This window comes from Sturnira hondurensis, unplaced genomic scaffold (assembly GCF_014824575.4).
Source record: "Sturnira hondurensis isolate 20B ecotype Veracruz unplaced genomic scaffold, ASM1482457v3 Scaffold0016663, whole genome shotgun sequence".
NCBI classification, from domain to species: domain Eukaryota; kingdom Metazoa; phylum Chordata; class Mammalia; order Chiroptera; family Phyllostomidae; genus Sturnira; species Sturnira hondurensis.
Genome location: NW_028089294.1, coordinates 7268524 through 7340298, shown reverse-complemented (window position 1 = coordinate 7340298; position 71775 = coordinate 7268524). Strand labels below are relative to the sequence as shown.

General features: G+C 47.4%; 1 pseudogene; it reads right to left on the bottom strand.

The window, feature by feature from the left end:
• Positions 1–43816: 43816 nt before the first annotated feature.
• Positions 43817–55618, bottom strand: LOC119001461 (protein NipSnap homolog 1-like; annotated as a pseudogene).
• Positions 55619–71775: the final 16157 nt, after the last annotated feature.

Sequence of the window (71775 nt, the reverse complement as noted above, 5' to 3'; positions counted from 1 at the left end):
TGAAGTTCAGACCCTGAGGGCTGGCTTGACCTGCCCTCAAGGCACAATTGATGTCAGGTATGCCCTGGCTCTCTACCTCCAGCAGTTTTCCCCATGTGCTCACTGATGCCTGACATTCCTTTTAATGGGGAGCAAAGGAAGCCTTGCATTACAGAGCTAAAGAGCAAGCCTAAAACGACCATGAGAGAAGGAGTGAGTAGGGGAAGGGGGAGAGAGAGAATGAAAATACATACATGACACTGAAGGAGACAAAGAAGGTTCAGCGGCCTGGCCTTGGTGGGGAGGGGGCGTGTTTCCAGGATGGTATTATTTTGTTCAAGACCGTCGTAGTGAGGAAATTTTAACCAACACCCCCTCCTAAATGCAACGTCATTTCAGAATAGCTTTACGGTTTTCCAGAACAAGGAAACAAAAGAAAACAAGGCCTTTCTTCTAGGCAAGTAACTAAGACTATGAAGGGGGCAGGGAGCAATGAGGGGCCTCAAATTCTCTAAGTAAACTCTTTCAAGCTCTCCAAGCCCCTCTGAAACATAGTACTGACCTCTGCTGGTGACAGCATGGTATAGCTCATCAAAGATAAGGATGACTCAGTCCTGTCACATCTGGGAAAGGTGAAGCCATTGACTCTCAGTGGGAGGCAGGAACGGGGTAACAAATCCAATATGGCACGATTGTCTAACTACCTCACCCCCTCAGAAAACACCTTGTAGTGTCTTTGGCTTTGAATTTGAACAGGTGTATCTAGCTTCTCCAGCCTATGATAGCAACTAGGTTGCCTCGGCATGAATGTTCAAAAACAATGGCTCTGAATCCTACCCCACCTGACTTCGGGACCTTGGCCTCCACCCAAAGCCTCCTTCAGAGACTCTGCTGTGTTCTCCAGGTGGAGGCGCCTGGTCTGGGGCCGTGGGCACCAAGTCGAGTCCACCATGCCCTTGCTCCGGGTCCTATAATGTCTCTTGGCCAAAAAGCCCTCTAACAGAACTCGCCACAATGCTGACTGTGGTCCTGGCACTGCTGACCTTGACTCTGCCACAGTTGCCAGTCCTGCTGGTGCCAGTTTTTTGTTTGTTTGTTTTTGCTGGTACCAGTTTTTGTGCAGACATAGGAAAAGGGGCCCAGCAGAGATGTACTATTTATTCGCATACACTCAAGTAACTCAAGTTAAATGCTCTCAGTTGCCTGTGCATGTGGTTATTTTTAAAAAATATTTTATTTATTTATCTTTAGAGGGGAAGGGAAGGAGAGAAGGAGAGAAATATCAATGTATGGTTGCCTTTCGTGAGTCTCCTGCTGGGAACTGGCCTGCAACCCAGGCATGTGCCCTGACTGGGAATCGAACCACGATCGTGTGGTTCACAGGCCCGCGCTCAATCCACTGAGGTACGCCAGCCAGGGCTCAATGTGGTTATTAAAACAAGCTACCATGCTTGGGAGCTGTTTTCCATTTGCGTGAAACTGGATCTCCACAAACTGATTCTGAAATCAAAGTGAACACTTTACCAGCATTTCCTCTCCAGTCCTTTATAATTTTTTAACTCAAAATCGGCTTTCATGTTCTTTGGGGGCCTTTAAAACTTTTCCTAATGAATGGTGGGTACATGTTCACCAAGTCCCTCAGGGTGAGGAATAAAGCCTCACAGAGAAGATGTTCTCAACCTGACTCTCCAGGAATCAGTAGTATTAAATTAAGGAGTTAGGGTTAAACTCCACCTTGGGGAGGAGAAAGAAGTGTTCCCTGGTTTATAAACCTCTCTCACAGCGCACTGGGAAACATGAAACATGGCTCTGACTTCAGAAGTTGGCAAAAGGCGGCATATCCAGTTTTTCAAAGCAAATAAAATGCAAGTTATTCCTTCTGACTCAAACAAACCAGACCCCCAAGACCCTGAGGAGCTTTCCAGCCTCTGGAAGAAGCTGAGGAGGTGGCGGTGACCTGAATCGGAGGATGCTCAACCGGCACTCCTCGACTTGCATCGTGTTTTTATCGTTGCAGTGGGGAGCTTCACTGCAATGATAGGCTGCCTGGGCTCCCATCTCTGCTCTGAGAGGAGCACCTGGGAGCAAGAGACTTTGCTGGGGACTGAAGCTGGACGGTGTGTGCATTGGAAGTTGCAACCCTGGGTGTGCAATAATGTGGTCACATAGCGCCCCACACTCAGAAGGGCTCCACGCTCAAAAGGTCCTGCCCTTTCGGATTAAAACTCTGTGGCTCTGTCTTGATACTTTTACCTTTAGTCAGGTTAAGAATTATTTGTTACTGAAAAAGACAGGTTTAAGAATAATTTGCCCTGGCTTGTGTAGCTCAGTGGACTGAGCACATGTTTGTAAAGCAAAGGGTCACTGGTTCGATTCCCGGTCAGGGCATATGCCTGGGTTGCAGACCAGGACCCCAGTAGGGGACACATGAGAGGCAACCACACATTGATGTTTCTCTCCCACTCTTTCTCCTTCCCTTCCCCTCTCTCTAAAAATAAATAAATAAAATATTAAAAAAAGACTAATTTCACCATTCTTAATAATGTCATCTTTGGAATTAGGTTTCCTAAGTGAGGTTCCATGGGACCGTGAAGCAGGCACTGGGGGCTTGGAGCCTCACTCACACGTGGTCGGCCTCTCACCACCCCCTTTCCTCCCTGGGTTGGGTCCCTGCTCCCTGGTCTCGTGGCCCCGCCTGGCTTTTCCTTCTCTGCCTTTGCCCCACACCGCTGCCACCTTACACCACCATTAGGGGCCTGAGTCTGGACACGGGGAGAATTGTGGTTGAGCACAAGTGCCCGGCAGCACCTCAGGGAGAGGCGTGGGGCAGCGGTCCCTCCACAGTGCCTTTGGCAGGTAGCAGCCGAGAGGAGAGCCTCTCACCTGCCCCTGATCCAGGTACTGAGCATGTCGTGGCAGAAAGCCTTAATTCTTTGGGGCTCCCCTTCCCCCATGGGTTCTGCCTGGCGCATGGCACATCAGTGTGTGCACGTGTGGGCAGTGGTCAGTCCACCCCCACCCTAGTGCCTGTGAGGGTCTGCACTCGCCTCACAAGTATCCTTGGGCCCCAGGAAGCAGAACATTAGGTAGCAGATAAGCACCATGAGAGACCATGAAACAAAGGAAAAAGTTTCATATTTTAGTGCCTTTGATGGCACTTTCCCCCTACTTTTTAAAAAAATTGTACTTTACCAATTATGCTATTATAATTGTCTCAAATTCCCCCCTTTGTGCCCCCCACACCCAGCAACCCCACTCCTTCAGGCAATCTCTACACTTTCATGTCCATAGTCATGGGTATAAGTTCTTTGGCTACTCCATTTCCTATACTGTACTTTACACCCCAATGGCTACTCTGTAACTACCTATTTGTACTTCTTAGTCCCCTCACATCTTCACCCATTTCCCCCTCCCATCTGGCTACCAACAAAACACTCTCTGTATCCATGATTCTGTCTCTGCTCTTCTTATTTGATTAGTTTGCTTTTTAGATTCAATGGTTGATAGATATGTATTTATTGTCATTTTCTTGCTCATAGTTTCGATCTTCTTTTTCTTAAATAAGTCCCTTTAACATTTCATGTAAGAATGGTTTGGTGATGATGAACTTCTTTAGTTTTTTCTTGTTTGGGAAGCTCTTCATCTGCCCTTTCAATTCCAAATGATAGCTTTATTGGGTAAAGCAATCTTGGCTTTAGGTCCCTGCTTTTCATGACTTCAAATATTTCTTGCCAATGCTTTCAGTCCTCAGAGTTTCTTTTGAGGAATCAGCTGACAGTCTTATGGGAACTTCCCTGTAGGTAACTAACTTCTTTTCTCTTGTTGCTTTTAAGATTCTCTCTTTTATCTTCAACCTTTGGCATTCTAATTATGATGTGTCTTGCAATGGGTCTCTTTGCATCCATCTAGTTTGAGAGTCTCTGTGCTTCCTGGACTTGCATGTCCATTTCTTTCACCAAATTAAAGAAGTTTTCTTTCACTATTTTTTCAAATAAATTTCCAATTTCTTGCTCTTTCTCTTCTCCTGGCATCCCTATGATGCAAATGTTGGACCTCTTGAAGTTGTTCCAGAGGCTGCTTATACTACCCTCATTTTTCTTTGGATTTTTTCTTCTTGTTCTAATTGGTTGTTTTTTGCTTCCTTATGTTTCAAATTATTGATTTGATTCTCAGCTTCATCTACTTTACAGTTGTTTCCCTGTCAATTGTCCTTTATTTCCGTTAGTGTATCCTTTATTTATTTATTTTTTTAATATTAAAAAAAATTTATTTATCTTTTTTTTTTTAGATGGGAAGGGAAGGAGAGAAATCTCAATGTATGGTTGCCTCTCGTGGGTCTCTTGCTGGGAACTGGCCTGCAACCCAGGCATGTGCCTCGACTGGGAATCGAACCATGAGCCTTCGGTTCACAGGCCTGTGCTCATTCCACTGAGCTACACTAGCCAGGGCTGTATCCTTTATTTCCGACTGGCTCTTTTTTATGCTGTTGAGGTTCTCACCAAGTTCCTTGAGCATCCTTATAATCACTGTTTTGAACTCTACATGTGACAGATTTCCCATCTCCATTTTGTTTAGTTCTTTTTCTGGAGTTTTGGTCTATTCTTTCATTTGGGTCTTGTGTCTTTGTCTGCTCATTTCGGCAGCCTCCCTGTCTTTGCTTCTATGTATTAGGTAGAGCTGTTATGATTACCTGTCTTGGTAGCATGGCCTAATGTAGTAGGTGTCCTGTAGGGTCCAGTGGTACAGCCTTCCCTATCACCCAAGCTGCATGTGTGAGGTGTGCCCCCTGTGTGGACTGAGTACACTCTTCTCCTGTAGTTGAGCTTTGATTACCCTTCGCAGGTCAATGGGAGGGATTTACCCAGGCCAGTCAGTTGCAAGGACTGACTAACTACTGACCACCCACATCCACCCTTCGTGGAAGATTCTCTGTGCAGGGGTACATTGGTGGTGCTCTGACAGGGTCTATAGCTCTCTACTGGGTGCACAGGCTCGGCTCTGGGGTTTCCTGAGTGGTGCAAGCCAAGGTCAGCCCCCACCTGTGTTCTGTCTGGGGCCACCCTGACTGAGCTACAAACCAATCTGGGAGGGCTGCTACTTGTGCTGGGCTTGGAGGTTCCCGGGCGAAGCCAAGCTATGAACCTAAGTGGGCTACTGCTAGTGCTGGGCCTGGAGCCACTTAGCAAGAGGTACAGGGGCTAGGGGCTTGCTAGGCTGGCTGTTGCTTGTTTGAGAGAGTTTAGGAAGTTGTGGAGCATGAGCCAAGACCAGGCATTCATATGGAAAATCCACTGTTAACAGCTTGGGTGGACCTGTAAATTGGGTGGGGCAGAGCTGCAGGGGATCCCCAGGGTGGGGCAAACAGTATTAGCCAAGTTGGTGGAGTCTCAGATATGGCATACCCCCTCTGGCTCTGTGTCTGTGAAGGGAGAGGTCACAAAATAAGCAGTGGCCTTTAAACACCTTTCTGTCTGGGAGAAAGCTGTCCCCCAGCTCCCACCTCGATGCCAGACACTTCAGTTCCTCCCCATATGCCACTGGTGCCTTTCAAGCTGCTTCCCTGGTGCTGGAGCTCAGAGGGAGTAAGTCTGAGTAAGTCCGTGTGCGGGCTCTTTAAGAGGAACTGCTTGGGACTCTAGAAGCTTCTTTCACCAACTCAATCCTCGCTGGTTTTCGCAGCTAGTAGTTGTGGGGACTTTTCTTCCTGGCGCTGGATCCCTGGGCTGGGGAACGTGGTTGTTGAGGGCAAAGGGGAACTAGCCAGAACATAGCTGTAAGGAAGCAAAAGGTGTTTTACTAACTAACGCAAAGAGGCTCCGGGACACACCTGAAGAGCAGGGTGTGTTCCAGGATGTGGTGTAAGAGCAACAAGGTGAGTCAGGCAGATAGCCATCTGGACAGTCACTAGGGAGGGAAATTTTGCCCCTGTGCACGAGCTCAACTGACCAATCAGGTAAAGGAGCACCAGCCAGTGCACGAGTTAACTCACCAATAATCAGTAACCCTATTGTGCCCCTGAGCCGACCGCTAACCGCCACATCTGCTTCCGTATCCAGCTTGCTTGCGCGCCTCCATAAAACCCTAAGCCTGTAAGCGTTTGGCGCGACTCTCATTTGCAGCCCTTGCGGGCACCGTGTCTCCGGACACTTTGGAGAGTTCGCCCCTGCGCAGGTTAAACTTGGCCAATAAAGTAACATCTTTGGAACCCCGAAAGTCTCGGACATTTGTTCTCTCGGTTGGTGAATGCCACAGTGGTGTGGGGCTGGGACTCCTCGCGGCTGAGATACCCCTCCAGAACGTTTATCGACCACACGTGGGCGTGCACCAGCCCCTTCCACATCTCCTCTGCATCTCTGCCCCTCCTACCAGTCTGGGTGGATGTGGTTTCTTTAATTTGTAATTGTCAGACTTCTATTCAACTCAGTTTCTGCTGGCTCTGAGTGATGGTTGTTCTGAAGTTTGGTTGGAACTTTGACGTGGTTGTGCGAGGAGGCGAGCCGTGTTTTCCTGTGCCTCCATGCGGACTGGAAGTTCCTGACCGTGCATTTTCATTTTGCTCTGGCACTTTACTTATAAATTAGGGCGCTAGCTAGCCCTGGCTGAAGCAGAACCATCTTTCTGTCTATATGGCATCTCAAGCTACCGGCTCTTATTAAAGACGGCTTACCAATTTTCCACAGGTACAGATGAACTTCTGGGCTTGGGGTCACACAGATTGCCACTGACAACCTGAGAATGAGTGAGAATAAATATTTGCTGAATGAACTGATGGATAAATGAATAATGCACACAACAACGAACTCAGGAAAACCACAAGGTGTAACTGTGGGATGGACTTAAAATATGATCCTCCTCGGTTCATTTGCTTTGGGACAGGGGGCAAAGGCTAAGTAAGACAAATGCGTGGCATAGGGAGCCCTTGACGGTAGGGGGAGGGCGGTTTCCTAATCTCCCCGCGGAGGCTTCTCTGGGCAGTCCAGTGTCCTCTGCTGGTCAGTGTTTCCTGCCTACCATACCTCAGCCTCACTGCTTTCATGCTGGTGTCTAGAAGACGTTCACACTGTACAGGATTTCTGTAGTGAGGAAAGACAGAAGCCTCTCGGTAGAGAATTTCTCCTCCTGGTAGGAAATGCCTGCACATATGAACCTCTGTTAGTTTGTCTTCAAAAGCTGCAATGATTTCAGGTTGCTCAGGCCACAGGGAATGTGGCTGATACTTAATCAGAATGCCCCTCTGCTTGCACTGTGTCCACACTCCCTTCCCCTGCCTGTCAGTGCCTCCACCTGGTCTCCACCTTCCGTTCTCTCAAATTTCACTAAAGACCGAGGACAGGCCTGGGCACCGACTACTATGACTCTACTCTAGTTACTTAGGCCTCTCGGCTGTTCCTCCTAGATCTGTCCCCACCCCAGGGCCTTTGCACTTGCTCTCTCCCTACCTAGAAAGCCCTCATCTCAGCTATGTTTGGGGCTCAGTCCCTCCTCTTTTTCAAGCCTTTGCTCAAATGTCACCTCATCAATGAGTCACTTTCTGACCACCCTGTTGAACATTAACCTTCTCCTACTCCCCTCACCCCATCCCATTCTCCAACTTTACTTTTCTCTAAAGCGTTACCACCATCAGGTACCTTGAATAGTGAACTCATTGATTTGCTTGTTGGCTGCCTTTCCCCTCTAGAAAAAAACATGCCGTCAGGATGGTGATTTCATCTGTTTGTTGACTGATGCATCTGGAACATTCCCTGGCACACAGTAGAGGCTCAAACAGTAGGTGTTGAATTCAACGAAGCATACGTTCAACAGGCTCTTATTCAGGTCATTTGAAGTCCCTGGTTTGCAGCTCTTGAAAGCTGCTTCCCAGTCAGGGTCAGAGAGAAGACAGGAGTAACTGGGGGGCGAGGAATTATTTCAATCTAATCATGAATTCAGCTGGCTACTATCTCAAGTCCTGGAGAGTAACAAAGACCTGGAGGCAGCGTGAACACCGCACTTTTGTGCTCTAGGCCCAGTTAGCTCGGCTCTGAAGGCCTGTAACTGGGGAGGCCAGAGTCGCGTGTCCCCTCCCTGTATGGGTCACGGCATCTGGCTCAGTTTTATAGTTCAGCCAGGGTGCCGGCAAAACAGAGTGAGAACATGTGGTCAAACCGAGGGAGGAGGGACTTGTACAAATGCAGACTTCTGCTCATTTGTCCCCTCCTTCAATAATTGCATAACAATTTCCTGTTGGAATTGGAGAGGAACCGGGGACCGAGGAGGCTTGCTCTGTGCCGTGGAATGAACTGGAGAACCATTCTGTTCCACAAGCCGGCTAACTCAAAGCGCATGGCATTCTGGAGGCGCCACGAGGGAGAAAGCTATGTGCTTCAGGGAGGTTGGGGCCCACTCTTTGGGGGGCCTTTCAGGTGGGTTTAACTTTATGGGTAGCATTTGATTATGAGGAGACAGTAGGAAGATTCCAGGTGGAAAGAGCTGTCCAGTCAGGGTTTTTCCTCAAGATTGTTGCTTATAATGTTGAGCTAGACATGTTCCATCTTTTTCTCGGGGACACTGAGGGCCTGACTGAGCCATTAGGCCACCAGGCTAGGGATGCAGCAGCGCAGGGAGAGGTTAGAAGCTGGGAAACCACAGACGAAGGGAGCCAGACAGGGATAGAAGCAACCCTGACTGGCAAACCCCTCTCCATGCTTTGTAGGGCTCTCAGGGACAAAAATGCAGAGTCTATACACAAAACCTAAGATGCTGCCCTGGCTGGTGTAGCTCAGTGGATTGAGCGTGGGCCTGTGAACCAAAGGATCGCGGTTCGATTCCCGGTCAGGACATATGCTTGAGTTGCAGGCCGGTTTCCAGCAGGGGACACACAAGGGGCAACCATACATTGATATTTCTCTCCCTCTCTCCTTCCCTTCCTCTCTAAAGATAAATAAATAAAGTCTTTAACCATCCCCCAAACCTAAGATGCTCATTTTTCTTATCTTCAAAATATAAGAGAAATACGGAAACTCCTCGGCTTACAAACTTGCCGCTTCCAATCACATTAGATACCATAAGCTCAAAGCAAGAACAAAGTGCGTTACCCCTGCCAGCTTTTCTAGGTGGTATCGGCTGCAGACTCCCAGGAGCTTGCAGTGGGGAACTAGCTGGCGTTTTTCAGCTTGTTCCAGAAGTCCAGGGCCAGGCGCCTTGTCCTCTCACCCTGCAGTCTGGATGGGCCGACCCCAACCCAGCAGGCAGCTGTGAGTTCTCTCTCGTGGGAACAGAACCGTCAGGGCGGGGGCACTTCCCAGAGAGACGGATGCCCTCCTGTCATCTTAGCAAAATATCTGCACAAGCAGAAGGGGTGTGAGTCCGTGTCCTGAAAAAGGAACGCTGAACTAGTTTTAAAAAAATAAAAAAACAACCCCAACAACAAAAAGCAGCCCTGGCTGGTGTGGCTCAGTGGATTGATTGTGGGCCTGTGAACCACAGGGTTGCCAGTTTGATTCCCAGTCAGGGCACATGCCTGGGTTGTGGGTCAGGTCCCTAGCTGGGGGCACATGAGAGGCAACCACACATTGATGTTTCTCTCCCTCTCTTTCTCCTTTCCCTTCACTCTATAAATAAGTAAATAAATAAATAAACATTTAAAGCAAGCAAACAAACTAAAACATCTGGCCTCTGTCAAATAGGTCCTTCTTCCAAGTTCACTTCCAGGCTTAGCTTTGGCAAATGATTGCTCAGAACCTGGAAGCAATTCCTCATTTGCAAGTCAGTGGGCAGATTATTATTTTTTGACAAAATAGTATTTTTATATGTTTAATTCATTTTACATCACCAACTCTGATAAACTGTAATAACACATAATAATAAAATTGATAATTTAGGAGGCGGATATTTATTCCTTTAATTATTTTACTATTTACTCAATTCCAGGCTCTATTTGGATTTCACCAGTCTTTCCCACTGATGTCCCTTTTGTGTTCCAGGATCCAATCCAGGGCACCTTGTTACGTTAGGGGACAACGTCTTTCAATGGTGAAAGATTCCTGAACTCGAGGCAAACAGATCTTCATTTTCGAGAGTATCAGACGCACTTGAAGATCCTTCTGAACTCTCTCATTTCATGCCTTTCCCTTTCTCCCTAGTGATGACCACAGTCATAAACTCACTGCCTCTCATCCCAGGCACGTTTGCATGGGTTCAGTAGGCAGATTTTTTGATGAAAAAAGAAAAGCACAGTTAAACCCCTCTCCTTCCTGTTTATTAGGAACAGCCCTATATAGTTTCTGTTCCAAGAACTTCCAGAAAAAACCATTGGCTTCTTGTCCCCTCAAGGCAGCTCTGGAAAAGCCTTGAAGTCTGGAGAAAGAGACGCAGAGGGCATATGGCTTAAGACTTGGCCTGGGCAGCTGTGATCTGCTGAGCTGGGGCTGGGAGGAGAGAGAATGTAACGATCGTGGCTCTCATTCATTGAGTGTCCATATGTGTCACATGCTGCTCTTTGTGTCTTACATTTAATCTTCACTATTAATATTAATACACACATATTATCAACACGGAAACTCAAGCACAAGAGAGCATAAGCTCATATGCAGCTGGAAAGGGGCCCAGCCGGTATTTAAGTCCTACAGTTTGATTCCAGAGTCTGCTTTTAATGCCAGTGAAAAGCCCATCCCCAAAGACACTGGCTCTGGCAGGGCATCCAGCAGGGGGCGCTGTGGAGGAGAACAGTAGGAATTACAGTGGGGATTGGCCGAGGGCCTCCTGGTTCACTTAGTAGGGTCTGGGTTTCCCCAGGCAGTAAGGCTCCCCCAAATCGAGTACTTAGCTTTTCACTCTGTCAAGTAAAAACATTAAAAAAAAACCTTCTGAACATCATTTTATAAAATAAATAGGTAAAAAAGTAAATGTAATTTCAATGCAAAGAAGGACACAATCTCAGAATAAAGGCCAGTCCTTTATGTTGAATAAATCTGCGTTTGTAAAAATCTCCTTTCATTGTTCTTATTTTCCTCATTTCACTGTGGGCTGATGAAATCGTCCTCCCAGGTGTTACCTGTCTCAGGACTCTCATCTGGGACCACTGTAGGGCCTCGGCTGATCCTCATAAACCCTCTGCAAGGTAGGCAGAGAAAATCCTGTGAACCCACAGTTTGTTCATCAAAAAACCAAACCCAGAGACATCATGAAATTTGTTTAAGGACACATAGTTTTAGGCACTGCAGGGCCATGTTACCGACCCAGGATTTCGATCCCTGGCCTAGTGGTCTGACTGGCCATCGGACTAATCCCTGTGTGAGGACCTGAATGTTCAGAAAGAGAGAGATTATTTTTGTGTTTCCACTGATACGGCTCAGAATGGAGTAATTCAACCAGCTGAGAGCCAGTCTCTGGCTTCGGGATGGGGTGAGAAGCCCCTCAGAGGTAAGGAAGGATCACATTTTCTCTTCCATCCTCAGGCCCAGGCTGGCCCAGGGCTGGGCACCTAGGGCTGGCAAGAAATCCTTGCAGCTTGGAAGTGGGAGTAGGGCTTGAATGGCAGATTTTATTGACCAGGATTTTACTGTGGAAAGAGAGAAGGAAGGGGAATAAATCTCAGACAATTTGATAGGATGCTACTGAGAAAAGCCATAAAAGGTCAGTCCAGAAAAGACTTGATGGAGACACCCTGTGCAGGGAGAGGAGGAGGGAAGCAACAAGAGGGGGACTGTGTGTCTGGGGAGGGGTGGGGGTGGGGGTGGCAGGGAGGCAGGAGCACTGAACGGAGCCTCCCACTGTTCTTAGGATCAAGGCCACACTCCTGATTATGGCTCCCAGTACGGCTCTCAGCCTGGCTTCTGTGTACTGCTCTCATTTACCTCCACCGGGTCCAAGTTCTGTGAGCCAAAGATTCCCCGTGGGATCCTACCTCAGGACCTTTGAACATGCTGTTTCTGATCCTGGAAATGCTTTAAAAACAAAACAAAAAAACAGTACTTATTCATGCCTATTCACTCTTTGGTGACTTCCCTGATCCCCATCCTTGGGCGACTTCCCTGACTGCTGTCATCTACCTGCTGGAGAGGAAGACAGCCCAGAGCCGCACCGGCCCACCTCCGAACGCAGTGAGCATTTAAATGGGTGCTATGTGCACAGAGCCCAGGGGCAGCACTTGAACCAGCAAAGTGCTTGTAAGGCTCCCGGGAACACTCGAGCACATGTTATCTTGTTCTGGGTGGCTTCCGTGCCCTCAACCTTTCCTTCATGTCTTTGTCATAGTCTGAAATTGTGTATCCCGTGATCGGTTAATGTCCTTTTCCCACTAAATAGCCAGCTACCTAAGGGCAAGGCTTTGTTTTTGCTGGTCACGGTATCTACCCCTATCCTGGGGCCAGGGACCTGGGTGGTGGCCAGCACGTTTGTTGAATGGCTTCCTTCTTTGCTTTGCTGAGGGCTGCCTGGCTATGCAGCTGGCATTTTCTTTTCAACTCACACTATTCTTGGGGGTGAGGTGAGAGAAGCTGATGGTTATGTCTGTGTCTAGCAAACTGTCCTCAGGTTACTTAAGATTGTGTTTTCTTCTTAGCTGAAGGTTCAGAGCCCACTGAGTTAGGATCTCCAGTGTGGGGGACGATGCAGCCTGTTGCCGACTGACCAGAGTGGAACTCGGGCTCTCCTGAGAGGTGAGTTCCGGGTGGGTCGGGATCATTGTCAGCTCTGATTGTGTAGGAAGGAGGCAGCTTCCACCCTGCAGGGTGTGGGGTGGGGCTGGAGCCTCCCCTGGCAAACTTGTCATTCCCCATTCAACCACTGGAGGACACTGTTGTTCCACCGGGAAGAGCCAAGCGAGAGGCAGCCATCACAGCGAAGCAAGCAGGTGCCAGGGATGACATGAGCAGGCACTTTCTGAGCACTGTGATGTGTTAGGTACTTTGAATACTCTCATTTCATAATCACACAAGAGGGGATGATGAAATCTATTTCACAGACGAGGTAAAGAGGATCAGAGAGAGTGAGTGATGATCTGAAGGTGTCACAGCCGCCTGCCTGGACTGTTGGCCGTGACACAACCTGCTCCCAGCAGACTCATCTTAGCCAGTTTTGGAGATTCCCCACTAATACAGGGTTCACTGCCTTGTGGCTAAAAGTGATTTTAATTTATTTATTAAGATTTTATTTTATTTTTTGTTTTTAGAGAGAGGGGAAGGAAAGAAAGAGGGGGAGAGAAACATCCATGTGAGAGAGAAACATGGATTGGTTGCTTCTCACACGCCCCCAGCTGGGGGCCCAGGCACGTGCTCTGATTGGGAATCTAACCAGTGACCTTTCAGTTCACAGGCTGGTGCTCAATCCACTGAGCCACACCAGCTAGGACATGGCTAAGATTTTAAATTGGGTCATTAAAATAATTTATTTAAACCCAGAGACCATTATTGTGGGGTGGGGTGGGGTGGGCAGGAGAATGACAACAGATTGGCCCTTCCAGAGCCCCCTTTTCAGGGGGAGGCCGATGGTCTCAATCGGCCATTCTCCTCCTCCATCCCCACCAGCCCTGAAACAGCTGCCAGAGAGCTTGCCTGCAGATTTGATCACGTGACTTTCACTGCTGTCTTTCAGTGGCCTGCTGTGGCTGCCAGGAGAAAGTTTGGACCTTAGCCTGCCACTCAAGGTCCTTCAGGAGCTGAACCCTGCCCTGCTGCCTAAGTCACCTGCTCCCATGCTCTCACAAGCCCATGTTGTCAGCTCTAGGCCCCCCAGCCACAGCACTTCAGTGCCCCTCAGAGCTGCAATCTCCCCACTGCAGGGTGGGAATAAGGATACTTCCCACCAGGTGGTTTTGAGGATGAAATTACCCCTGTAAAGCTGCTGGCACAGTGCTCACCCACAGTAGGAACTCATTGATCTTCCTCACTTGCCCTTTCTCAGCCCTTGGAAATGTACAAGGACAATACAGCCTGCAAAGGCAAATTTACGTGGTGCAATGCTCCAAACAGTGCGATTCCTGTGTAAACATTTCCAGACACAGGCAAATGTCATCAGGGCTGATATTTTGTTCAAGCTGACACTGAGGAAGGCATTTCCCATATTGTTTTTCTCCTGTGCCTATGGTGAGCTTCTAGGTTACTCAAATACCACTGGGATGCTAAGCTCCTTGGGGACAGGGAGAGGGTTGTGAACCCCTTGGTATCCTCATTGGCCCAGCACAGCACTGGGTCTTCAGTGGTATCTCCAGGAGGGTTAGTTGGTCAATTAATTATTGACTTGGGTGATGAGAAGCTGCAGGGATAGGCAGGTCATTTCAGGGTATCATCACCTGAAACAGAAACAGCATTATTTCAGGAGCCTGTTGAAACCCAGAAGAAATACAGTACTTTCTTCTTCCTGATGCAGAAGCTGGCAGTTTACCAGCACAGGGCACTAGACCAAGAAAGCCATGAGGCTGACCAGTGAGTGGCTTGATTTGAGCACCCTGGGCTGGTTGGACTGACCAGGTTCAAGTGCAGAAATTGGCAGGACTCACACCTAAGGTTTTGAGCACTTAAGCCTTGGCCTGCTCTTTCCTCCTGTTTCTTAGTTTATCTTTGCTCTGCAGCTGGTCAAGGTCAGGCAGGTTCACACGGGATTTGGGCAGATGGAAGAAGATTTTTGGAGCAATCAGGATGTCTGACACACCTTTATTCCCAAGGTCGGGGGCTATCCAAATGCCCGGCAAGTCTCAAGTTGCTCCGGGGGAAGTCCCAACTCCGTTATACACTAAATGCACCCAAAGCAGTATGCCAAACTATTATATAAGAGAGCTTGACTGTGCACATGTGGGCCCATACCCAAGGTTATTTAAACACTGCTAAGTCATAGTTGCCCGGACATCTGGTGAGGGAGCCTGCCTGCCTTCATTTCCCCTACATTCATTTTATTCTGAAGTTTAAAGGACAAAACCTAAGGTGCATCTCCCAGATTATGGACGGACCAGGATCATGGAACTCAGCCTCTTCTAGGGAGTGTCCCACCATTCAGACGAGAAGTGAGGATTCTGCTCTCAGGCTCCCCTGATTGCAGCCCAATCTCAGTCTCACTCTCAGGGTTCCAGCTACCTACCCCCATCCAATGTCAGGTCTACCTACCTCCTCTGGATTTGCATGCCAGGTAAATTCTCTCATCCATATGCATTTGCCTGTTCCTGTTTCATGACTAAGACACCTTTAGTATTGATTGGTCTGCCTGCATGTGTTCTCATACTCTCAAGTCATCAAATGTCCTTTGAACACTGTAGACCTATTCTACACAAATTATTCTTGCCTTTAGTCATCTCAGTACCTATCTGTCACCTGGCACTTGAACTACCTAGTGGTTTTGTAGACCCCTCCTTTAGAACCACAGGAGAAATTGATTGCTATGGTTCTCACGAGAGATGGGGACTCTAAATGACTTGACCAAGGTCATTTTACAACACAGGGATGGGGTAGGACCTCTGGCTCTTGTGTCAGCAGCCAAGCCAGTGAGAGTTCTGCTCATGCATGCTCTATAGTAGCCCCCATGGAACCACATGCAAATACATTGCTACTGCAGCCGGTGACGATGGAGCAAATGCAGAAGCCCGCACCTGTGGGCAGGTGGGTGTGGCCAGGAATGGCTAGCCAGGCAGGGAGCCCCAGAATGCTAGGCTGCTGAAAGATCGAGCTTTCTGGGCCCTGGAAAGAGCTCTGCAGCCCCCAAATACCCTCTTTCTTGTCTGAAATTCTTAATGAAGGAGTAAAACCCGGCAGTCCAAGTTAAGAGACCTGGGTGCAAATCCCAGCCCTGCCTCTTGTTGGCTTTGTAGACTTGCGCAGTGCACCTAGCCTCTTTGAGACTTTGTTTAAACAACTGTTAGATGCAGAGTTAATTAATTACTAATTTCGGCCCTGGCTGGTGTGGCTCAGTGGACTGGGCATGGCCTGAGAACTGAAAGGTCGTTGGTTCAATTCCCAGTCAAGGCATGTGCCTGGGTTCTGGGCCAGGTTCCCAGCAGGGGGCGTGCAAGAGGCAACCAACTAATGTTTCACTCTCACAATGATGTTTCTTTCCCTCTCTTTCCTTCCCTTCCCCTCTGTCTGAAAAGAAATAAGTAAAATCTTCAAAGTAAATAAATAATTACCTATTTTACAGAATTATGAAGATTAAGTTAGAAATGCACATAGCAGGCTGAGCGCCCTGCCTAACTGATACTGCTCAACAAGTCGTTGTTGCTATGAATGTGCAGATGGTTCGGCTGCGGTGTCTTTTATGGTTTCTTTTTGCTTCTCTAGGTTTTTAGCAAATTAACGCACACTGTTTTGTAGTAAAAAAAGATGATTTTTAATAATAAACAGTGTCAAAACCAGGCACACTGGAAAAGGAGTATAGGGTTCGAGTTTATGCTAGGACTCAAATAAACGCAAAGCCTTTCCAGATAGAAAAATGGTAGAATCTGCACGTATCAAACAAAGGTTAATATCTAGAGCTGCAGTGGTTCTGTCTAGTTCTAATTTTTTATGTATTAGGGCTTCTCTTCGCAAAGCTGTGCCTGTGGGCATGCCTCGTGCATTGCTGGGTGTACAAACCAGCTCTCAGGTCCGGAGGGTCACCGGGAGTGGGCACGCTGGGGGCCTCGCACAGGGGTCCCTGGATGCTGCGGGAGTTTCTGCAGCAGCTTTTGGAGCCTCCTCTCCCTCCTCCGTTGTTTCCCATTTGCAGTCCCTTCATTTCATCTCTGGTGAACAGCCAGGTCCAGTGTTTTCTTTGTTAGTTAAATTACATCTAAGGTGAGTTCCTTTCAGGTCATGTATATTTGTTCATCTTGTTCATTGCATAAGGAAATGAGTGACTGCTGAAATCCAGGATTTGTGCAGGATGTGAAATCCAGGATGGTGGATTTGTGCGAAAGCGTGGTGTAGATGGTGGCATCTGTGGTCGCTTCATACATTTATGAGTTTTCCTGAAACTCAGAACTGACCATCTGATTATAGGTATAGAATGGAGCAAGCCAGTTGTTCATTGTTTTGTCATTTTCTAGAAAAGTCAAGTGATGGGCCAGGGCCATATGGGCTCCAAGGGAGAGCTAGATAGAGCCCAGGCCTTCTGATTCCTAGACCTGTGATATCTCTCCTGGACTATTTACTAATGTCCTTCCCCTTTTCTCTACCTACAGATACAGAAGAGCTGGAAGAACAGGGCCACCACGTGGGCAAGAGGTCACAGTGGGCAAGAGGCTGTGGCCGTTGCTGCTGAAGTCAGTGGGGCATAAGTGCACAACCTAAAGAGTTTGTTCACCATCCTAAGAGTTCTGTGTCGCCAGCCTCTAGGCCCAGGAGGCTGGAGAGGGGCCACTGAGAGAGCTGGTGTTAGGTATCTGGTGGGAGCTTGCGCCCCCAGTCCTGAGGTCTAGACCCTGACTGGACATGGAAATCACCTCACACATACCCTCGTACATCCTCACATGCACCTTCACACACGCCCTCTTCACCTGGGAGCTTTAAAAATACAGCTGCCCAGGCCCTTGCTCCAGAGAACCAGAAACCGTTGGTCTGGGTCGGTGGCTGGTACATTTTATTTTTTTTAATTTATTATTTTTTTAAAATATTTTATTTATTTATCTTTCGAGGGGAAGGGAAGGAGAGAGGGAGAGAAACATCAATGCATGGTTGCCTTTCGTGCGTCCCCTGCTGGGCGTTGGCCTGCAGGGAACTGGACTACAACCCAGGCATGTGCCCTGACTGGGAATCGAACCGCGATTGTCTAGTTCGCAGGCCTGCGCTCAATCCACTGAGCTACACCAGCCAGGGCGGCTGGTACATTTTAAAAGCTCCCAGATGACTTTAGTACACGGCCAGGGTTGAGAAACACGAAGTAGCCAGCGAGTCACTGGAGGAGAGAAACCTGGCCTCTCACTCTCCACGCCGACACAGCAGCACTTTGCACACAGGAAGGCCACATGCTAGCGTGCCGAACTGAAAGGCACGAGATGGACGACACGCACTGATGGGCAGCCACGTGATCGATGATGGCGGCCACTAAGAGCTGGGAAGAAGAATATGTAGTAAAGTGGAAGCAGGTTCATTCTTATCCTGCAAAATTAAAATCAATACATGTGCAAGTTTAAACATCAAAATGGTTCATGTTGGCTATCTCTTGAGTGGCTAAGTCATGGGAGTTAGCTGCCTGTGTGAATCTGTGTCATTCACATGCCATTCAGCCTCTTTGTGCCTCAGTCTCCTCACCTCTAAAACTGGGGTCATAGAGGGGCAAACCCATATCATAGCTTGTGTCAACTCTGAGACAGAAGCTTTAAGAAACAGAAAATTTATCTATGAAGCGTGCAAGTCAGACTTCAGGAACGGCTCTTTAAATAGGAAAACATAACTATAGCGCTTAAGTAGAGAAACAACAAACATGCAAACTCACCAAGGCTGCCTGAATAGGCTGAATGGTGACTCCCCCTCCCTGCAAAGATACAACTGTGTTCTCACTCCTAGACCCTGCGAATGTGACCTTACTGGGAAAAGGGATCTTTGAAGATGCAATTAATTTAAGAATCTTGAGACTACATCATTCTGTGGGGCCCTAAATCCAATGACAAATGTCCTTTAAGAGGCAGAAAAAAAGACAAGGGAGACCGGAGGGGAAGGCCGTGTGAACATAAAGGTGGAGATTGCAGCCACAAGCCAGGAATGCCTGGGCTACCAGAGCTGGGGATTCCTCCTAGAGTCTTGGGATGAGCCATGGCCCGAGGACACCTTGGTTTTGACTTCCGGCCTCCAGAACTGCAGGAGAATAAATTTCTGTTGTTTCAAGCCACCAAGTTTGTGGTACTTTACGATGGCCACTAGGAAAATATTACAGCTACAACGTCGACATTGGTCTGTTCATCATGGAGAAGCAACAGGCTTCTCGCACATCGATCACACTCACAAAGTTCACGCCATCTTGAACACCAGCGCGGCAAAAACCAGGGGTAGAAATGTTTTTGTTGGGAGGCCCAGGTTCAGGGGAAATAACCAGGTTTTATTATTCTGGGTACCACCACCGGACAGAGTGGAGCCTGGTGTATTTCAGGACACAAAATATTTTGTTTTCTGTGGTTGTCTTGTTTTGCCTGCCTGTAGTGGAAGAAATGTTTCCTGGTTTTGGAAACACAGCAAAGTTTTGCTTCTACAGGTTGTTGTGAAACTCAGTACATTGGTAAGCACAAAAGCACTTGGAACAGTACCTGGCAATATTAAACGTTCTACGTGTTTGCCACAGCTGTTTCTTCTTTACCCGTTTATTCTAAACTTTCTGTAGTGAGCACACGTGACTATTTCCCCCTAATCCAAATACTTCTGTCAAACATCACGGCGGCCAGTGATGATAGAATGACCACAAGCACAGGGACCCGTGTCTCGGCCCCCATGCCCCCCCACAAGAGACCCACGCTGCAGGCCCCGCTGAATCTCACCTCTGTGAGGGTCCTGTCACTCCATCTGATCCACCCCTGAGAGATGAATCCCAGCATTTGTTGTTTACCCTCTTTTTGATACCAACATTTTGTTTTTAGGGAAAAGGGTCAGGACTCTGGCTGGGAGTCAGACAACCGCAGACTGGAGCAAAAATGACCAAGGTCTCATTGGGTCTTGGCAGGAAGGGAGGGCAAGGCAGGAAGGAGGAGCAGCTGTGTTAAAGAACAGTGACATGGTCAAGGTCAGGCGCTGACATGTGAGCTATGAGCAGGGTGCACAAGGGCCTGTGCAGCCTGGTGTGCCCAGCATCCAACATGGCAGTAGCAAGGCTGGACTGAGTAATGTTCAGGCGCTGGGGAGGCAGCTCAATCGTGGGGCTCCTATGCAACCAGTGTGTGCGTGGGCCAGTAGCCTAGGACCTGGCACCGGGTTGGAGGGGCTGTTTCTCGATGTCAGACATTGAGACCTTTCCTGGAAGATCACTTATCCATTTATTCATCTAGCAAGCATTCCATTAATTGATTTCAAAAATATTGATTAAGCTCCTACTGTGTGCCAGCTTGGGCACTGAGCTACAGCAGAGAACAAAACAGGCACAAACTGCTTTTCTTAAGGAGCTGTGTTCGAGTGGGGGAGACAGGTGACGAACAAGCAAAACGTGAAGTAGGTGAGATAGAGGTGAGTGTGGAGGAGAAAGAGTGGGCCGAGGGAGACAGAAAATGGAGAGGGAGCTCCAGTACTAGCTCCTTCCTCTCCTGGGGAAGGCCGTACTGGAAGTGACATTGGAGTTAACACCCGAGGAAGGCCCGTGAGGGAGGGAGTCACGCAAGTGTCTGGGGAATCTTTTGTTGAGTTCTGTGTCTGTCAGCGGAAGTGGGGGTGGGGCGGGGAGGCAGCCCCGTAACGATCCAAGGGGAAGCTGCCTGAGGAATGAGCACCTGGGTGGGGCTTTTATTTTTCAAAGGGAAATATTGTACAAAGTGTGCCCGCATGTGCTTATAAATGAAAACCGAGGATCATAATAAACAATATTCAGTAAATACAAGACACATAATTGCAAAATCATTTTCATACTGCATCTTCTTTCTGAAGAATTATTTATATAAATTACAGATTGTAGCATAGAACAAGACCCTAGCAACCATCTGGTGTTAGTCTTTTTCAAATTTGCCAAAAAAATAAGAATCCGCCGGGGTTTAAAGATACAGCTTCCAGACCCCATCCCCATTCCAGGAGGCGCTGCTGGAACAGGCAAGCTTGGGAGCCGGGGACAGGCCCACAGCTCCTGGATCCTTGTGGTTCACAAATGAGGAAGTCGAGGCCCAGAGAGGGCGATGGCTTGCTCAAGGTGGAACTGGTCAGTTAGGTAGAGCCAGAAATAATACTTAGACTTCCCAACTCCTGCAGGTTGATGAAGGATTGATTATGATGTTTCAACTCGGGATCCAACAAGACACAAACTACGAAAATGAACTCCAGGCAGACGCCTGCTCAGAGCAGCAGATGTGCCTGGAACGAGTCAGTTACGCTGCCCAATCTCCAAACGCAGGACTGAGTGTTCCGGCAGCCGGGTCTGCAGGGGACGTGGGTTGGGTTATTCCGTTCACTGGGTGCAGTAAATGATACATAATAATTTCACTCGATAAGAACAGCTTTTACCTTTAACGAATTTTGCAACCCTCTGAAGGTTCAGTATCCTATTAGGACAGTGACAGGAGAAAGGGGACAACAAGGAGGGAGAAAGCGACAAAAGGAGAGATCCTCCCTCCCTTAGTCGGAATGAGCACGTCCCCGCGACTGAGCTTCTGCGGACAGCCTGGAGCTCTCGCCCTCTCACCAGACCACGAGCGACTGCGCATTTGAAGGCAGCCCAGGATCCACTTCCCAAAAACTCATTTTCTGATGCTGCTAATGTTCTCCACTGGGATGGGATGGGAGGCCTGAAAAGAATGGTGTGACTTGTGACAAGTCGTAGGGCCCTCTGGGTTCTACGGCCCCACCTGGACAACAGGAATTCATGATTCCTCTTGGGGCGGGGGCGGCGGCTGGGGCCCCTCCCTGGGCCCCCCGTGCAGTGGCGGCCTCTGTGACTCAGGGCCTACTAGTCTGGGCAGGCGCAGTTTGTTGGGGTTTGTGTGTGGGTATGCGTGAGTGTGTGGACTGTTCCTCTGATGAGCGCCCTGCCACACACATGGGAACCCAGACGCCACACTGCTCCAGAGCCGTGCGGCTGGGTGACCACATCAGTGGCTGCAGCCGCCCAGGGAAGCTGGCCTCTTGGGGAAAGAAGTTTCTCTTTCCAAGCCTGCTGTGGGGCCTGTGAGGAGACACACGATTGCCTTTGTCGTTTGTTCTTCCTGTGTGGGGACAAAAGCCCTTTCAGCTGCTGCGGAATGTACACAGAGTTCTGTGCCCAGGGGCTGTCTGGCCCTGGTCTGGAATCTGCACACAGGGATCCATGAGAGGAGCTGGCCACTTCCACCTGCCCAGCAGTCTGCCACGTGTCTGTATGGACCCCATGGAAGGCAAGCGTGAAGAGGGCCCCCCCCGCCCCCGCCTCCTCCCTGGGCCACTGGGCACACTGGCAATGCCCCACCCTAACTGTGGCCAAGACCCTGTGGACCTCTCGCTGGCGGGCATGGGGCCAGGCAGGACTTTGCTGCCTCGTTCACCCCCACCCCCAGCTCTTGGGGCTGCAGTGGTGTTACCCCGTTTGCAGCTGAGATGACTCATCTTGGAAGGGAGGATGAGTGGGGGGACAGTGCTGAGACAGAGGAACACGGTAGTGAAAGGCAGGGGAGGGAAGAATCTTCCAGTTCCAGAACAGAACAGGGCCTCAGCTGAAGGTGTTTAAGCTTTTATGTCAAGTTTAAACAAAACAAAAAATGACAACCAACACTTTGGTGGGGGATTAAGAAAAACATACCAGCACCCAAACCTAATAGTGGCCCCAGAGGCCTTTTCTCGTTGCGGTTGACGTCCCTGGGTGTGTCCGCTGCTGCAGAGCCAGCGACTCACCACAGAGAAACCTGTCGCCAAAGCGCCGTGGGGCTGTGCTATTTCAGGAGGGCCGTGTGCCCAGGTTGCTATTGTCTGCATTTTTCTGACCAGGATCGGACACTTATAAGGGTGCTGCGGTCAACCAGTGTTGAACTTTGCTCTAGTTTCAAAATGTAAATGAGTGAATGCCAGTGGAAGTGCCCAGGACAGAGTCTGAACAGTGAGCTCCCAGGGCAGCCCCCAGGGTCATGGCCCCAGGAGGGAGGGGTCTCACAAAGAGGGCTGGGAACAGACTTGTGTGCTCCAGAGCAGTAGGCCTGTGGGAGGCTGAGTCCCTGGGGTGGACTGCAGAATCTTACAATCTCCCAAGCAGAGGAAGAAGGGTGTGGGATCACACTAGCTTTTATATGCGATCTTGTTTAAACAAGACTCTTATCAAAGAGTAACCCTAAACTTTGGTTTGTTTTATTACCTCAGCTCCTGAGGGAATGGGTATGTGGGTTCCAGGTGGTGGGATTAAATTGCTTCTTAGCTATAAGAGTCCCAAATAAGCAGCGAAGGTTGATAGTGTTGGGAAGGGGTGAAATTCTTTAGCTGTGTAGCGCTTACGGCTGGATTGATAATAAAATAGATGCAAGACTGGATTAACAGGAGAAAAGCCAAATTAATAACACACACACGGGAGAATCAGACTGTGATGCTCAGTTCAGAAAATCAGGCTCAAAGAAACGATCAGTCCAGGCACCGTTTTATACTTTTCAGACAAAGAAACAATAAAGTCATGAAAAACTGACTGGACAAAGAAAGTGAATGCTCATCAGAAAGGAATTTAAGCAAGACTTGGGTGTTTGTAAGCAATGAATCTAAGGAAAGCCTGGGCCTAAGTAGTAAATTAGTAAAGGCAGTACAAGGCTGTTTACCCAAGTTTCAGCTCTGCATTCTTTCAGCTCTTGTGGTAAGATTGTCTCTCAGGCCTCAAGGTCAGGGAAGGGACCTATTATGTGGGAGATTTATCATCTACTTTCAGGGGGACAGAGAGGTCAGGGTTTCCTTTTTGCACGTGGCCATTGTGGGATATCTTGGGGTGGCCTGACCTGAGCCTTGACTGTAGAAATGGGCCTTGACCTGTGCACCATGGAGATGTTCTTTGCTTCCCACTATCTAGATCCGTGTCTTTTGTTGCATAAGGTGTGGACCAAGACTGAGAGGAACGCTGATGCCTTGTTATGGAGCAGCATTTGATGGCTCAGCCCGGTGCTGTGGGGACAGGGTGGGGCACTGATACGGGCCGTGCTCCAGTGGGCTTTGCAGGGAACCTGTAGTCCTGTGGTGGCTGGGCGGGCACAGGGCATTAATTTTAAAATCTCTATTAAGTTTCTATTGTGTGCCTCATACTCTGTTAGATGCTCTGGAAAAGACCCCAAGTAGTTGACATATAATTAAACGAGTATTTCCTGTCAACTAAGTTCACAGTACCGCATCAGAGAGCAAGCAACCGTAGCAACACTGTAGTGTGTGGGGTAAGAGGACGAGTGGGCAGGCTCTGCATCCAAACTGCCTGGGTTCGAAGCCACGCTTGGGTGTGTGACTTGGAAAATCACCTCTCTTGGCCTCCATTTTCTCACCTATAAAACGAAAAAAATATTTCAGCATTGTTACAAGGATTAAGTGTAAAGCACTTGGCACAGTAAGTGCTGAAGAGACGTTGATCATCATTTATTACTATTATTATCTAAGACTGTGACCCTTGCCCTTCCAGCGTTTATAACCTAAAGCAAAAAAAGTCAATAGACGTGTCTTAAAACATGACACAACTGGACCCGGTTATTGCTGATGAGTGTGCCATCGATGTCAGAGGACGACAATGACACTCCAAGCAGAAGTCATTAAAGAAGGCTTTCTGGGAGAGATGAAGGGCAAGACCTTCAGAATTAGGTCTGAGTTTAGCGAGGGAGGACATTGTAGCCAGGAACAAATGGCACGTATGAGGATACGGAGGCCCAGAAACGCCAGACATGCTTGTGGGGCTTTGGCTTGGCCTTGGCTAGAGTCCAGTAGGGGAGTCATGAGAAATAAAGGTGGAGATTTGGTGAATCAGTGCTGGGGGTAGACTGTGGAGTTTGGACTTTATGGTGTGTGCAACAGAAAGCCAAGGGGAGAAGTGTGAGGAGGAATTGGGATCTGCTTCTGCTGCCTTCCCCCACGGCCATCTGTGTTCAGATATCGCCAGGTCTGCAGAGACTGTCCTCGGCTCCATCTTCTTGCAGACCAGTCTGCTGGGGGCTGGGGAATGCCTGTCCAGCAAGCAAGAGACCCTTTCTCCACTTCTCCTGCCGTGGCCATAAGGAAAATCCACAGCTGTAGAAGATTTTTATGAGTTTCCTTGAGCCATACCGACAACCTTGCCCAGATGCAAGGCCTCAAATGACCCAGAAAGTGACAGTTTTGCAGTTTCTTTCATACATTTGGGATTAAGGTGGGAACATAAGGAAGATTGTGGAAAGGTGGGAGAAAGCAAGGCAGGACTGGGTTGCAGGACAGTTAACACAATTATGTGTTCTCTTGAGAGTCTGAAACAGAGGCATTTCAAAGTGCGTTAACCTAAGTGCACAGAAACAATGGACAAGCCTTGTTTGAGGCAGGGAGAGCTTTTTGTTTTTCAGGGCTTTTCTTTTAACTTCTAGGGAAGGTACTAGTTGACTCCCTGCCGAGACCTGCCCAGTTAGTAATTTATGGTCAGATCACCCTATGAAGTTACTTTGGTCACTATACTTGTCAGGTTTATTTTAGAGCTACTTTCGTGTACATATCACCCTTGGAGCATTCAGGACTAGCTGGCAAATGACTTGGGAAGGGAGATATGGTTGGGGGGCCTGCTGCAGGTCACCGAATAGAGCTAAACTTGGTGTGAACCTATGTTGCTCAGTATGGCTGCCACTGGGCACTTGTGGCCATGGAGCACTCGGACTGTGGCTGCTGGAAACTGAGATGCGCTGTAAGGGGAAAATATATACCAGATATCGAAGACTTAGCCTAGGAAAGACGAATACTGTTTTTAATATCGTTACATGCGGATACAGCAATAATTTGGATATATTGCGTTAAATAAAATATCATTAAAGTTAATTTCACTTGTTCCTTTTTACTTTATGTGGTTACGAGAAAACTTAAAATTTATTGGACATTCTAGAGGAACAGGGGTTGGGTGGTTTACGACCCTGATAATTACTAGGGCTGTAACTCTGTACCCCTTATGAGCCTGGGTGGGGTGCCTGTCTTCTCAAAGAGCCAGGCTCAGGTTTAAACCCAATCAGCATTATGTTCAGGATAAGAAGTTCAGGAAGGAAAGAGTATATCATTTTTTGTGTATCAAGTCTCCAAATTTCTCCAAAAATTGGCTCCGAAATTTCAACTTTGAACTGAGACTGGAAGATGGTAGAACACAAGGCGTGAGTCCACTTTGGGGAAGTCCCTACCTGTGAGACTGAAGGGAGAAACTTCTGGGATGAAGGGGATGCCAGGTCATTGTTCCTTGGGCCTTTTGTCAGTAACCGCCTGGGTGCGCCCACCTGTGAATACTGCCCATCCGTGCTGGTGAGTCAGGAGGCAGTGGACAGGCTGAGACCAACAGGCCTCTGCAAAGCATTCTGTATGTGAAGGAACTAGGTCATGCTGTTCTAAAAGGTTACCTCAGGGTTTTGTACTTATGCACATTTTTTTCTTCCTCCTGTGTTTTTCAGGGCTTTTCTGATTTTCCACAGTGAATAAATAAACAAAAGAACCCTTTTTTTTTTAAGAGCAAGAAGGGCGCAGTGGTAGGTTCTCAGCTGCTACTAGGAGGAAGCAGGTCGAGGATGAGACTCAGACAAGATGCTGCCAATCGCCAGGCTTAATGTAAAGCGAATCTTGGTGGAGAAAGGTTCTTTTTGCGAAGGCTGGAGAGAGTCAAGCAGTAGCCCGCAGAAGCAGGCCCACCTGCTGACTACGGATGTCCTATGAAAGAGAGTCAGGGGATGCACAGAACTGGGTTCAAATGATCAGTGCACAGGTTACCCATTGCGTGTCCTTGGCAGGCCTTCTACATCTCTAAGCCTCAGCTTTTTCCTGCCAGGCTGGCGATGCCTTTAAGGAAAATAAATACTGGGTCAATGTTTGCTATTGTTATAATGGAGATTTAGCTCTTCAAACATGCATTCTTACAGAAATAGAATAAAAAAAATTTTTAATATTTAAAATTTTTTTTATTTATTTACTTTTTTTAGAGAGATGGGAAGAGAGGGAGAAAGAGAGAGAGAGAAACATCCATGTGTGGTTGCATCCTATGTGGCCCCTACTGGGGATCTGGCCTGCAACCCAGGCATGTGCCCTGACCGGGAATTGAACCTGCGACCCTCCAGTTCGCAGGCCGAGCTCAATCCACTGAGCTACACCAGCCAGGGCTAGAATAAAAATTTTTAATATTTCTTAGGCTCCAACAGATCAAACCAGAAGGGAACAGGTTGCAGAGGGCCAGCAAAGAGAGGGAAAGCTCGGCTCCACGAGGTCACTCAGCTGCACACAAACTTTGTTCCAACACTGGCCGTGGCATTCCATTCCCCACATCAGAGTTTCGGAGGAAAGGCTGTGGTTCTAAAAACTCTAATTAGCAAAATCCAGAATAGTGGTAAACATTTTCATAGAGATCTTATATCAACAAACTGCCTGTTACAGAGGGCAAGAAAACAACATATCAGCCTCTAAACATCCCAGCTGGCATTAATCAGGGGATCTGTTTGGCCTGAAGCCAGGTCTCATTGGCCAGTGTTTCACTGCCCACCTCTGGGACAATCGTCACGTGTCATTTTATTGCTAACGGGCTCAAGGTTCAGAGGGAGATAGAACATTTTCCCATCATTCTTTTTTTAAAAAATATTTTTTGTTTATTTATCTTTAGAGGGGAAGGGAAGGAGAGAAGGAGAAAAGTATCAATGTATGGTTGTCTCTTTTGAGTCCCCTGCCGGGAACTGGCCCGCAACCCAGGCATGTGCCCTGACTGGGAATCGAACCGCAATTGTGTAGTTTGCAGGCCCGTGCTCAATCCACTGAGCTACACCAGCCAGGGCCATTTTCCCATCATTCTTGATGTTAATTTTTTCCCTTGGAAAGCCCTGTGGTAAAATATACCGAACATAACACTTACCATTTTGAACCATTTTTAAGTGAACAGTTCGAGTGGCGGTCAGGACATTCGCGTTGTTGTGCAACCAACACCACCATCCACCTCCAGAACTCTTTTCATCTTGTAGACCTGAAGCTTCGTGCCCATTAAAACACCTCCCCATTCTGTCTGCCCCTGAGCCCCTGGCAATCACCATTCTACCGTCTCTACAAGGTTGACTACCCTAAGTATCTCATGTTAGTGGAATCATACAGCATTTGTTTTTGTCCTGGTGATCTGCTTGGTTCACTTGAGATTCATCTGTGTTGTAGCAATATGGCAGAATTTCCTTCCTTTTTGAGGCTGGATAATATTTTATCCTGTACAACATTTTGCTATGCACTCCTTGGTCAATGGACACTTGGGTTCCTTCCATGTTTTAGCTATTGTGAATGATGCTGCTGTAAACATGGTGTACAGATACCCCTTTGAAGCCTTTCTTGCAGCTCTTTTGGGTATCACCCAGATGCAAAATTCCTGGATCATCTGGAGTTATGGTTTTAATTTTAGTGGGCCTCCATACTGTTTTCCACAGCCGCACATGGATTTTAATGTCTATGCATTCTTGCAAACATTTGTTTTCTGTGTTTTTTAAAAGATAATAACCACCCTAATGGGTATGAAGTTTGATGTTAAAATTAAATTGCTTCAGAGCTTCCCATGTGTTTTTTTAAATATCTTTGTTTTAGTTGTTTTGTCTCCACTCAGACGCCAGGTCACCCTTGTTAATTCTTGGCTTGCTGCATTTTACCTGGTCTTCCTTTCTTAGTGGCATTCTCCAGGGATGTTGAAGTAGGGCTGGTGAAGAAGGACACCACCCAAGTTGAATCCTGGAGTCCAGCAGGGTGCTGAACAGGTCCCTAACACAGGGCCATGAGCACAGGAGCCCTGATGGCATGTGGATAACCCGTAGACCCTCAGGAAAATCACACAGAAATAACACAGCCTGTCACAATGCCTTGACCTAGTAGTTCCCAACCCAATGAGCAGTTTTGTCCCCCAGGGGACATTTGGCAATGTGCAAAGACATTTTTTTAGAATATTAATTTTTAGAATTGATTTTGGGGAAGAGAAAGAGATCCATTTGCTATTCCACTTATTGTATTTATGCATTCATTGGTTGATTCTTCTATGTGCCCTGACTGGGATTAAACCCACAACCTTGGTGTATCGGAACAACACTCTAACCAACTGAGCCACCCAGCCATGGTTGAAAGACATATTTTTTTGTGTCAGAACTGAGTGAAGGGGGCAACAGGGGATGAGGGTTCTGCTAGTATCCAGTGGGTAGAAACCACGAATGCTGCCAATCATCCGTTCCCACCCCCCCACCCCCGCTCCACACACAGACAGAACAATCTGGTCCAAAATATCAATAGTATCCAGGCTGAGGACCCTGGGTTAAGTTGAGTCAGCAATCAATGCCCTCAACTATATGCTCTTAACCCACATGTCCAACGATTGCTCCCCAGCATGCACTCCTGCTCCTGCCAGACAAGTCCCGTCCCTACTTCTTTTTTTTTAAATTTTATTTACTTATCTTTAGAGGGGAAGGGAAGGAGAGAGGGAGAGATATATCAATGTATGGTTGCCTCTCGTGCGTTCCCTGCGGGGAACTGGCCTGCAACCCAGGCATGCACCTGACTGGGAATCAAACTGTGGTTGTTTGGTTCACAGGCCCATGCTCAATCCACTGACCCACACCAGCCAGGGCTAAACCTGCCTTGCTCAGTCCTGACTTCTGTGCCTTGTTCACGTGGTTTCCTCTGCTTGGAATATTCTCCTATGCACCCATCAGAACTCTGCCTTTTTAAAAAAAACTCAAGCACCTCCTCTCCTATAAGTCTGTCTTCAACTACCCTAGTCACAGTAGCCTCTTTGACCTTCCTCTGAAGCAAGGGAAGCTATTTCTTCCTTGCAATGCCTGGTAGAATGACTATTACTTGGTGTCTGGCGTGTAAGCTCATCAAGGGCAGAAACTGGAGCTTACTCTACATACCCCTATATCCTCCATAGTGTTTGGGGCTGTACATAGTTGAGTAACCACTCACTACAGGGTCTGGTCTGTCCTTGCTGTTCCATCGAGGGTTGTCCCTATACTAAACGAAAACTTGTTAAAAGGTGGAAAATTTGGTTGGCCGAGGCCTGCAAAAACTTTGATGTAATAGGATTTGACGTTCCTGGCCTATGATGGGAATTTTGTAAATTTCCAGCTCATTCAATTAGATAAACAGCTACCGATTCTTCATGCTAAAGCCCTGTGATGACATGTATGAGTAAATAGTGTAACACTGTTTGCCAGCCTGTGTGCATGCCTAGCAGCAAAGCAGCAGGGACCCAGGCTGACATTCTTCTTCATTTGCCTGGTGCCGGAGTGACAGCGTTGTCTGCCTGGGGGAGTGGCCCAGGCGCACCTTCACAACCCCATGATATTCCATGTTCCCTCCGAGGGTATTGCACTGTTTGTGCTGAAAAGGCTCTGTGTGTGTGTGTGGGGGGGGGAAATTGGTATCTTGTACCTAACTTGTTACAGTTGTAGTGAGAATTAATAATGCAAATTGGCTGGCACAGTGTGGTATTTTGATGAGCTTACAATAAGTGTTATTTTTCTCTGCTTCACTTTCCTTCTCAACCAACAATGATATGACAACATCAGTAATAATACCAGATAACAGTGTTATAATACTTTGTATTTTTCATGTTCATTTGAGTTCCGTCAGTCCCTGTGAAGTAGCTGAAGAAGTGGTTTTTAATCCCACTTGTCAGACAAAGAGACAACTCCAAGGTCAGAGTTGCACGGAGGCAATAGAAATAACATGGTTACATTTTCACAGAAGTCCCATCTGCAAATCTAAAAATGGGTTGTTTTCCTATAAACCAGCCTTCCTTCCCTATAGTTTTTTTTCTCTTTTTTTAACGCTTTGTTTTCAGAGAGAGGGGAAGAAAAGGAGGAAGAGGGAAAGAAAGATGGATGTGTGAGAGAAACATAGATTGGTTGCCTCTTGTACACCCTCAAGAAACCTGGCCTGCAGGAAACCTGGCCTGCAGCCCACAACCCAGGCCTGTGCCCCAGTTGGGAGTCGAACACATGACCCTTTGGGTCACAGTCGGGCGCTCAATCCACTGAGACACACCAGCCAGGGCTGTTTCTTTCTTTCACTTTCTTTCTTCCTCTTTCTTTCTTCCTAGGTGGGTGGGAAGAAACATTATGTTCCTATACATTCTCTCCTTAGGCAATCTCATCCCCACATTGGTCTATAATTACCACCTATACATAGATGATTCATACAAAGATCTTTAGAGCTCTCCTCTGAGTTCCAAACTGGTACATCCAGCTAGTTGCCTATTCATCATCAACTCTTGAAGTTCTCAAATGCACTGCAAATTGAACAAATGCAAATCCAATCCCATAGTTCTCCTGCTTAAAACCCCACAGTTCTTCCCATTGTTTTGAGACAATGGGCAAAGCTAAAGCCTCCTGGGTCATGTGTCATCCAGCCCCTGCCACCTCTCTCGCATCACCTTGCACCAGCCCCTGTGGGGACCCATTTAAGTCCCCAGAATTGGAATGCAGATTATTTTAAGCTGAAGACATGTGGGATTTAACAGATGCAGCAAAAAAGGCTCTTTGGAGCTTCCCTTATCTGCCTAAAAGAAGAATCCTCTGGGAAATGAGGCTGCTGCAAATGCCCTCTTCAAGGCGGCTGTTACTTGGAGGAAGGAGACCCACATAAACCAACCCAAACCCCTCCCCTGGAGAGTTTCATAACCTTGAAGAAGTCAGGAAGACCACTCGCACCTGCATGAACAAGCATTGTCACGAATTTTCTTATCTCCCACCATTCTTCTAGAAACCTCTTTGCCTTTTCTAAGGAAGCCCACTTGTTCTGCCCATGGTGGCCCTTTCCCCACCCCCAATTCCTGTTTACTGTTAAATTAAGTATATAAGCCTCTAACTTTAACCATTTATTTATTGAGCTACTTCTTTTGTAGCTCAATAGGCATTCATGCGTATGAATATTTTTTTTTCTCCTGTTAGCTTAATTCACAGGCCTCCAGCACTGAACCTGAGAGGGTAAAGGACAAGTTTTTCCTCTCTGACCCCCTCATGATCTTTACACTCCTTTACATCGGCTTCATTTTAGTCTCACAGTGGTGCTTTCCATAGACCTCTGCCCATGTGCTTGTCTTTTCCCAGAGTGCTTTTCCCTTTCCTTGGTACCTGTTAACTGTTACTGATTTTCAGAGCTCAGTTCAAACAGCGCCTCCCATAGGAAACCTTCTTTGATCTCCCAGTTGTAGGCTTTCAGGGCATCCTGCAACTTTCCTTTGCAGCACTTGTTATAGTTGCAATGAAAATTTGTATGATTATTTGATTAACGTCCTCCCCCAGTATAAGCTTCTTGGTGGTGGGGGTTCTGTTTTTGCTCACCATTGTATTCTAAGTTCTTAGCACAAAGTAGGCACCGAAGGAAAATGTCTGAATAACAGGTAGAGGAGAAACTGCACACGTGACAGACTAGAACCACTCCAGGCAGGATGCTCCTTTCAAACCAGGGACGTGTGGAGCCTGTGTCACAAGTCTTTGAAGGGTAGCTGTGTAACTGGGGCAAAGCAATCTCAAAATAACTAATGCTAGTGTAGGCAAAGTGGTTACCCTATCGTGGCAACTGTCCTGATCGTGGATTAAATGACAGTTTATTTGAGAAAGGTTGACCCAGAAAACCATCCTGCAACATGCAACATGCATGAGAGAACCAGATCAAATCTAAAAATAGATCCATCACTGGAATTGGAAGCACTTCAGTGAGAACCCAGTCTCTCTCCTTGCAACCTCTACTTTTATGGGGCCTTTTACCCTCTTTGTTCACCTTCGTAATCCCAGGATGGTAGTGCTGACATGTGATCGGGTTTACTGCTTTCATTTTAAAATGCAAATTAGGCCAGAGAGGCGTAGAGACTTCTTCCATATCACCCAGGTAGTGTCTTGCAGAATCAGGGTTCAGGGGCTTTCTGCTTCCCCTCCACAGTGATGCTGGGGGTCTGATATCTCCTGGGTGTTAGGCATCTTAGAGGCTGAAGACCTGAAAGGTTTATGTTCTTGTGGGCCACCCAAGTGGGAGGCAGGAGAGCTGGGTTTGTTTTCCAATCCTGTGGTTCCCTGCCAAGAGTTTGGGTAGGAGTGTCTGAGTAAAACCTCTCAAGATCCAGGTGAAGGACACCTGGATGAAGAACAGCCTCCTACAGTGTGAGGGACAGGAGTTTGGATTCTGGGAGTGGTCTCAGCTCTGCCACCTGATTGCTGGGGCTGTCACTTGCACAACAAGTATCCAGTTTAGGTAGACCGAGTTAATAATCCCGGCTTCAAGCTATTGTGAGACTCAAATAAAATAATGTGCTCAAGACCTTTAGCACAAGGTCTGACATCAATATTTTTACTGATATGTCCCCTAGAACAAGGGACATAAAGGAAAGAATAAACAAATGGGATCTCATCAAAATTAAAAGCTTCTGCATGGCTAAGGAAAACAGTATCAAGATAAAAAGAGAAGCAACAGCTTGGGAAAACATATTTGCCAATGATACCTCAGACAAAGTTTTAATCTCCAAAATATACAAAGAACTCATTCGACTCCACTCAAAGAAGATGAGCAACCCAATTAAAAAATGGGCAAAGGACTTGAACAGACACTTCTCCAAGGAGGACATACAGAGGATCCAGAGACACATGAAAAGGTGCTCGATATCGCTAGCTATCAGAAAGATGCAAATTAAAACCACAATGAGATACCACTTTATACCAGTCAGAATAGCTATCATAAACAAAGAAACAAACATCAAGTGTTGGAGAGGTTGTGGGGAAAAGGGGACCCTAGTTCACTGTTGGTGGGATTGCAGACTGGTACAACCACTATGGAAAACAGTATGTATTTTTCTAAGAAAACTAAAAATGAACATGCCTTTTGACCCAGTAACTCCACTACTAGGAGTATATCCTAAGAACCCTGAAACACCAATCCAAAAGAACCTATGCACCCCGATGTTCATAGCAGCACAATTTACGATAGCCAAGAGTTGGAAGCAACCTAGATGCCCATCAGTAAATGACTGGATTGAAAAGCTATGGTACATTTACACAATGGAATTCTATGCTGCAGAAAGGAAGAAGGAACTCCTACCCTTTGCCACATTATGGATGGAACTGGAAAGCATTATGCTGAGCGAAATAAGCCAGGTGGTGAAAGATAAATACCATATGATATCACCGTTAACAGGAATCTAAACAAAACAAACAAGCAAGCAAAATATGACCAATGACACTCAAATACGGAACAGGCTGACAGGGTCCAGAGGGGAGAGGGGAGAGAATCATAGGGGGAAAGGGGATGGACTCACATGAATAAGTATGAAGGACACATGGACAATAATTAAGGTGAGGGGGCAGAAATGGGACGGAGGTGGGGAGCACTGGGGGGTGGAGCAGGGCTGGGAATATAAAACAGAAAACTGTACTTGAATAAGAATTAAATTAAAAAAAGTAAATGGAAGTTTTGTTCATTTCTATTCTAATTCAAACTCATCAACATTTGTGGGATGTGCGCTTTAAAGGCAAAGTAATTACTTGGGAGGGGAAAACTCAGCCCTTCTTCCAAGTGTCACATTCCTTCTTTAGATATGTTAATATATTCAATCAGGGTGGAGTCAAGTCCTGTTGGCCAGCTGAGCCTTTTTCAGCGACTTTGCCTATCTGTTCTCAGATCCATTAGTCACTGGGTTTGCAGTTCCCCAGCTGGAGCAGTCTTAGTCTTAGTTCCTTCATTCTCAAATTCTGGAGTAATTTATCTTCACAGCACCCCATCACTGACAGCCCACTCATGATTATAAGAACTTTAGAGGCTCTGACAATGATAAGATTGAAGGGGTCCTCTTTTAAGCCTCTGTGACTACAGTCTAAAAATATTTTGAGTTGCAATAGAAATATTTTGATTTCCTGAAATTCCTTGTCTGCCTTAAAACAGAGCCTCAAAAAAAAAAAACTTTAAAGAACTCAATTGTCATAAATCCCCTTCCCAGGTGCAATCCTCATCTTTGGAGAGAAGTCAATACTACGGCCAGACATTGTCACAAAATTATTGTATCTCATTCACTCCTTACGGGCCCACTTATCTTTCCCATGCACTTCCTTCTTCCTCTGCCCTTCATCTCTTGTGGTGGGATATAAGCCACGAACTCTAATCACCCCTTTGAATCACATTGCTTTGCAAACTTCCATACAGACCTGGTTAAAATTCATCTTTTCTTTTGATAATCTATCTTGTCAGTTTAATTTGCAGGCCCCCAAAACTTTGAACCTAAAGAAGGAGAGGGAAAGTTTTTCTTCCCTGACAAAGGTCATGGTACCGCTGTTACTGTTAGTATTTAATTAATTATTAACTTTTTAAAAAGGGGAGAGCAAAGGGACTTAGACATTGAGCTTAATAAAATGGGGAGCATGAGCCTGCTGGCTTAGCCAGGAAGCTACAGACTCACACCCCAGGAAATCACAGTATTGCTCCACGGGGATTAACACTCCTCCCTTCCCCCTCCCATACCGATTGTTGGGGATGCAGGGGGAGGTGCTGGACCATGGAGGCCTGTCAGTCTAACCAAGGGGTGTACACCCGTGGGAAGCCTGTGACAGCTTGGGAAGTTGGTTGGTCACTTTGAGAAAACTTCTGGTCCTTCTGAAATCCAAGCTAACCTATTCCCAGGGAGACAAAGAAACCCCCTCTCGCTTGTGCCTGCACTCACATCGTGCACTCTGCATCCCCTCTCCATACCCACGTGGCCGTGGCCGTGGCTGCTGAGTGGCCCATGGCTGTTCAGACCCCACACACTGGTTTTTTATTTATTTATTTTTAGAGAGGGGGAAGGGAGGAGAGGGAGAGGAACACTGATGTATGAGATAAACACCAATCAGTTGCCTCTCATGCTCTACAACAAGGGGCCTGGCCTACAACTCCGGCATGTGCCCTCACTGGGAATCGAACCCTCGACCTTTTGCTTTGTGGGATGACACTCAACCCACTGAACCACCAGTCAGGGCTATCAGAGATTTTAAAAATTGTTATACCCAGTTTTGTAAGGTGCAAGGACGAAGGATAGTTTTGTATATGTATGTGATAGAATTATGTACACCTATTAATATTAAAATTGTGAAAGAATATTTAATGTCAAAGGAAAATGCTCATATTATAGTAATAAGTTAAAAAGTAGATTACAAAGTAGTATCTCTAGTGTAATTCAATATTTAAAAAATATATGGGTAGATTATACACATTCATACCACAGTGTGAACATAGGAGATTGCAGGCACTGTTAACATACTATTTGTGGTTTCTGTATTTTTCAAATTTTCTACAATGACTATGGTATAGCTTTTGACCTCAGGTTAAAAGAAATAAGGCAAAACAAAAAGGAAAAGATATTGTCTTGTTACTCGAGTTAGCCCTCTAACCAAGCTCACCTCTCTGAGCCAATTAGGAACAGACCAAGTGTTACTTCAGCGGCTGTTAATCCCTCCGGATGGGCGGAAGCTGTTGTGTCAGGTGAACGTGATGGCCCAGTTACTCTCAACAGATTGATTTTTAAGAGTTTTCCTAAGTTTAAACCACCCTTGCCAACCAGTAGCAACTGTAACACACACTTCACTGGTTGGAATAGAGGAAACTTGAGGTTTGTCCCTACCTTCAAAGTCCACGCTACAATCTTGCTCCGGAATTCTTACGAAATGGTTATATGTCATGCCCAGTAGAGGAGTCCACTCTTCATTCTGGAATGGCTGGTCACTGTAATAAATGAACCAGTCATTCCATTTGTGTCTTCAGCAAGTGGGACAGCGCCGGGGCCACAGAAGGGCTACATACTACGGAATGACTGATGAGTGGGTGAGTAATGTGGTTTCACTCATAAGGGCTCTTTCCTGGCCACCATCTTCGCTCCTCGTCTCACACATCACCCTCCACATGTGGCCAGTCCAGAGGGTCATCTACTTCCTTTTCAGGCTGGGACAGGGTAATCATTTGCTCCAAATGACTGGGTGAAGAAACATCTGCTATCAATAAACGGAAACAGAGCGCTGCCAAGGGCTTTCTCTGCAGGAGCCAGGGCTGGAAGGGACGTAGAGCAGGCTCACTGGGGTAGGCTTGGGACAGTAGCTACATTGCCTGCACACCAAGAAAAATGCCCCGGGGGAGGATTTTGCACTGTGGGACTTCTTGTACTTATTCAGGGCTATGCAGCTGATTTCATGCTTACAGAACACAGGACTCACTACTTGCCTGCGCGGTAACAACAGGGCACACGGCTTCCTGAGGAGTTCCGTGGGAAGGAGAGGGGACAGGAAACATCATTTACAATAACTTTGAAGACACTGTAGATCAGGCTTCCTTAAAACTGGAAACAGCCCAGCTGCCCACCAACTGATGAATGGAGAAACACAATGTAGTCTACCCATATAACGAAGCATTACCCAGCAGTATAAAGGAACGAAGCACTGAGTCTTGCTACAATGTGGATGAGCCTTGAAAACATGATGCTGTATGAGAGAAGCTAGACACAAAAGGCCACATATTGTATAATTCCATTTTATGTGAAATGTCCCAAGTAGGCAAATCTATAAAGACAGAAAATACATTGGTGGCTGCCAGGGGCGGGGGGTGAGGGGAAGGGAGTGATGGGACGTGGCTGCTAACAGGTACAGGGATTCTGTTTGGGGCGAGGAAAAGTTTTGGAATTAGATAGTGGTGATGGTTGCATAGCCTTGTACTAAAAAGCCATTGAATTGTACACTTTAAATGGTGAATTTGATGATACATGAATTTATCTCAGTTTTTAAGAAAGAAAATAACGATACTGTAAAAAAAAAAAGGTAAACCCCAAATCAATACAATTCACTATCACCATGAGTTTCCCATTGTAGTTTTTTCATTTATTTTGTTTCCTTATCTTCACCTGAGGACATGCTTACTGATTTTAGAGAGAGGGGAAGGGTGTGAGAGAAACATTGATGCAAGAAACATCAATATGTTGCCTCCTGTAAGCACCCCAACCGGAAACTGAATTAGCAACCTAGGCATGTACCCTGATGGGGAATTGAACCTGTGACATTTCAGATGCTCCACCCAATTGAGCCACACTGTCATGGCATCCATTGCAGTTTTTTAAATGGCTAAAAACTACCATGACTTTAACATTCAGCATTTCATATAGCATGGCAATGGCAACAGATTTAAGAAGTTGATGGAAAATGTAGGTTTTATAGGGTTTTTTTTCCATTAAAGTTTATAAGGACAGATTAGAGCTCAGATTCAGATTGGATGGTCTAGCCAGATGACTTCAGAAGCTGATAATATGCGCATTGTCCTCTAGCAATCGTGGTATTTCTTCCCAGGAGAGGAGATTGTCTCTTTAGACTTTAAGTTACTGAAAGAGAAGGGCCATGTTTTCACCAGCTCCTGTGTTCTCCACATCTACCTATGTTCCACAGGTAGAACAAGTAGACAAACTTCTTCCCTAATCACAGGAGACAAAAATGCAGCTCCATAAAATCCAATGCTGAGTTTGATCTACTTAATTATTTTTAAATAAAGGGAAGAAAATGGTATTTCTATCTCTCTTCAAAAGGCCAGGGCACAGAAATTAATATTAAATGTAATTAAGGAAGTACACAATTCAGTTACTAGGAATTTTTGCTTTTATATTCTTTGATGGGACTGATATATGCACTTTTTAAAAATTAATTTATTTTATTGTTGTTGAATTACAATTACAATCCTCATTCCCCCCCCCAAACTCTCCCCTGCCTTGCCCAGCCCCCAACCTTCCACATTTAATTCTCCCCCCAGACCCGTTGTCTTTGTCCACGGGTCCTTTAGACATGTTCCTTGACTTGACCTTCTCCTTTCTTTCCCCCATTATCCTCTTCCCCAATCCCTTCCAGTCACTGTCAGTTTGTTCTTTATTTCCAAGTCTCTCGTTCTATTTTGCTCACTTGTTTATTTTGTTGATTAGGTTCCATTTATAGGTGAGATCATATGGTATTTGTCTTTCACTGCCTGGCTTATTTCACTTAGCATAATACTCTCCAGTTCCATCCATGCTGTCCCAAAGGGTAGGAATTCTCTATTTCTGCTGCATAGTGTTCCATTGTGTAAATTATACCACAGTTTTTTGATCCACTCACAGTTTATTGATGGGCACTTAGGCTATTTCCAGCACTTGGTTATTATAAATTGTGCTGCTATGAACATTGGGGTGCACAGGTTTTCCTGAATTGGTGTTTCAGGATTCCCAGGGCATAATCCCAGTAGTAGAATTGCCAGGTCAAAAGGCAATTTCATTTTTAGTTCTTTGAGGAAATTTCATACTGTTTTCCACAGTGGCTGCACCAGTCTGCATTCCCACTAACAGTGTACTAGGGTTCCCTTTTCTCCACGACCTTGCCATCACTTGTTTTTTGATTTGTTTATATGGCCAGTCTGACCAGTGTGAAGTGGTATCTCATGGTGGTTTTAATTTGCATCTCTCTGATAGCTAGTGATGCTGAGCATCCTTTCATATATCTCTGGGCCCTCTGTATGTCTTCCTGGGAGAAGTGTCTGTTCAGGTCCTTTGCCCATTTTTTGATTGGGTTGTTTGTCTTCCTGGTGTAGAGTCATGTGAGTTCTTTATATATTTTGGAGATCAAACCCTTGTCCAAGATATCATTGGCAAATATATTTTCCCATATGGTTGGTTCCCTTTTCATTTTGCTGATGTTTTCTTTAGCTGTGCAGAAGCTTTTTAATTTGATGTAGACCCATTTATGTATTCTTTCCTCTATGCCTCTTGCTGTAGGGGACATATCAGTGAAAATATTGCTGTTTGGAATATCTGAGACTTTCCCTGCCTATGTTCTCCTCTAGGACTTTTAAGGTATCATGACTTATACTTAAGTCTTTTATTAATCTTGAGTTTATTTTTGTGTATGGTATAAGTTGGTGGTTGAGTTTCATTTTTCTGCATGTAGCCGTCCAAATCTCCTGATGTATGCACTGTAACTTTCTCCTTCTCTTTCTACTTTTTGCTACCTTTCTCTGTGTGCGTCTTTGTGTGAGATCTTCTTACCTCAGTACTCTCTAATGGATGGCAAGTTCAAGGTAGTTGTTAGCAAAAAGCCTCAATTCCTCACCACATGGACCTCTCCATAGGTCTGCTTGAGTGCCCTTGCAACACGGCAGCTGTCGTCCACCAGAGCAAGTGAATCAAGGGAGCACAAGGTGGAAGCTGCAATGTTTTCTATGACTCAGCCTTGAAAGTCACATTCCATCACCTCCTCTTATCCTATTGGTCATGCAGATCACCCTGTGGTCTGGGAGGGGACTACAGGAATGAGGTTACTACATAAGCTACAAGATAAAGGGCAGTTTCAATTGAATTAAGTTGGAATTTCTCTCCATATTCCCCAACACAAACCCTAAATCCTTAAAAGAGGCATAATGTACCTGTTTGCAAAAGATCCAGGGAAATGAGCAGGAATTACAATTTTTTAATCGATTAGAGAGAGGAAGGAGGGGAGAGAGAAAGATATCAATTTGTTCTTCTACTTATTTATGCAGTAGTTGGATGTTTTTTGGATGTTTTTTTGTATTGGGGATCAAACCCACAACCTTGGTGTATTGGTACAATGCTTTAACCAACTGAGCCACTTGGCTAAGGCCATAAGTGGGGATTAGATAGAGGGAGGAAAAGCCCTTAATGATAGTTGAAAGACTGGGACTCACCCACCAGGAAAAAAGGAAAGGTTTGATTGGAGTTTATAAATCAGCAAAGGGCTGAAGGAGAGCCTATTTTGCCAAATTACAGGAGAATAAAGTGGGGCTCCCATTTGAAAGCCAGAAAGTTGGAGGACCATACAAAGCCACCCTCCACTGAATCCCAGTCCACTGGGTGGTCCAATCAGAACGTAGACAGCACCTTCTGAGGTGAGGCCAAAACCTTGTGTGCTTCCTCCAAACTGCTCCTTGGCAGTCTCCCCAGGTTTGAAACTCTGCCCTGAAGGTGCCACACACACGGTTTCTCTAGTGCCCAAGAGACCTGGTCCCAGGTGGTCTTGTTAGGATGGAGCAGCAGAAGGGATCCGGGCAGCTCATTCTGCAGCTGTTTTCTTTCTCTGTTGTTTGGTTGGTAGGATTGGTCCTGAGGTGTCCAGGGTGGGGCTGTCTCGCTAGGCCAAACCGAGTCTAAGGATCTGGCTCAGATTTGGGATGGGGCTGAATCTTTTTCTGCCACACAGTTGTGACTTAAGAGAGTGGAGTTGTTACAGGGAGAGATGTGCATGCGTGTGTATGTGTGTGCTTGGCCCCTAAAACTCTAGTTGTTGTTTTAAGTCTGGATATTGTAGAGAAATTATTGCCCACTGAACTATGCCATGGTTGTACATTTGTGTTTATATTTAGTATAAATATAGCTGATCCAAATGACTTGTGAGCAGGAATGAAATGTTCAGGAAGGAAATTAGGGCAAATTAAAAAACGCTTCCCTTCCCAAAATTTGGGCCTTTTCTGGCCCTGTGATTCCAAGTGATGTTCATGTGGGACTTCTGTGTCCCAGAACAAAGACGGAGGTGTCTGTGTCACAGCCAGTGGCTCAGTGCCTCTCCAGGTTGGCAAGGCATGAATCTCCATGTGCTGTGCTTTGCGATGACTGCCTCGTTCTGAATTGGGAGACTGAAGAGCCCTGGGCTGGTCATAAGAGAATCCTGGGTTCGAGTCCTGATTCTGTCTCCAACCAGCCTTGCAAACTTGAGCAGGCCTCTCTGCTTCTCTGAGCCTCAGTTTTGTCATTTAGATCAGAGGCGATACGATCTGTCCTGTCCATCTCACAGGCTGGTGGGGAGAATTGACTAGAAAATGAAGGTAAAAGTGGGATAGGTGTGTATGGTATCATTTTTTAAATCAGATATTAGTGAATAAGTACATATCAAGGCATCACCACCAAGCCGTCAAGGGTGCAGCCGCCTGCTGTCTGTCACTGAGCCTTGCCCATCTGATTAGAATGAGTGCTTGTCACTCTCCTCCACCTGCCATAATAATGGCTCCAAATCACAGGGTGTCTGTCAGGGCTGGGGCTGGGTTTTACATGCTGTTGCAATCTGGGGATACTCTCCTTAGGAAAAGAATGTGAACACATACTTTGGGCCTCTCCAAAGTCTTGGAAGGGGCCCATGCAAGTCGGAGACCCTGAAGCTTCTTTAGCTTCAAGATAATTCTGCCTCTGGCTTCCAGATTTGATGCACATCTGAGGGCTGAGCCTCTTTGGGCTCAGGCCAAGGCTCAAACAACCGTTCTTCTATGTATCTTCTGGACTGAAAAATTTCAGAAGCCCTCCCAGATACTAAAGCTGGATCCCACCATGATATACATTGAGCAGCCTCTGTCGAATGTTTCTTGGCCCACTTAGGGCCGGCTCTTCCTCTGAAGATGATCTGTACCCAACAAATCCTTGCAAGGCCTCAAGCCAAAGCCCTTAGTTCAGGGTCAAAGAAATGTGGCCCAGACATGGGCAGCGACAACCTCAGCTTAAAATGGAGCTCCCTGAGCCCCATGTAGACTCCTTCCCACCACGTGCCCTTGAATACAAGTCTCAAAGATATTCCCAAGGCTCACCTAACTGTCCATCAGGAATCTGCTACTGGTGAACTTCTTTGGAGTCATTTGTGTTTCCAAGTAGGAAGAGGCTCTGTTTGCTCACCAATTGCAGAATGAGTTGGCTTTAGATTTGGCCAGCAGGGACCCTTGGGGCTTCTTCCCAACTCTCCTAAGGGTCTGGCAGCACTGACAAGAGGTCAGGCCTAAACAGCCCCCTCATCACGGACTCGGCTGAAGGTTTTGCACTTCTCGCACATCCACCAAGTCCCTAGACCCTGGCACCTGCCCCACAGTCCCTGTTCATGCTGTTTGCCTTCTCCAAAAAAACTGTCCCTCAGGCTGACCTTGCCTCAGAAGCTTCCCTCCTTTGGTTCCCTCTGGCTCAGGTACCTCCAGTAAGCCTAGCCTCAGGTGCCCCCACACCTACCTCTGTGCCCCAGTTAGAAAGCCTACCCAGCCAAGGCAGAAATCCTGAAGGTCCATTCAAAACCCCTTCGCTGGCGGGATTCAATAAAGTGGGGCAAGGGTGCGCCTGTGTGTGTGTAAAGAGCCCACGGTGCCCTGGACAGACTTTGCTCTGACCCAGTCCACCCAATGGTGCTAGAATGCAAGACAGTCAGAAGCCTCAAGCCACAATGACTGGCCCCCTGGGCCCAGGGCTGCCACTCAGACAAATTAATGGCTTCAGTTTTATTTTATTTTTTTTAGATAGTAAACATTTAACTGGTTCCATTAGCAACTCCAGCACAAGTTTTCCTGAAAGGGAGGCAAAATCAAACTACCCAGAGCTTTAGGAAATGTGTGTGTGTGGGTGCACCAGAGAGGTCCCCAAAGTCACTGACCCCATTCCACAGTGGCCTGGTAGAATGAGGGTTGTGCTGACAGAAGGTGGAGAGGGAGAAAAGGGATGCAGGGTGAGGGAAATGCAGGCCCTGGCACACATCTCTGCCTAAGGAAGGAAAAGGGAGGGCGGGCGCTCCCCTTGTACAGAAGGGCTGGAACCGTGCATTCGAGATCTCAGCCTCATCATGTAGGGGAGACAGAGGAGCCCCTTTCCAGCTGTCTTCAAGCGGGAACCCCTCCCAAGTGGCCTTCTGTCATCTCTGTCCTATTGTTCCCGTTCTGTAATCCAGCTTCTGCAGTTCAAACCCAAGATCTGAATTCTAAGTTCTGCCTTCTGGGTTCTTGCTCACTTCCATTCTGTTTCCTGACCCCCAGACCCTTTCCAGCTCTCCTTTCCCAGCCTTTCTGGGTGGATTAGTTGGACCTCTTGCGGACTTGGCTAACTCTAGGGTTTTCCTTTGCTCCTCATGGCAGTTCCAGGCTTTTCCCCAGCGGGAGGGGCTTGGTTCAGACTGTCTAGTATGTGGGGACCAGGGAATTCCTGAGGGCCTGCCCCGCTTTAACCTGTTCCCTTCCTACCCACCTCTACCCACTAGACACATGGCCTTTTTGCAATTAAAGCTAAACTGAGGACTTCCATATTGATAATTGGGGAATGATGGCCTTGAGATGAGGAATCTTAGGGGGAAATGTGGGAAGACATAAAAGGTTGCTGTTCTTCATTCAGAGAAATTAAAGACTGAGGAGTGCGTGGGGAAGATGGGAAGCACCCGGGCAGAGCTGCAAGTCCTCAGAACCCTGCCATCCTTCAGTTCCTCATGATCTGAGCTGAGCATCAGTCCCCAGAGTCCTTCCAGATCTGAGAGGAAACCAAGGCAACAGGACTGGGAGCTCCATGTTCGTGGTTGCCCTGAGGGAGAAGGGGAGTGAGGGGGAGGCAGCAGCAGCAACTGGAGAGGCAAGGTCTTCAAGGGGATCGTGATCTGAGATTCCACGTGTCACATCACGGGGACTATGCTGTAGACATTTTCATCCCAACCTTTCTTCCTCCAAGTAGCATTTCTAGTCTCCTCCCAAGATGGCGGGTCATTACAGGCCCAGAGAAGGTGTGTAACACAGAGCTCTCCCACCCGTGAGAAGAAGCTGCCCACTGCCTCCTGGCTCTCCTGCTGGTGCTTGATGGCCTCAGCCCAGTTGTTCCTCAACTCAACCGTGGTTCCTGGCTTGAGCTTGTATGTCCTCGATTCATAGGTGTTGGGGCCCGCTCTGGGCTGTGGCTCATTCCAGAAGCTTAATTCGAGAAGCATCTGGTTTCTCCAGGACAGCAACATCTGGCGCTGCTCCTTTCCTTGTTCTTTTTTAGCTTGTTTGGCAGTGCGTGAGGGCTGGGCAGCCTCCTGAGAACCACCAGTGGCGCCCTGCCTGGTCCAGCTCCTCACAGCACCAGTTCCAGGTGCCCATGAACGAGCAAGGGCGGTCCTCATCCAGGTTCAACTCGGACAGCATGGCCTCGCTCAGGCTGCTGTAGGCATCCAGGCAGTTGTTGGGCTTTGCATTGGGAAAATGGATTTTCTAGGGGTTGGTGATCTCCTTGGACAGGAGGGTGGAGTGGGCATCCTTCCGGGGACCCACCTTGTTGTGCACAAAGAATGAGTGGAGCAGGCTGCCTTCATTGTCCTTGGAATAGAAGCTCGCCACAGATGCAGCTGCAGCATCGCATTGTGGGGCCCAGGGGGCCCCCAGCAGCCATTGTGCTGCCCACCACAGAGATGTCGCGCAGATGCAGAGCCATGTTGGAGAGCCGCTTCAGTATTATCAGTGGTAAAAATTCCTAACTGTGTCCCTATTGCTGGGTAAATAACTACAGCCTCACGTCTTCTGGGTGCTCTCTGCCAGCCCAGAGCCCTTGGTCCTCTGTCACACCCCTCAGGACCCTCCTAAGATCGACAAAATAAAGGGTTGGCCCTTGACCAACTAAAAAGGACCCTGCTTCAGTTCTAAGGCTTATGTCTGCCCTGACTGGTGGGGATCTGGCCATACTGGTGATTCAATATTCTGAGTATCACTCTACTTGGGCTGACATTGAGCCCCCTCTTCCATTACTAAATGGGCCCCCACTGTGGCCTGGTTTCTGACATGAGGTCCCAGCTCCACTCCTCTTCCTCTCAGTGTGTGCCTGCTGGCACCTTGCCCCAAGGACAGGGGTCTGAACAGTCTCCCCAGGAAGTAATCTGCAGTCCTGAGGCCCTGCTACCTCTGACAGATCACTCTGGAGCTGACTTCTGAGTGGCCCCAGTTCTCTGGAACCACACTGCAGACCCCTTTCTGGGCTTGGCCACATCTTCTGGCACTTGCCCTAGGTTCTGCAGCATCTCCACACTGACAGGTGGTTCTGGTTCAGATCCCAGGCTTTCCCAGCCTGCCCTGTTTCACTGTAATTAATTGGGCTGTGCCTGACAGTGTGTTCAGGTGAGCAATCGGGAGGGGCAAAGCATACCTCCCACCACCTTTAAATGTCCCATCCCTGCCCATATAAAAGGCAGCCAAACTAGCCCGTCTACACTCAGCTTGTACTCTCTGGGCTGCATATGACCCTCCCCTCCTCCTCAGCCCCATTCCCTGGGAGCTGGGTCTCAGCCAGTAGCTGGGCAAAAATGTTACTCTTGTAGATTCTTCCTAGCTCTCCCAGGGCCCTGGCAGGAAAAACATCAGACGGATTGAGGCGAAGGGTAGCTGAATGTGTTCTTAAATCTACCCATTTCCTCCCTGCCTCATCCCGTTTGGATTGAAAATAAGACCTGAAGAGAGAAACGGAGACTTGGCACACTCGTACTGTATTGGAGGGATTGGCGTGGTAGATGCGTGGGAGAAGGTCTTCACCTCTGAAGTCTGTTAGTCACATCACAAAGAACTGTCTGTTTTGCACAGGTATAGGAAGAAGCTTATCTGAGATCAAAGAGTGCTAAGAAAATAATGATCACTAACATTTTTTCGAGTGCATAACCTCAGCAAGGCATTTAGTTAAGACCTTTGCAACTGTTTTCTCATTTTCTTTTCCAAGACACAGACTGCCACAGAATTGCAGAGGTGTGAGCTGGCTGAGGCAGAGGCTGCAAGTTACAAAGCCAACATTCCTTTCCCCTTTTCTCCTGTGTAAGAGTGCCCTGGTTTTATTTGGGATGGCGATGTACCCATAGGAAAGTCTATACTCCCCAGGCTTCTTTGCAGCTTTGTGACTGTGGAGGATGAAAAAATATTTCTCTGCCCTTCTAGGTTCTTTGAGTAATCTAATAATTGATTTAAGACAGTGTAGGGGCTAAAAAATATTAATACTTTTTTCTCCCACCTTCTAAGGTCTTCTGGCTGGGCTAACTATCAAATGAACAGAGATCAATTAATAGGAGAAATCAAAGTGTAACATGTGCATGGGAAATTCACATAAGCATGAAAATTCCAAAGACAGGCAACATTGGGTATATAAGACATTTTTGGACTGGGGTTGGGGGAGGGGTGGGAACTGGTTATTAGATTTTTAAAAAAATATTTTATTTATTTATTTTTAGAGAGAGGGGAAGGGAGGGAGAAAGAGAGGGAGAGAAACACTGATATGTGAGAAATACATGGATCAGTTGCCTCTTGCAGGTCCCCGACTGGGGACCTGGCCTGTAACCCAAGTATGTGCCCTGACTGGGAATCGAACCGGTGACCCTTTGGTTCATAGGCCAGCACCCTACCCACTGACCCACACCAGCCAGGGCTAGGTTATTAGATTTCAGAAGTGCCAATGGGAGATTTACAGGAAGTCGAAGAAGAGCACACGCATGTGGCAGGAAAGTCCTTGCTGGGCGACTCAGTGGGTATCTAGCTAACAGGCATTGGCCTGAAGCCCTCTTATATTCCATATTTAATTCAAATTAGGGTAAGGCTGCATCCTTAAATCCCCTTCCTGAAGCAGGTTTCTCTGTCTGGATCTCTTGGGCAGGTAAGCCAGGAGGGTCAAAGTTTTTTCTAAGTTTAGTTTTTTAATAAACAGCTTAAAATCAATATCCCAAAATGGCAGCTTCAGGTGGCAAAACGTTGGTCCTTTCAACCGATTAACAGAAGAAAACAAATTTGATTACATACATATAGGGGCCTCACAGACACGAGAGGGCCCAAGACAGGCAATCGGCACTTTGATGTCTGCCTGAGTTAAAGAGAAGAGGGTGGGGTCTGAGGCTACAAACAGAAGGAAGACAATGCCCAGGGAGATGGGGAGAGCCAAGGTTTGGTAAACAAAGGTTTGCCTCGCCACTGGTTGACAATGAGTCACAGAGAGGACTTTGATCGCCAGGCCCTGCCCAGCTCCCCCAGACTACCACAGCTCCCCCACATTCCTTGCAGTTTTTTGGACAATAGCTCTCTTCCTGCTCTAGGTCCTCTGTCTAAATTCTGTTAGGCAGTAAAGGGAGAGATAAAAAGAAAAACTTCTGTTTCTTAAAAATAATCAGCCTAGTCCTGGGAAGTGTGGCGCAGTTGGTTGGAGCGTTGTTCTATAGACTGAAAGGTTGCATATTCAATCCCCAGTCAGGGGACAAGGATGGGTTGTGGGTACAATCCTCAATTGGGGCTCTTGTAGGACGCAACTGGTAGATGTTTCTCTCACATTGATGTTTCTCTCTCCTTCTCTCTCTCTCTAAAAAGCAATAAAAAATGTCCTTCGGTAAGGATAAAAAAATAAAAATAAAAATAAAAATAAAAATAAATTAGCCCTGACTGGTGTGGCTCAGTGGATTGAATGCCAACCTGAGACCTAAAGGTCACCCATTCAGTTCCCAGTCAGGGCACATGGCTGGGTTGCAGGCCAGGTCCCCAGTTGGGGGGCGTGTGAGGGGCAACTAATCTCTTGAGACATCAATGTGTATCTCTCACACACTGATGTTTCTCTCCTTCTCTTTCTCCCTTCCTTTCTCCCTAAAAGCAAATAAAAAAATCTTTTAAAAAATTATAATCACCCCCAAATAATCCTTATGTCAAAGAGACATAGTTTGTGGTGGCAAAATTTGCCCCCTTAGATGACTAAGTTTTGGCCAAAGAGGTTTAAATGGACGTGTTTAAGACATAGGCTTCTTAGAGGGAATGACATTCTTCTACCCCTCCTCCTTCCTCCTCTCTGCTGCCTGGAATTCACATGTTTGGCGTGAGTTCCAGCAGCCACGGTGAACCTAGAATGGAAGCCGTGCATGGTGGGAGAGAAAGACAGAAGGAATCTGGATCCCCATGGAGACCTCATAGCCTCTGAAAACAGCCTGCCTGTTTAAAAACGTGTGTGTTTAAGTTATTGTAATCAGTTTCTATTTTTTGAAGTTGAACAAAATTCCTAACTGATACAGGATCTGAGAAGTCAGTTGAGATAAGATAGTAAGAAGCTAAGAAAATTCCTTGGCAAGTGGAACAAGGAAACTGAGAGAGAAAGTTGAACGAACTGGCCAAGCAATTTACAGCCGAACACAGACAGCCCTGGGTGCCTATCGGTGGAGGAACTGGCAGCGGACCTTGTTCCCTGGGCAGCCTTCCCTCCGCTGGCATGTTGCTGGTCCTGCTGTTTAGACCCCTGACCTTTCCTTCCTGGTGATAATATCTATGCCTCATTTGTATTTTAGATCCAGGCTCAGAAAAGCAGCAAAACCAGGCAGGGGACACCAGAACCAGACATGATGACAAATGACCCCTGCCCTGGTGCTGACCAATCAGTAGAGACCATGACCCTGAAAGGGCACACCTGGAAAAGTTGATGAATATTCCACTGAGATCCTCCTCTAAACTCCCAACATTGAAAGGTCTTCACAAACGAAGGACCAAGCATGAGCTCTCCCTTGCTCCCAGGAGCATGTCCGTGCCTTTCCCTTCCCCTCATCTTACCTCACAGACACACATCTCCTAAACCCTAAGCAGGAGTCTCCAACTTCCGGGCCACGGACCACTACCAGTCCAGGCCTGTTAGGAACTGGGCCACACAGTAGGAGGTGGAGCTTGAATGTAATGCTCTTGAATCATCCTAAAACCATCCCCACAACCCGGGTCCGTGGAAAAATTGTCTTCCGTAAAACTGGTCCCTGGTGCCAAAAAGGTTGGGGACCTCTGCTCCAAGGGTCCCCGTAAGACCTGCAACGAGGGGAGCAGTGGGCAGCAGCAGCTTGTCCTGGGCTTAAACCCTTAAAATTGCCCCCAGGGCTCGCTTTTCTCTGACTCTCCAGTGAGCTGACAGCAGCCCGGCCTTGGCTCACTTCTTCCTGTTGTGAAATCTTCCTTGCACGAAGTCAAGAACCCACACACTACTGGATGGCCTTAGGTAGGCCTGCTGCAACCTGGTCCCTTTACCGGCAACACAGTGATTCAACAAATGGGGCCAGGAAAACGGGATATCCACATGCAAACAATGAATCAGACTCTTATCTAACAGCGTATACGAAAACTAACTCAAAATAGATCAAACATGAACATAAGAGTTAAAACTATAACGCTTTTAGAAGAAAACATAAGTGAAAAGCGTCAGGACTTTGGATTGGCAATAATTTCTTGGATATAGTATCAAAGGCACAGGCAACAGAAGAAAAAATAAACTGGACTTTAACAAAATCGAAAAGTTTGTCTGTCAAAGGAAACTATCAAAAGAGTAAAAAGGGAGAAAATATTTGAAAATCACATATCTGATAAGGGATTGCTGTCCACAATATAGAGAGAACTTCTAAAACTCAACAACAAAAACCAAACAACCCAATTCAAAAAATGAGCAAAGGACCTGAATAGACATTTCTCCAAGGAAGTTATATGAATGGCCAATAGCACATGAAAAGATGCTCAACGTCGCTACACAGGAGGGAAATGAAAATCAAAGTCACAGTGAGCTGTCACTTCACACCCATTAGGAAGGCCAGCATCAGAAAAACAACAAGCAAGTGTTGGCGTGGACATGGAGGAACTGGAGTCTTTGTGTGTTACTGGTGGGGACAGAGCAGTGGACCAGCCACTCTGGAAAACAGTTGGTGGCTCCTCCAAAACATTAAATGTAGAATTACCACTTGATTTAGCGGTCCCAGTTCTGGTATGCACACAAAAGAACTGAACGCAGGGACGGGAAGAGACATTTGTACCCCCATGTTCATAGCAGCGTTATTCACAGTAGCCAAAGGTGGACACGACTCAACTGTCCATCACTGGATGAATGGATAAACTAAATTTGGTGTTTCCATACAACTGAATATTTTTCAGTCTTCCAAAGCAATGAAATTTGGACATATGCTACAACATGGACGAACCTTGAAGACACTATGGGAAGTGAAATCAGCCAAACACGAGAGGACAAATATCGTCTGACTCCACTTCATGAGGTATGTAGAGCAGTCAAATCTGTAGAGACAGAGTCGAGTGGTGGAGACCGGGGAGGGGGGTGAGGGCGGAAATGGGAGTTTAAATGAGTACGAAATTTCCATTTGGGATGATGGAAATTTTTGGAGATGAGTAGCGGTAATGGTTGCCCAACAATGTAAAAGTACTTAATGCCACTGAACTTATACTTAAAATGGTTAAAATGGTAAATTTTGTAGTATGCATGTTTTGCTACAATAAAAATATTAAATAAATCAGGAAGTACAACCCTGTTGACAGATGAGCTGAAAATGTATTTGCTCTGAATTGCACAGCTGCTGGAGTAGCCAAAAGAACCAAACCTATGAACCTAGGGTCCTAAGCACGGCCTCAATGCACCTTGTTTGGTGGAACAGGTGCAATCACCTCCCTATCCCTGCATCCTAGAGCCCTTTCCAATCCTTCGATTAACCAGCATCTACCCTTAGGCTAAACAATTCTCTTTTGCAAGGGTGGGGATGAAGAGTTGGGGGTGGGGCTTCGGGACTGAGGTCCAGCCTGAGGCTCTCTCTGTAGGGAGATGAAGTTCAGGACACGTGTTCCCAGGGCAGGGGAGGAAAGCAGTCCCCTTTCTTTCAGGGGGATGAGGAATTCTCTAAGAAGTTGTCATCTTCCTCCCCATCCCCAACATTTCTTTCTCCTCACACTTTGTCTCTGGCTACCAGCTGCTGGGGCCTGTTGGGTATCTGGTATTTGACCTTCCAGACTAGATCAGAAATTCTCCGAGGGCAGAAATCACATCTTCTTCGTGCTATGCTCCCGCACCCCAGCATCAGCAGGAGCCTGTCACTCATGGCCCAAGATGCTGCTTTCAGGGAACTTTCGCTGGTTGCTTGATACTCCCAAGCTCATCTTGTCAGAAGGTGCACCTTGGAAAGGCTCCTGGTTATTCTCCAGGTAACTGCAGAGGCCCAGGAAAGCCAAACCTTGGGAGAGATGTTGAAAAGTTGGATGGGGTCCAGAAGTGGGCAATAGGGTCAGAGCAGGGTCCAGTGGTGGGTAGTGGGTGGCTGCCACAGACTTGGAAGACAAGCCTGAAAGTCTGGTGAGGTGGTCCTGAAGGTGTCATCTAGAGAAAGAGCCAAATGTCAGGGAAAGATTAGCAAGACTGACTCTAGGAGGCTTGTGGCCTCCTTCACACCCAGGACCTCCATTATTCTGGTCACGTCGGGGGCAGGTTTCCCCAGCCTTGCCTTGACTTCCTCTGTGTCTCCAAGGCCAGAGGGTGATGGCAGGAGAAGAAGAAGAATGATTCATAAAGTGCTGGCCGACAGTCACTTGCCCCATCACCAACAGATCTGACGAGAGCTAGTGACTGTTCTCCTCCTCCTCCTCCTGCCCTGGATTGAGCCTCTGGGCCACACTCAGTTTCCATCTTTAAACAGAGACCTGTTGGGAGACTTACAAAAACTAAACTTGCTCCCACCAATCTCTCCTGTACTCTTCTAAGGTCTTGTCAAGCAAAACTGTGAACGATTTTGACACGGGCCAAGATGCTTGGACACCCTTTCAGTGGAACATCAGGGGTTGTCGACACTGAGTGGTCCGATTCTACAGGGATTTATGGCCTTTATTGTCATTGACGATGTTGCATCTCTGTCACAGGGACACAAGTGAAGACACCAGTTCTGCATCTTCCTTCCCGCATCCTTCCCCGCCTACTTATGTGTCTGTGTTTTGGGTTCTCCTGTGAACTGGCTAGAACATCTCACTGGTTCCCTCACGAATCAATGAGTTCAATGAAGTCAAAGGCATGTGTTCCTTCCACATTTGCATAAGAGTCATGATTTTACCATTTCAAAAAGTGTTCTTAACTGTCTTGTGCTTAAGCTGAAGGAATGGAGAAAAGGAGAAGAGGAGAGGAGAGCAGAAAACTGGGCAGGGTAGAAGAAGGGAAAAGAGAAAGAGCAGAGAAAGGAAAAGCCAAGAGGGGAAAGATCAAGGGCAGAATGGGCAGGAGAAAGAGGGGAGGGGAGATCAACACAGCCAAGGAGGAAGTGAAAGACAAGAAACTTCTTGTCCTGCAAACATACAAATGCTCTCCTCTGCTTGAAGGAAAAGTCTTTATTTTGAGTCCGCTGTGAGAGGCCCTCTTGGTCCCTGAGTCCAAGAAGGAAATTGTTTTCTGCCTCTGTCGTCTCTCAGATCACCAGTTATATTAAGCCAAGATCCCTTGGTGGCTGCTGTCTAGAATTTTTCCACTCCCCACCCTTTTGAGTCAGATTGCAAAATAAGGGCATTTGGCAACTTGGACTCTGAAATCAGGCTGCAGAGATGTGGACTGGGGCTCTCAGGCCCCGTGCAGCTGGGCCAAGTGCCCATCAAGGATCCTGCAGAGCTGCCAGCTTGCTCCTGGAGGTGTTCGGGCACTAGCCTGACCTCCTGGGGACACCACACAGTGTTCCCAGGCCTTTCCCAGGCAGCAGGCTATGGTTGCTCCCATGTGCCACGTTTGGGGGTTAGAAGCAGACTCTTTGCCTTGAAATGTCTCTATTGGCTGGGTGCGGATCTGAAGTTTAGAGAGTCAGTTGTCATCATACTAACAAACCCCTTCGTAATATGTCCTCAATCCATTTCCCAAACTAATCTCTTGCCAACACCTGCTACCCATTCTGCACTGAGGCCAGGCCAGCCTACTCACCACTACCTGAACTAGTCAACATTATCTAGGCCTCTGTGACTTTGCTTTCGCTGTTTTCTGTTTAAAATATCTTTTCCCTTTCACCTCCACCTGGTGACATCATACTTATGCTTTCCTTTTATTTTCAGGCAGAGTGAATTATTTCGTCCCTTGAGCCTTCATGTGGACTTTATATACATCTGAACTTAGACACAACACTCATCACTCTGCTTTGTAATCACTTTCCTGTCTGCCAGTCTGTTCTTCAAGGGCAAGAGCCCAGGTTTATTCATGGTCTGTCCCAGGACTTGGCTTAGTGCCTGGTACATTCATTCAGTCATTTAACAAATTTATTGAGCACTGACTATGTGCCAGACTGTTTTCTAGGTGCTGGACAGTGAACAAGACTGATGAAGCTCTCTGTTCTCCCGGAGCGTGTGTTCTTGTTGGAGAGGCAGGCAACATACAAATAAGCAAAACAAATAATATGCCAGGTAATGATAAGTGCCAGAAGAAAACCAAGGTGGCTAAGGGCACAGAGAATGATGAAGGGTGTTAGTTGAGACAGGATGGTCAGGGAAAGCCTCTCTTGTTAATGCGGCATTTAAATAGAGAACAGAAGGAGGTGAGGGGGTAGGTCATGTCCGTATCTGGGGAAACAGCCTTCCAGGCAGTGGGAACAGTAAGTGCAAAAGTCCAGAGGTGGGAGTGTTTCTGGTGTGTTCAAGCAACACCAGGGAGGTGGCTGATACGGTCAGAGTGGTGAGTGACAGAAAGAGCTGTAGGAGAGGAGCTCAGAGGGGCCAGAGAACTTGGCCTTCCGGCCAATGTAGAAGCTTGAGCTTTTGCTCCAAGCGAAATGAGAGCCATTGCAAGGATTTCAGGAGAAGAGAGACAATCTAACTTAAATTTTAGAGCATTTATGATCTCACGTGACCTCCTGGCTACACTTCAGAAAACAGATTATCCGTGGTGGGTGCTCACTAAGGGCCATGGTAATATGGGACCAGATGCAAGTGGCCTTGGAAGACACTGTGAACGTGTCCTTGGTTGAATGTGAAATGGCATTGTCTGCTCTCTTTAATCGTTGTTCTCCTTCTCTTTCTTCTCCCTTGGAGAAGGGCCCCAGCTAATGAGGATTTTCTGCCCATGGCACTGAATGAGCCTGGAGACACACACAAAACTCATGGGAAATAACGAGGCCCTGGCTCAAGAGAGACTGGCCTTTCCTGTAACAGTTCACCCAATAAGTCAAGGCAGACTTCCTGGAGGAGGGAATTTGAGTTTTCCAGTGACTAATATAAGCCAAAGCATGGCAGGAAAAACTGGCCTTTCACAACTGTAGCTGTACGACTGTTGGCTCTGAGTCACCTTCAGGGTGGCCAAACGAGCGCTAATAAAAGCTTGCCTGAGAGAAGGACTGAAATACTTTCCTTCCCAGGCACATATGGTATATCCGCAATGTTGAAATATCCAAATTAAAATATCCTTGAAGATGGCATCTCTCCACCCCTCCACTGCTATCCCTACAAAAATCTCTAATGGATTTTCAGAGAAGGCGGCCGCTAAAGTGCCTTAGGGGAGGGGACTTCCAGGAGAGCCTTTATTCTCATTACAAAAAAAGGCTTCTTTGTCCACCTCCCATCTCCCAGGGAGGAATTCGGAGAACACCCACTAAGAAGGGGCTGCTGCAGGCAGCGGGGTTTGAGGGGCGTGTCTGCCGCCTGATTCTTCACCCGCGGTGTAGTGGAGGCCAGTGTACGGCAGAGGGCGCACAGCACCCAAGCCCGGCGCCCCGCGCCCCGCGCCCCGCGCCCCGCTCTTCGGGCACATCCTCTTCCAGCCGCGCTAGCCCCCGTGCCCCACCGGCCGATTGCTGGCCCAGACTCTGAGGGCCCCTGGGCAGGGTCAGGAAGCGCCGTCCTAGGCTATTCCTCAGCCTTCCTCAGGACCCCTGCCCTGGCCTTGGCCACAGCCCTTTCCGGTTAACCTAGTCCCCAGCCCCCAGGCAGTCCCGATGCACCACACCCTTCGTAGGCCAACGCTCTCCTCCCGCAGTTCCTTGACTTCCAGGTGTGGCCACTAGGGAAGGGTGGTGGTCAGGGTGGGTAGTGTTCGTGAGGACCTGGGCCTTGGACCCCGGACCCGGAGGATTAGAGGTTTGGTAGAATGAAGCCGCAGGTGAGAGGTCTAAGCAGAGTCACCCCCGAACCTCGCCCTTGGTAAGGGTCGTCTGACCTCAAGCCTCGGCACTGGACTCTCTCTCTCCTCGGGGATAAGAGTAGAGCCCAGGGCCCTGGGAAAGGAGGGAAGGCTTATGCAATGTTTAATTCTGCAGGACCTGGCATATGGTGGGGGCCAATCCATATGTGAGTAAATGAATGAATGAAAGAAATGGAAATGGCCTGTAGCTTAAGACCCAGCCCTGGCCAGCCCTGAGCTGGCACATTACCTTGCCACACTCACCTTGCTCGTTTCTCTCCCCTCCAGCCATCTTCCCACAACTCCCAGCACTCCTTTCACTTTCTGCCAATGCTCAGAAGTCCTCACTAGCTGCCTGGTCCAAATCCCTTCTGTGAGCATTCAAAGTTCTGTAGTCTTACCCCAACCTACTGCTACAGGCACACTCTTCTGCTTGAATCTGCTCTCCGGCTACACAAAATCTACTCCAGTCTTCCGAATGTGACTTGAAGTGGCCTTCTTCCTGGGAGCCATCTCCTTTTTCCCTATCAGCAGCAGCACCTCCCTTTTCTCCAAATCTTTCTCCTCCTTCAGGGTCCAGCCTCAAACCCGATTTCCTTCCTCCAGAAAGTGTTTCCTGACTTCTTCAGCCCATAGTAGGTTTTCCTGTCTGTGACCTCGTATAGCATATGCTCCATGGCCCTTTCTTTGGTGCTTTGTCATGTAGTACTTTTGTGACTATCTTTTCCCTCCTGTTATTGTAAACCTTTGGAAAGCAGGACCCACGTGTTTATCTTTCTATCTCCCTTTTCAGTTCATTTAACATTTATTGAGCATCTACTGCATACCAGATGTAGAGTCTAGCATATATGGTCCCGATGGAATCTGGGGTACAGCTCCCTACAATAAAGTTGGAAAGAAAAGAAACATGCGGCTTTAGGAAAAGTCCAGGGTGTGGCTCTGTCATGGGGCACTCACTAGAAAAAGTCCCAAATGACTTTCTTTGGGAGTACTCAGCATTCTGGATTAGGAAGCAGTCTCATTCTCCAAGGGCGTGTCTTGCCATTCACAGAGCCACTCACTCACCCATTCCCTCTTTCATTCATTCATTTGATAAATACTTGTTGAGACCACACTTTATTCGAGTGACTCATAGGATTGGTCATGCTGCAGCTTCAGGGCTGGCTGGTGTGTGTGTGTGTGTAATACTAGGAAACTGGAAAGCTTTTGTTGTGAGTTGCTTCTTTGTCAGTTCCTGTTTGGAGGCATAAGTCCTTGCTGGAAATGGACTTGGGAAGGACTGGGTGGGTGTGACAAGAACAGGAAAACCTAGGACTTTATGGAGGAAAGGAGAACCATCATCCTTTGCTGAGGGTGAGGAGCCCAGACTCTACCTTGTAGTTCACTTTGGAACAGCGTGCATTGCCAGAAAACACACTGACTTAAAAGTCCTTTCTTTCTGTGATCATCCAAGTTTTCCCAAACAGCTCTCTGAGGTTAGGTCCGTTTGCAGATAGAAAAGCTGAGGCTGAGATCCAGGTTTCCCCAAGTCACTTGGCTCTGACAGCAATGGGCCCAGACCAGGTCATTCACATCCTGGTCTCCTCAGCTTCATTGAAAGGAGCTCTGTCCCCAACACCTTTGGGACCCTCTATGCTGGACTCTACACCTGGTGTGCAGCAGAGGCTCAACCTGCTCCGCATGCAGGAACACCCAGGTCCATTGAGGCACCAGTCAGGGGAGTCTCTGGCTACCCATTAGGAATAAGGCAGATCCCTGGAATAAAATATTTTGAGCTTCAGCTTAAAGTGATGGTCCCCACCATATCTGGCTACTAGCAGCTCTCTATTTCTCCTTTAGAAATGTAAGGGTAACTAATTACCAAATCCTGACTCCAGCTGACTTCTGAGCTCTAACCTTCAGGCCCAAATTCTAACCAGTCCTCTAAATTAGTGCCCCCCCCCATTCTAAGTACATTATATCACTTCACCCCTAAGGGCAACTCAGCCCCTCTCAAACCCTCACTGGTGGCCTGATGCTATCTTTAACATCCTCCCTATAGCCTGGAGTGGGTAAAAGCTGCCTGTCATAGCATACTGGAGCAAGGAGAAGGTCCAAAATTAGGATGCAAGCAGCCAAGAGGAGCTGGCAACTGCATGAATTTGCCATTGTTATGAAAGTTGCCCTTCTTCCTTCTCAGGTACCCAGGCCTTCATGTTGACCTCAGGGCCTTTGGGAAGAGGTGGAGGTTGGGGGCAAGAAATAGGTATGTTAACCTTCTAGAGATTTTTTAGAGAGACCTAAAACAGGCAACATTTGTCAGAAGAGATGAAGCATTAATGGAGGGATTCTAGCTATTCAGGCATTCATTCATTCAACAATCATTATATGAACAATTCAAAGGACCAGGGTACTCAGGCCAGCTGTAATTCACAGAGTTGCTGCCCTCAGACACAGTGCTATCTAGAGGCAAGTTATTATTATTATTTTTTTGAGCCCTTGCAATGAGTTAGGTACTGGGGTTAGTTACTTTTTCCTGTTATATTTTATTGAATTTCTACAACCCTATGAAGGAGAAACTACCATTCCATTTTGCAGATGAAGGGCAAAGCTAGAGACTGAAAGGCTAAGCTAAGTCCTTTTTCCTGCATTGCCTCTGGGTGGGAAGGGAAGTTTTCCAGTAACCCTAACTTCTGGTTCCCGAGTAAGTAGCCTCTGGCACCAGCTAGTCCCAGACTGCAAATGTGGAGCCAGAACATTGGGCCTGATTCTCTCTAAGGCCCCGCCCACCCCGGATACACTGAGCCTATCAGATTGCAAGCCCTGTGGGCATGGCCGGAGCCTGTTAGAATGGTTGCTGGGTGTCTGTGGAGGGACAGAGCAGGAGCCTTGGAGTTCCGTTTGCTGGGGCTGCTCTTTTCCTTCGTGTCCAGATCTCCCCGTTTCCTTGTTGACCACCAGGGTTCTGAGTCACTGGAGAGCCATGGCCCGCTCTGGCTGCCCATTAAAGTCACGGGCAGACTAGCTTTGCGCACAAAGCATAAAGCCCAGCTTTAAAGGAAGCAATTCTGCTTCCACTTTATGATCATCATAAAAGTGCTATCTCCTCATCCTTGTGCAGAAGAATGACCCCTGCCCCTGAGATTCTAAGAACGTGGTTATAGGAAATATGAACTAATAAACAGAGCCGGATATGACAGATTCCATTCGCAGAGCACTAACTGCATGCCGGGCACTGCAGCTTTCCGCAAAGGTGATCTCATTTAATGCAAAGTAACATCAGCATACATCCCAGCAGCTTTTCTCCTGCAAGACATCACTGAGGTGGGAAGAGGTGGGGGAAGGGGCTCAGAAGACCTTACCTTGAAATGCAAATCCTGTCCAACACTGGCTGTATGATGCGTGGAAGTTACTTCACCAGTCTGAGCCTCAGCTTCCATAGCTGCAAAAAGGGAGTGTTCTCTGCCTCTATGGTGAAGAGCTGTTTGTGAGGGCTAAGTGGGATGTACCCGTGAAGCACCGAGGATGGTGCCTGGGATGGAGTAGGGCTTGGGTGTTTATTTGCTCATTTTACAAATGTGCACTGAGTGTCTGTGATGTGCGGGCACAATTCTAGGCACTGGCACTGAAACAGTGAACAAAACAAACCCCACTCCTGCTCTACGGAGTATTCAATCTTGGTTTCTTTTCTCCCTGTGTATTCCCATACACATTCACGTTGATTAACTCATTTTAAGTTGAAATATTTATTTACTTAGCTTTGAACCACCCAGGTCAAGTAGGAATAAAGAGGATTAACTCCACGTGTTGGCTGGAGAGACAGGAACCTAGGGAGATTAGGTGATTTACACAACACATCTGTAACAGACTCCAAACCACAGACTGCTCTGTTTCCAGCCTGGTCTCCTCCAGGGGGTCTTTCTTTTGACATATATTCTAGGCAGCCCCACACTTCCTCTGGGGCTGTGAGCTTTCCAGAGAAAGTTCCTGCGGAGAGCTCACTGCTGGACGTCTAGCCAATCCCACTTACCGGTGGAGTGCAGTGCTGGGCAGCAGGGCAGAGCCCTCCTTGGGGGAATAGACTTGCCTCACTATGATGGGGAAGCTCAGGTAGAGAAAAAGGTAAGGGTAACGGAGTTCCCCTAGCCCCTCCCCACACCCAGGACGGACCCACTGCCCACTTAGGTTCTTTCCTGCTGAGACTCCTCCCATCCCTTCCTCCACACTCCACTGATGGACGAGGACCCTGCAGGATCCCTGTGCAGAGTGGGAAGAGCACCAAGATCTTGGGTGTACAGGGACAGCAGGTAAGAGGACTTGTGTTTAATAAAACTGGCCCTCACATTTATCAATATGTAGCAAAATTTATCCTAAGCAAAAGTCAGGGGAGTGGGCAAAAACCAAATACCCACTTGTCCATTCACGAGAGAGTTGTTTGGGATTACAAAACTTTGGAAACAAGTTTAATGTCTGAAAATGGCGGGGGGGGGGCGTGTTCATTGAGTGAAACTGTGGCTTTCTCTTCTCTGAAATATCAGGTAGCCATGAACAATTCTATTATAAAATAATAGTTCCTGACCTGGGGGAATAGCCACGATACGTTGCTAACAGGTAAAAAGCAGGCCAAAACATCAGGAAAGCCTCCAGGAGTAGGCAGTCAGGCCCAGCTGTCTTTGCCACCAAAGAAAACCTGGCCTGACATTGGTGCGTAGAGCCATCTCTGTACTGCCTATAAGGAGTTTGTCTACTGCAGAGGGTTTCCAAAACTGGTTTCAGATTCTTTTTATTTCCCCTACCTTTTAATTTTCTAACCACAACCCTTGATGTTTCCCAAAGTCCAATAGGAGAAAGGTCTTATAAATACAATGTTATTTCCTGTCAGGCCCTGCCATAGTCTTTGCACAAGTTGTACCCCTCCAGTCAAAGGAACCAATCATGGAGCTTACGTCCTCTTATACACACACACACACACATTCCTCCCTGCCCACCCGCCACCCCCACCCTGCCAGCTCTTAGCTCAGTCATCACTTCATTGGGAAGCCTTCCCTGACTTTCCTGACAGGTCACTTTTTTCTCTGATGTATCCTCACTGCACCACGTACTTCCTTCCCCTTTGTTGCACATCGATTTCTGTGTCTGATGAATGTCTTTCTCTGTGAATGCTGTCTTCACCGTGATGACAAGGATCATGACTGCTGACGCGCATCACTTTCTTTACCACTCTGCACGTTTCTGGCCACAGAGACTTTCAATAAATGTCAAATGCATAGCTAGATAAACCGCAGATGAGATGGATGGGGAGATGAGCCTGCAGGATAGAGGAGCAATTGCAACAGATATCCCTCCAAAGCAGAATGGAGCTTGGAATCAGGGCTGGCCCTATACATAGATGAATAGGTGGCTGCCTGTAGTGCAATTTCAGGGTCTGTAGGAAGGCCTGGAAACAAAACCTTTTGTTCCCTAAAGTGTACGGAGCTCAGGCATGAATCCTGCATTCTGGGAGAGGGGAAAGGTGCTCAGTGGCTTACTCACATTCATGCCAAGGGGTAAATGACTGATCAAGCCTTCCCTTAGAGCAAATTGTGATGGGAGGCTGTGTGTGGAGGAGGAGGGGAGAGGAAATTAGGGAGCCTGGCTAGGACCCCCAGTGGGGAAAGGACACAGAGAAAGGAGTCTCGGGGACTGAGGCCAACCTTGGCCCACAGCGTCATTTTGCTTTTGCTGCACACAGCCCAGTCCTGCTGGGTATTAAGAGCCTTTTTGGTAAATCGGGTTCTGCAAATATTTGACGTCTGGAAAACTTTCAACATAGATGGCTTTCGGAAGCCTGGCTCAGAGGCCCCAGGATGACAACCTAATTACGTGCCTTTTAATAGCTCCTTCCCAAGTGCTCAGTCAGGGACATCTGCTCCGCCGCGGTTGCACCTTCAGGGAGGAATATTTTTAACACCACGATGCCACAAAAGGAAACTTCTGAAGGCTGGACGAAAATGCCCTCTGCGTTCCCAGAGCCTCGGGACCCAGGTAGGTAGGGCCTCGAGCTCCCCATAACAGGGCCACGCTCCTTTTCACAAGCAGAGGAGGCGTCGACTTACTAGGAGGCAGCTTGTTGGTGTCATTTTTTGTATGTGTTTTTTTCAATTTTCCTTTTTCAGTTTCACAGAGACACGTTCAATGTGCCAGGCTGCCTCACCCAACTTTCTATGTAAGCAGGGTGTTGAAAATAACCACCCAAAGCACAGCAAACTCTCTGACGTCAGCCCTTCCTGCTCCTTCTGGGTCCCCGTCCCTGATCTCCCCAGGAGCTGTTTATGCCCCACACCCAGCCAAGGAATCCCCACCCAGACCCTTGTTATGTCAGAGGAAGAAAAGGGGGGGAAACAATAAGGAGCAGGATTTCTGTGGTTTGTTAATAGATGCGCTTGTAGAAAGGCCTGGGGCTGATAGGCTGAAGAGGATGTGTCTTCTGGGTCCCTGGGACCAATGAAAAAAGTGCGAGGAGCCTGAGATCTATTCCAAATCCTCTTCTCCTTTTCTATAGACACGTTACCGGAGGCTTGGAAAGGTGGTCATACACTTGCTCAAGGAGTTAGTGTTGCTGCCTGGTTTGGCTCTCCTGTTTTCAGCCAAAGAGCTTGTTTTGGTGAGAACTGCTCTGCTATTAGTCCATCAAATCACACTGACGGAAGTGTGGCCTCTTTGTCTAGGGATCCAGAGCTCTTTCACAGAGGGACACTGTGGAGCAAGCAGAGGAAAGGGGTCATCCTTCTGCCTGTAGCCCACTGGGGAGGAAAGACTTTGACATGTTAGAGCTGAAAGGATCTCTTTGGATTGCCTAATTATAAATCCCCCTCTCTCTCTGTCTCTCTGTCTCTCTCAGCAGCATTTGAGTACCCCGTCCTTAATCAGATCAAGGTGAGATCTCTGGTTGAAGCGGGTAGGGGAAATCCTAAAGCCTCAATCCACTTGCCACCCCTGGCTCCCCTCCATTAGAGCAGTCTGTGAAGAACCCTCCTGGGAAAAGCAGTTCAAAAAATCCCTAATCTGGTCCAACCCGTGAAAATGGCAATTTCTTCAGAAAGCGAGACTCCAAGACGTCAGATTACTTGCTGAAGGCCACACAACCTGCCCCTCCTTGTTGCAGTGTGAATTTAAGAGGGACTATGTAACGAACCTGACGAGCTACGGGGAGGTGGAGCATATGGCAGCCTGACAAGTTCAGTGACCAGAAGTAACCACCCAGAGTGACCTGATCACACATTTCTAGCCGGGCAGGCCGTGGTGGGTCGTTACATGCCCCACCCATAGATTCCTTAGCAAAGGTCAATATTTACCTTCCGTGAGCCCTGTCCACTCTTCTCATGCATCTAAGATAACACATCTTTGAAATGTCAGAGTAATTTTCTTTTCTAGACCCCTCGCAGGCACAACTGCAGGCTCCAGAGGTGAGGCCACAGAACCCTCACTGCTGTCTTGCTCCCCACATCTCTGTGTGCTGTAAATGTTCATTATTAACCATCCTGTGTGCCCGCCGATGTAAAAGGAATGTGTTTCTCCGTTTTGCTTTTAATCCAATGCTAGAGATTTGCCTGCTTTGCTTTCTCCAGCCTCCTTAATTTTACCACCAGTGGATTTCAAATAACCTTCCTTAAGTTTTCTTCTCTGATCCTAATGTATAAAATAAGCACAAAACTGCCATTTTCTGGAGCATTTTCTCAATCTGTTGGGATTTTACTTCTGGGCATGTCCTCAAAATTTGGCTCAAATAAAGTCTTATAAAACTGTTCTATAGGTCTAGGCGTTCTTTCCTTCTCCTGTGGACAGCGGCCAGGTCCCCTTCCTTTGCCCCTGTCCTACAGTAATGTGGGCATGAAGCGGTGACAAAGGGGAAAATAAGCAGTGGGTAGTGTCGGGGGTGGGCAGACAGAGTTCAGTGTGGGCTGCAGTGGTCAGGGAGGCAGGAAACCCGAGTGGGCCAGCGGGGGTTGAGAGGCCGTCATTCAGGAAGGGGGCACGGGTCAAGCAGGTGTTAAATTCCAGAAGCCAGTAGATAAGCAGTGTGTTGCCAGTGGAAAACTGGGATGGGGCAAGGATCAGGTTCGATGTGGAGGGAAGGCCTGGGGCACAGGCTTCTGTCGCTGGTAAAGTTAGAGGGTTGCCTTTTCTCCCTCCCAGTTCGCCCAGTTGAATCTGCTGATGGACCCCATGTATGGAAGGACTTTGGAAGCACAACAGAAGGCTGGAAGCCCGGTCCGGTAGGCAGGCGTTCGAGTAAGTCTTAGGACAGCAGCAGGATCACATTAACAATGAATCAAGATGACGTTTGCATGAGAGTGAGGATGGAATGCTGGAGAAGAGACACTCTGAGGGCTGCTGGACCCGGCCCGGGCCACGTCGGCCCCAGATGCAAGCCCGTGGCTTCCAGTGTCTATTTAAATGAGACAGAAAAGGCCGAGAGTGGCCCTTCCTGGGGCCTTCTGTAAACCTTCATTCTCTTACCCATAAAATGGGCACAACATTCTCAACTCTATCTTCATCTTGGACTTCTGTAAGAAGCAAATGAAATAAGGTTGAGAACCATCACAGGGCTTTTACCGAGGCTGGAGTCATTACGAAACATGACTCTCGAGATGGGAAATTGCACATATGGCCCTGGAATAAAACTAGGCACTTGATTAAAAATACTAAAACCTCATGCTGGCCAAATGGAATGCGTCTTCCTGACACCCTTGTCCCCAGCTTTCACTCCCTGAACTACGGTTTGGGCAGGTAATTGCTTAAGGTCTGAGCAGCCTCCCAGCAAGTTCTACATATTCTTTTTTTTTTTTTTAAAGATTTTATTTATTTATCTTTAGAGGGGAAGGAGAGGGAGAGAAACATCAATGTATGGTTGCCTTTCGTGCATCCCCTGCTTTATCTTTAGAGGGGAAGGAGAGGGAGAGAAACATCAATGTATGGTTGCCTTTCGTGCATCCCCTGCTGGGAGTTGGCCTGCAGGGAACCAGTCTGCAACCCAGGCATGTGCCCTGACTGGGAATCGAACCGCGATCCTCTGGTTCGCAGGCCCGTGCTCAATCCACTGAGCTACACCAGCCAGGGCTTACATATTCTTAAAAGAGACCTCAAGAACCGCCTTTTCCAATAAGATAACCACTAGCACATGTGGTGATTCAAATTTAGATTTAAATTAAAATAAAATATTTAGTTCTTCAATCACACTAGCCAAATTTCAAGTGCTCAATAGCCACATGTGACCAGGGGCCACTAAAGTGGACAGCCAAGGCAGAGAACATTTTCATCATGACAGTGAGTTCTGTGGGTCAGTGCTGTTTAGAAGTGTAATGGTGAAATGATAGCTATTGGGGTGAAAGGTTTCTCCCCTGGAACTTCTCAATACAGTGCATCATGGGCTGGCTTCTTTTTTGCCCAAATTCAAGGTTAGGCCTAAATCCCTTCACAGCTTTTGCCACTTCCTTTAATGTCCAAGTTTTGATAACTCAGTACCTCCTAAGAGGGAGGTAGCGAGAGCCTTCACTAGGCTCAGCCTTCAAAGGGAGAACATGCAGAGCCAAAGGCAAGTCGACTCCACCAGACTTCCCCTTTTCAGAATTTGAGTAAAGAAAGACGCAAAGCCTGGGCAGTTGGTTAGCAACAGGCTGCAAGTGAAAGGTGAGGAGACCCAGACGGTCGAGTAAGAGCTGGAGGAAAGAGGCAAAAAAAAATTATGTGCGACGTGAAATCACTGCCCTGGGCCTGATGTCACGGGGATGCTGGGCAGGGAAGCGAAGATCGCTGGGGAGGGGAGTAGAGCGGAGCCCTTACCCTTCACTCCACACACACTTGCCACTCATCAAGAAATGCTGCTGGTTCTTCTGTCTTCACTAGAAGCATGGAAGGGACTTGAAGGAAGTACATGCACAAAGACTCCATATACACCTTTATGATTTGCTTGAACCACTAATGAAAAGAAGCAGCCACCATTAAATAACCAATTTATGGCTTGAAAATACCAGTGCAAACACAGCACAACACCCCCCCAGCTGCCCAGCAGCTACTTTCTGATGGGCATATGAATGTCTGGGCCCAGGGCCGATCAGGTGATCAGGCAGCGTGTGGGCAGGTCACACAACAGAAGCCTGTGGAATGGAGGAAGGAACAGTGGACACCCTCTTGTTCTCTCCTGTGATGTTCCGCAAGTATCTCCTCTCACGGGCCGGACAGAAAGACCTTATGCTGCCCTGGTTGTGCGTTCTCCAGAGAGCTCCTGGCACAGGGCCTGTCATCTGGCCTCCAACCCTCTTTCTCACTGTAAGGCCCCGGGGGCAAGGGTGGGGTGAAGACCTGAAGTGTAATAAAACAAATGGTGAGACTCTGGGTGTGAGTTTGTCTCCTTTACTGCCTCCGTGACCCCTGATGGGGGACTTAGGTCCCTTTGCATCTCATGTTTCTTAGCTACATAATAATAAGATTTATTATTTTGAAGCCAGACTTTGTACCTAGGCTCCACCCCGCCCCCCTCTTTGCCCTGTGGAATGTGCTCTCCCCAGTAAGGGCGTTGGAGGGGGGTGATACACTCATTGTTTCTTCAGAGTCCACTGGGCCCAAGGTGAAAACCACAACTGAAAGACTCCAAGTTGAGTTGTTAGAATTTAAGGAGAGCAGAGTGTGCCACCCCAAAATATGCCTCTTTGGGATATTGATTATTTTAGGATGGTTAACTTGAAGAAACCGTAGACCTGGAAGAAGCTCTGAAAGCCAAAGGTAGATGCTTCTCAAAGGTAGACGTCATCCTTTGTAAAGGACACTTACATTTGTGAGGGAAATCTCTACCTGTAAGGGTGTTTCCCTCTCTGTACAGGGCCTGCCTTCACTGTCAGTGGAGAAGGCCCAGGACTTAAATCTGCACGATAATCTTACCCTGGTTTTCCGTGCTATTCCTCTTTATCCCGTAACCGACTGTCCACTCCCACCATCATCTTTTGTCTTTGGGTGAATGAGGGTGTGTTTAAAGTGAAGGCCTCCACCATTTCGGTGAGTTGTCAGTGCTCCTGAGTCTCTCCCTCATATACAGGAGGTGTCCATGTTATTAAACTTTAATTCTTCCCCTGCTCATCTATCTCAGGTTAATTTGCTTATTAGTCCAGCCAGAAGAACCTTGAAAGGTAGAGGATAATTTTTCCTTCCTGACAGAAGTAATAGCTCACTAATGAAACCCAGACAGTAAGATGCATCTTATACAAACTACCACAGAGCGAAAGACGCTGCAAAATCTGGTTCGGGGAGGAGGGGAGAGGAAGGACGGGATTCACAGAGGGACGTCATGGACCCTCTAGCTGTGCCCAGCCCACAGCACACGGAACAAAACCATGGGGCCTCTTGGTCTCAGAGCGTCTTCCCATCTCCCAGCCCCTGTATGTGATTTGTGGAGGCCAGGCACACAGCCGGTCCCAAGGGGCAAAAGAATAAAGTCTGAGAGGTTTGCCCTCGGCATTAGGCCTCTTTTCTCTGCGCTCTCTTCCATTTTTCCCATCTTCTTCAGAAGTCCAGAGCTTCTGGAATAAGAAAGAGAGAGCGGACTGGAATAGCACCAACTCCTGGGGGTTAGGGGGAGGGCTGCATCTTCAGGGGGTCTTGTGGACAGAAATTCCAGAGGCTTTGAGTGATCCACAGGTGTTTGTGGGTTTGGTCAACATCAGGATAACCTCAGGAGTTTGTTAAAAATAAACAAACAAACAAATAAATAAATTTTATTTCTGGTATTTAAAAATAGAGGATTTTACAGGAAAATTTAGATTTTGGAAGCACTGAAAGCAATGGTTACATACTCCCACTGGGTAAGAATTGGTTAAGCGGAGCAGCTGCTGCCCACCCTAAAGGAAACATTCACTCCCTGGTGTGCCGCAGTCCTTACCACTCCCTATTGCTCCCTATTGTTGCCTCTGGCCTCCCTCTCCCATTCATGCCACTGCCTGGATCCTGCAGCACCTGAGTTAGTAATCTTTGACTTCATCCAAAGAAATGACACAGTAATACTAGGAGCTCAGAGAACCATGGAGCCAATATTTCTGGGCAGAAGAATAGCTCCTTACTCCCGACACCATTCCATTTGGAAGGCTACCCCCTCCAGAAAGAAGTGAATCCTACCACGCAGCCTCACAGATTATAAAGGGCATTAGATTGTCAACGACAGATCTGGAAGAAAGTTTGTAAAGAACTACCCAGCTCCCTGCCCTCACAGTCTGCTCATTTCATCACCATTATCAGCAAATCCAGTCCCTGATTGCCCATCCTCTGTGACCCAGGATAGAGCCAACTCTGTGCCTAGGCCTGGCCAGACCTTGCAGTCCATTCCATGATCAGGCCCTTTGCTTTGTGCCCGCTGACCGCCGTGTTGTCTGAATGCCCGCCTTGTCAGCAATGGTCTGGGAACTGAGCTGCCCTCCTATGCAAGGCTTTTGCAGCTGAGTTCTGTCCCTGGAGCACCAGCTGTGCCTGCTGCCAGACCTTAAGCTGCAGGACTTCCTTCTTCTACGCTGCTGTCTCAAACACTAAGTTCCACCTTGTCCTCTTAGGACAGGCCTCATCCTATTGCTTGCCTGGCCATGTGGAGGCTGCTGCCAGCACAGGCAAAGCTTGTCCAGGGTGTGGGTTTAGGCTGGATTTCAGCCTTCATTTGCCCCCTCGGCCAGGCGCCTCTGTGCACAACAGCACTGTGATTCTGAGTAGGGTACCTGAGGCCTGAGTCTAGCCCTGCTCGTTTGGCCTCATCCTCCCACTGGCCCAGATTCTCTTCTGATGCCCATCCCCCATTCCCCAGCATTTTCTCTGCTCCTCTTTGGGTACCTAATCCTGGGGAAACAGGGATTAATATAATAATTAACCTACTGAGATTCTGTCTGAAGTGTTATACTAAGCATTGTGTATATATTATTATATTTAATCCTTACAACCACCATGCAGGATAGAACTGCTGTCCCCATTTTCTGGACGAGGAAACTGAGGCACAGACAGATGAAAGAATTTTCCCAAGGCTCACCACTAATGAGAGACAAAACTAGAATTCAAACCTTTGTCTGTTGTCAAAGCTTAAGCTTTTTAACCACTCAGCTTTGTCTTCCAAATCAAAGAAAGCTAGAAAGGAGGCTTGGAGGAGTCGACAATTTGTCTACAATCTACAGCTCATCAGTGAGAGAGCTCAAATTCACATCCAGGTAAGTCTTCTGTCGCTAAGTCCAACGCTGTTCTGCCTGCTCCCTACACTCTCAAGCTGCCGCTCTCACTGCTGTTTGCCCCTTACCTCTGGCACGGGGCACACAGGAGGTGTTCAGGAGATACTTGCGGACTGAAGGACTTGCCTCATCTGATTTGATATGCCTACTCGAAGTTTTCTCATAGGCTCTTTCCAAGTTGCTTTACTATCAACCAGGTGGGCCCTGTCCACAGGTAGATCATAGCTCAACCTCGGTTCTCCCACACCTGGAAGGCCTGTAATTCCACTACGGAATGCAACTTTCCTAAGAGGTGAATAGGAGATTATAATGATTTAGACTCAAGGTTCTAACATCTCAAGATAAATGAGTTTGTCCAAAAGATTTTTGGCAAGAGAACCTGGGGGTCACAGGGCTAAATCTGGCACAGCAGAGTATGAAGACAAATTAAAGTGCTATTCCAGAGATCTGTCTCTTGATCCTGCTTCCTTGAACTTTGTGTCTCAGGGGTTAATGTCATCTTTGGGCCCTAGAGGTGCCTGGTCTGGGCCCTTCTTCCAAGCTGGGAAGGTTAGCTCAGATAACACAGGAGAGAACCTAGGGATAGGTGTGTGCTAAGGTAGGGCCAGAGGAAACGCCACTTTCATATAGTGAGGCTTTACACCTGTCTTTTTTGGGTAGTCATAGGCCTGGCTACAGCCCTTGGGCACAGTCCTGCCAAGTGGCTTAGCTCACTAGCAGATCTAATGGACAGTAAACTGTGTGCAAGCCTGTAAGCAATTTGGATCCCCAGTCCGTCTGGTGAGGACAGATTTCTTAGGAGCCTGTGCCAGACTTAGTTCCTGGCAACTTGGTCAAGATTAAGGATTTTTTTGAAATTTCACTCAATTCAATTTATTTATTTTAAATATCTTTATACTATATTTTACATTTTAAAAGATTTTTACTTATTTATCTTTAGAGAGAGGGGAAGGTAGGCAGAGAAACACCACAATGTGGTTGGTGTGGTTGCCTCTTGCACACCCCACAATGGGGACCTGGTCCACAACCCAGGCATGTGCCCTGACTGAGAATCAAACCGGCGACCCCTTGGTTCACAAGCCAGCACTCAATCCACTGATCCACACCAGCCAGGGCCACTCAATTCAATTTAAATAAACAAGGGTCTGCTTAGCCTCTCTGAGTGCCAGCACTGTTTTCGGAGACCAGCGTAGGAGACTTCATTACTCCCCTCCTATTCTGATCCTCTTTTTATATCCTGATAGCAGCTGGATTTTCTTAAAGCCAGAACTGCATAGAGTTTCCAAGCTTTGGAACAAGCCAGACGTGGGTTCAAAGTCCTCTGCCACTCACTAATAGCACAGCATTTAGCACCACTGAGCTTCAGTTGCTCCATTTGTAAAACATCAACCTCACAGAGCTAAACATAAGAATTATATGAGGTTGTATGTGAGCTTAGACCAGGGTCCACTGCCTAGAAGGCCACGATTGGTCAAGGAGAGCAATCAAACCAATAAGCAAATAAAACCATAAAGCCTCCCTGCTCCCACCAACCATTCCTTTGCTCCTCCGATAATCCCCTACCCCCTACAGGACAAAGTTCCGTCTCCTTTGCCTGGCGCTCAAGGCCTTCCATGTAGGGCCACATTTCTAGTGCTTAATAACCACATGGGTTTGCGGTTGCCCTATTGGACAACACAGAATAGAATATTCCCACTTTTGCAGAAAATTTACAGGGCCTGAACTCCTTCCCTTGAACAGGTTTCAGTGAGGGCATGGGGTAAGGATGGTCAGCACCAAAGTCCTAGAGGCAGAGGAGGGGGCTCCACCAGACCAGGGCAACAAGCAGAGTTCAGGGTTCTGAGGTCAGACCATTAGGGTTGCTGTTGACACCCCCTTCCCCAACATCTTTCATCTTTTTTCCCATTTTGGCCTTAGCCTTCTAGCAGTGCCGCTGGAAGGTGAGCATATAGGGACCTTGGACTTTGAGGACCTCTGTAATCTACTGCATGGGACCTTTGTCTCATATGTTTAATTACCCCTACTTCTCCAATCTGTGGGAGGAGTCACATCAGTCACCACGCTATGTCTGCTGGGCACATTGGGAGAATTTAGCAAACGATAGAGCCTTTCCCCCCATTTAAACAAGCCTCATATATAAAAATTTGTCAGAGCAGTGTGTGTATATTTGTTTTTAATTTTTAAAAAAGGGAAGAAAGAAAAAGAAAAATTAGCAGATCATTCTTACCTTATAAGCACCTGCCCCCCCAAAAGTTTGAAGAACTTTTGGATAAAAAAAGATTGACCGTGAGCGATCGTTTTTGAAGCTGTGCAATAGTAATGTGCTTATTATTCTGTTCTCTGCATGTATGTGCTTAAAGACTAAGTGCACACTCCCAGTAAAAATTGCTGCATCAAGTAGACTCCCTGTCCCCACGCTTCCAAGGAGCTCCTTTTCTGTAACACCAGGTGCACCTGTTCCAATGAGGTGGGAAGAGAGCAGGGAGTGAGGGAGGGGCAGCCTGTGACTGTTCATCCTGAATGTTTCCATCCTGCTGTTTATTTTACAGGGAACCTGAGCCTGTGGCCTCTCAGGTGTCGGTTCTGATTCCTGATGAAAGGATCTGAGGGGTGGGCCCTGGTGTCCTGGTGCCCTGGCTCCTGGCCAGGTTTTCCATTGCCTTTCCGTCTCAACTTGGGCTGGGCTGGGCTGAGAGCTTCCCTCTCATGGGTGGGCACCAATCCAGCCTCCCCTTCACTCCCCTGCCCCCATTCTCTACCTGCCCAGCTTGCACCTTCCTTCCTTTCTGCCTCTGCACTGCCTCTGCTCCCATCCTCCTGCAGCCTGCAGACACCTCACTTTCCTCACCCCTCAGGGCCCCTTTGCTGCCCTAGGCCTGTCTTCTTCCTACCTGGGCCACAGGGCATGCTCCAAGGAGCTGGTGATCCTTGGGGATCACTCCTTTGAGACCTGCTACACCCCATTTTGCTCTAGTTGTTTCAAGGGCTGGTCTGATCACTCTGGCTACAATGCCAATCCCAGGGGACTGAGTTCTGTTATCTCCTATTTATTTGCATAGCACATACTGTAAGGCTGGGTTTACACAGAGGAAAAATGAATGTATGAATGAATGAATGAAGAGTCTGACAGGCAGTGAGTTTCTCCTTTTTCTGTCACCCTCTACCCCTACCAGGGAATGTTCTTCTATTCTAGTTCAGTCGGGTCAGGGATTCCAGGCTGCAGTCAGCCATAGCGACACTG